Source organism: Ornithorhynchus anatinus, chromosome 17, assembly GCF_004115215.2.
Source record: "Ornithorhynchus anatinus isolate Pmale09 chromosome 17, mOrnAna1.pri.v4, whole genome shotgun sequence".
Taxonomy (NCBI): domain Eukaryota; kingdom Metazoa; phylum Chordata; class Mammalia; order Monotremata; family Ornithorhynchidae; genus Ornithorhynchus; species Ornithorhynchus anatinus.
Genome location: NC_041744.1, coordinates 3645650 through 3714789, shown reverse-complemented (window position 1 = coordinate 3714789; position 69140 = coordinate 3645650). Strand labels below are relative to the sequence as shown.

The following is a 69140-nucleotide window of genomic DNA, read 5'->3' as shown; positions in this document are numbered from 1 at the left end:
TGACACCCAGGCCCGTGTTCTTTCTGCTAGGCCACGCTGCTTCTCAAAGCGCTAGCGGGGGTGGTTTCAGAGTTTAAAAGGTACTTAGAGGCCAGAGCATAGGGACAATGTGGGAGAGATATTTAGTTGAGGTAACTGGGATAGTTCATCTGCCCCTCCATGCCCGGGACCCCCTCTCAGCCAGGAGCAGGCTAACTTCCAGGGCCCTTCCTCACCTCCACACCCCCCCTCCATCCAGGAATTCAGGGAGAGGTAAATCAGTATCTGCTGAGCTAGGGAAAGGTGAGATCTCCCAGCAGTTATAACTCTGGGGCCCAGGGGCTTGGAACATCCTTCTGAAGTCCAGCAACGGTAGCGACAAAATAACCAGATCCCTGGCCCGGGCAGGCTTAATAATAATGGTACTTGTTAAGCGCTTACTATGTGCCAAGCACTGTTCTAAGCAGTGGGGTACCGCTCACCCTAGAGGGAAAAGACTGGGAGTTGGGCAAGTCACTTAATTTCTCTGGGCTTCAGATCCCTCATCGGTAAAATGGGAACTAAGAGCGTGCGCCCCAAGTGGGACAGGGACTGTGTCCAACCAGATTTGCTTGTATCCATCCCAAGCGCTTAGTATAATGCCTGGTACATAGTAAGCACTTAACAAATACCATTATTGTTATTATTATTATTATTATTAATAATAAGCCAGTGTGAGAAAAGTACTGCTGATCTTCACTTCCCCCTACTGAGAAAATGGAAACACTGCAGTCCTAGGCATCAGAGGCCCAATTTTGGCTTCAAGCGGGGTTGGTCTTCTCCTTCTCCGGACCCCCCCGGGGGTGAGCTTCAAAGTGCAGGCCTAGTCTTGGATGCCTCCTGTTATAACGAGCAGATAATAATAATAATAACTGTGGTACTTATTAAGCGCTTTCTCTGTGGCAAGCACTGCGCTAAGCGCTGGGGTGGATACAAGCAAATCGGGTTGGACACAGTTTCCGTCCCTCTCGGGGCCCAAAGTCTTAATTCCCATTTTACAGATGGGGTAACTGAGGCCCGGAGAAGTGAAGTGACTTGTCCAAGGCCACACTGCAGACGAGTGGTAGAGCCGGGATTAGAACCCATGATCTTCTGACTCCCAGGTCCGTGTTCTATGCACTAGACGGAAGAGGAAGTGTGGAGAGAGGCCCTCCCCCCCAAACCCAGCTTGTGGCTCCTTAACCTGGGTTCCTGGGCAGCATGGCGTAGTGGAAGGTCATGAGTTCTAATCCCAGCTCTGCCATATCTGCTGTGTGGCCTTGGGCAAATCGCTTCAGGTCTCTGGGCCTCATTACCTCATCTGTAAAATGGGGCTGAGACTGTGAGCTCCACATGGAACAGGGACTGTGTCCAATCTGATTTGCTTGTATCCACCCCAGTGCTTAGTACAGTGCCTGGCACATAGTAAGCACCTAACAAATACCTCAATTATCATCATTATCGAATGCCAGCCGCGGAGCCGTATTTGAGGATATCGCCGCTGGAGTTTGCTTTGTCCGGTTTGTATATCGCCGCTGGAGTTTGCTTTGTCCGTTTGTAGCTGGACCGTCCTCTGTCCGCTATAGATTCAGCCCCGGCTGCTTTTATGTCCAGGGGCTTCTATTTTTCAGGCTCCTCCTCCTCCTCCCTCCCGCTGTCGAGTTCCAGGGCTCGGAAATGGTGCCCGTGTCCACACGGACCTGGGATAAAAACTCAGGGGCTCTGGAGCATAAGAGGGGCTGGTTGGGGCCATTGTTGGGTAGGGATTGTCTCTTTGTTGCCAAATTATACTTTCCAAGCGCTTAGTACAGTGCTCTGCACAGAGTAAGCGCTCAATAAATACGATTGAATGAATTAATGATTTCCTCCCAGAAAAACACCCCAGCTAGGGGGTCTTGTGCCAATCGGTGTGAGTGACATCCTCACAGAGTGCTACATGCCCAAGGTCACATTTAACTTCTCTGGGCCTCAGTTCCCTCACTGGCAAAATGGGGATTCAATCTCTACTCTCCCTCCTACTTACACTGTGAGCCCCACGAGGAACCCGATTATCTTGTGTCTACCCCAGATCTGAGTACAGTGCTTGGCACATGAAAAGCACTTAACAAATACAATTATTATTAGTAATGGTAATAATAATAAGTATTATTATTATGGTGTTTGTTAAGCGCTTATCATGTGCCAAGCACTATACTAAGATCTGGGGTAGATACAAGATAATCAGGTTCATACAAGATAATCAGCTTCCTCAGCATGGTTCAGTGGAAAGAGCCCGGGCTTGGGAGTCAGAGGTCATGGGTTCTAATCCCGACTCCGCCACTTGCCAGCTGTGTGACTTTGGGCAAGTCACTTCACTTCTCTGTAAAATGGGGATTAAGACTGTGAGCCCCATGTAGGACAACCTGATTACCTTGTATCCCCCGCCCCAGTGCTTAGAACAGTGCTTGGCACGTAGTAAGCACTTAACAAATTCCATTATTATTAATAAAAATAAATACCTCAATTACTGTTTATCACACCATTCAGTTCTCCTTCACTGTTCAAGGGTTGTTTTTTTCCCCTTGGATTTAGGGATACATTTTTTAAACATTTGCTAATAAGACTTGCCTGATGGGGGAGGAGGAGAAAGTTTGAGACTGAAGTTTCAGCTTTCCGCAGCCTAATTTATCTTTCCCTAAATTCAATTTAATCCATTGCTGGTCCCCTAGAGGTGTAAGAATACTGAGAGCTTTTTGTTCCACTTGGTAAATAAAAAAACAGGTCTTGCCCCAGGGGGTGGCTTCTTATCTCTTGTTTTATAATCCCTTTTATTTATCCAAAGAGGTTTTCTCATCTATGATCTCATTTTGTCCTTAGAGCATAGGGAGAGGCAAGTATTTATTCCCATTATACAAAGGAGGAAACTGAGGCCCAGAGAGGTTAAGAGATGTGTGGCCTAGTGGACAGAGCACGGGTCTGGGAGTCAGAAGTTCATGGGTTCTAATTCCGGCTCCTCCACTTGCACGTTGTGTGATTTTGGGCAAGTCATTTAACTTCTTTGTGCCTCAGTTTCCTCATCTATAAAATGGGAATTAAAACTATGAGCTCTTTCTGGGGCAGGGACTGTGTCCAACCTGATTATCTTATATCTCCCCCAGCACTTAGAACAGTGCCTGGCACATAGTAAATCCTTAACAAATACCTCAATTATTATTATTATGAGGTCACGCAGCAGATGGATGAAAGAGTTGAGGTTACAATCCAGTTCACTCTCAGTTTTATGCTCTTTCCACTAGGCCACCCTATCTCCTTGCGAACTTGTTCTTTGTTTAGGAGGGCAAGGGGGTATTCCTTTCTTTCCGTCCCGTAGCCAACTCTCCTGGCTCTCTTTCCCTGTCCAGAATTCAGGATGCCATAGATTTTTTAAATGCTCCTCTCTGCCCTCGCTCTGATCTTTCATTCTCCTATCGCCAGTGACCTCAGGTTGATTCCAACTCTCTCAAGAGATTTCAGAAGCTCGAGTTGCAGCTAACCACCCGGTAGGAAAGTAAATCCCCTCGCTGAACTGATCTAACGCTGGAACGATGTTTCCCTCCCCCTTAAAAAATGAAATTTCTCCCCTCCCACCTTGTGTTCCTTGTTGTTTGATAACACAGGGTTGGCTCACTCCTCCAAACTAAGCTTAGCTTCAAGCTTGGACTGTGAGACCGAGGTGGGACAGGGACTATGTCCGACCTCATTGACCTGCATTTCACCCAGCGCTTAGAACAGTACTCGACACATAGTAAGTGCTTAACGAACACCGTAATAACAATAATAATAATAAGTCTGTAGAGAGGAAGACCAAAACTGAGAGTAGTGGAATGCTAAGCCTCCAGAAGCCAAGCCAGAAGTACTTGCCAGTCAGGGCAAACCTCCGCTGAGACTTGGCCTCAAATCCTGTAGTGGTCTGGGGAAAGAATAAAGCTCAGCCACAGAATTTCCTGACCTGCCTAGACCCTAGAGAAGCAGCGTGGCTTAGTGGATAGAGCCCGGGTCTGGGAGTCAGAAGGAGCTGGGTTCTAATCTCAGCTCTGCCACTTTTCTGCTGTGTGACCTTGAGAAGTCTCTTAACTTCGCTGGGCCTCAGTTACCTCATCTCTAAAAGGGGGATTAAGAATGTGAGCCCCATGTGGGACAGGGACTGGGTCCAACCTGATTAGCTCGGACCCTGGGGGCTGTTCTGAGGTATGGTCTCCCTCCCCCCTAAACCCCACTGCGTTCATTCATTCGATCGTATTTATTGAGCTCTTACTGTGTGCAGAGCACTGTACCAAGCGCTTGGGAAGCACAATTCAGCAACAAATAGAGACAATCCCTGCCCACCACCGGCTCACAGGTACACGGGAACTCTAGACTGTAAATTCATTGTGGGCAGGGAATGTGTCTGTTTATTGTTGTATTGTACACTCCCAGGCGCTTAGCACAGTGCTCTGCACACAGTTAGCGCTCAATAAATACCACTGCAACTGTAGACTGTAAGCTCATTGTGGGCAGGGAATGTGTCTGTTTATTGTTGTATCGTACACTCCCAAGCGCTTAGCACAGTGATCTGCACATAGTTAGCGCTCAATAAATACCACTGATTGAGTAAACCGCTCTGTGCCTCAGTTTCCTCACCGGTAAGCGCTCAATAAATGATTGAATGAATGAATGAATGAACTTTTAGCTGCCTACGCGCCCTCTGGTGGAAGTGCGGGTAAGTGACAACTTGGCCAGAACAGGGCGGTTAAAAGGACACCAGGAAACCTGAATAGTTGTTGAGGATCTTCGTTGTTGTTCGAGATTGCCCAAGAATAATAATAATAATGGTATTTGTTAAGCGCTTACTATGTGCCAAGCACTGTTCTAAGCGCTGGAAGAGACACTACCCACAAGATGGAGGGCTGGGGTCACTATGCCTCATCCCCTTTCCCCGTTTCCTGGCCTTGTACCGGAACTTGAAGCAGAGAGGCCTAGGAGGAGGGAGAGAACCTGGGTTCTAATCACAAAGCTCCAACCCTTGCCTGCTGGTTGACCTTAGGCAAGTTACTTAACTTCTCTGAACCACACTTTCCTCATCTGTAAAATGGGGATCCAGCACCTAATAATAATAATATTAATGTTGGTATTTGTTAAGCGCTTACTATGTGCCGAGCACTGTTCTAAGCGCTGGGGTAGACACAGGGGAATCAGGTCGTCCCATGTGGGGCTCACAGTCTTCATCCCCATTTTACAGATGAGGTAACTGAGGCCCAGAGAAGTTAAGTGACTTGCCCACAGTCACACAGCTGACAAGTGGCAGAGCTGGGATTCAAACTCATGACCTCTGACTCCAAAGCCCATGCTCTTTCCACTGAGCCACGCACCTGTTCCTCTTCCTTTTTAATAATAATAATGTTGGTATTTGTTAAGCGCTTACTATGTGCAGAGCACTGTTCTAGCGCTGGGGTAGATACAGGGTCATCAGGTTGTCCCACGTGAGGCTCACAGTCTTAATAGAGAAGCAGCATGGCTCAGTGGAAAGAGCACGGGCTTTGGAGTTAGAGGTCATGGGTTCGAATCCCGGCTCGGCCACTTGGCGGCTGTGTGACTTTGGGCAAGTCACTTAACTTCTCGGTGCCTCAGTTCCCTCATCTGTAAAATGGGGATGAAGACTGTGAGCCCCACGTGGGACAACCTGATTCCCCTGTGTCTACCCCAGCGCTTAGAACAGTGCTCGGCACACAGTAAGCGCTTAACAAATACCAACATTATTATTATTAATCCCCATTTTACAGATGAGGTAACTGAGGCACAGAGAAGTGAAGTGACTGGCCCACAGTCACACAGCTGACAAGTGGCAAAGCCGGGATTCGACTGTCGACTGCTTAGACTGTGAGCTCCAAGAGGGATAGGAATGAAGCCTCAGCTGATGATGCTGGATTTACCCCAGCTCTTAATACAGTGCTTGGTACATAATAAGCACTTAACAACAAATATTTACTGCTATTATTATTATGGTGGTTGTTTTTATTATTATTATTAGAGGTACGTGAAGTCCTGAACTCAGTTTTCCCTTTTCAGGGAGCAGCAAAAGTGTATTTTAGGGGAAAGACTTGGGAATCAGAGGACCAGGGTTCTAATCCCAGCTCCGCCACTTGTTGGCTGTGTGACCTTGGGCGAATCACTTAACTTCTCTGTAGTTCAGTTGCCTCATCTGTGAAATGGAGATTAAATCCTCCTCCCTCCAATTTAGACAGTGAGCCCTATATGGGAAGGGACTGTGTCCAACCTGATTATCTTACATGTACCGCAACGCTTAGAACAGTGCTTGACAAATACTCCGCTCAACTGTATATATCTTCATTACCCTATTTACTTTGTTAATGAGATGTACATCACCTTGATTCTATTTATTTGCTATTGTTTTAATGAGATGTTCTTCCCCTTGATTCTATTTATTGCCATTGTTCTTGTCTGTCCGTCTCCCCCGATTAGACTGTAAACCCGTCAAAGGGCAGGGACTGTCTCTATCTGTTACCGATTTGTCCATTCCAAGCGCTTAGTACAGTGCTTTGCACATAGTAAGCGCTCAATAAATACTATTGAATGAATGAATGAATGAAATACCATTTTAAAAAAGGGCGGGAGGAAGGACTGTTGAGAGGACGCCCTCTGGCGGACAGTTTTGCGCACAGCATCTCCTTCCTCTTTTCATCCTTAATTCCTAACGCCTGCCGAGCCCAAATAATAATGTTGGTATTTAAGCGTTTACTATGTGCAGAGCACTGTTCTAAGCGCTGGGGTAGATACAGGGTAATCAGATTGTCCCACGTAAGGCTCACAGTTAATCCCCATTTTTACAGATGAGGTAACTGAGGCACAGAGAAGTTAAGTGGCTCAGTGGAAAGAGCACGGGCTTTGGAGTCAGAGGTCATGGGTTTGAATCCCAGCTCTGCCACTTGTCAGCTGTGTGACTGTGGGCAAGTCACTTCACTTCTCTGGGCCTCAGTTACCTCATCTGTAAAATGGGGATTAAGACTGTGAGCCCCACGTGGGACAACCTGATTCCCCTGTGTCTACCCCAGCGCTTAGAACAGTGCTCTGCACATAGTAAGCGCTTAACAAATACCAACATTATTATTATTATTATTAAGTGACTTGCCCACAGTCACACAGCTGACAAGTGGCAGAGCCCCAAATCCTGGTGCTCCTTCCATGTTCATCTTTGTCCCTGTCTTTTGCGTGTGTTTGCCTTTTTTTTGGGAGAGGGGGGATTTGTTAAGCGTTTACTCTATGCCAGGCCCTGTACTAAGCACTGGGGAAGGTACAAAGTAATCAGGTTGAACACAATCCATGTCCCACATGGGGCTCAAAGTCTTAATCCCCATTTTATGGATGAGGGAATGTAGGGACAGAGAAGTGAAGTAACTTGAACTGAGTCACATAGACAAGTGGCAGAGCGAGGATTAGAACCCAGGTCCTCCCGCCTCCCAGAACCATGCTCTATCCACTAGGCCATGCTGTCTCCTGTGTGTAATAATAATAATGAAGACGCTAATTGTTCAGCGCTTACTATGTGCCAAGCACTATTCTAAGCACTGGGGTAGACACAAGGTAATCAGATTTTCCCATGTAGGGCTCACGGCTTTAATCCCCATTTTACAGATGAGGTAACTGCGGCACAGAGAAGTTAAGTGGCTTGCCCAACGTCACAGAGCAGACAAATGGCAGAGCGGGGATTAGAACCCAGGTCCTCTAACTCCCAAGCCGGTGCTCTTGCCACTAAAACACTCTGCTGTATTATGCATTTGGGAGAGTACCATAGTGTGAATGGGCATGATCCCTGCCCTCAAGAAGCTTACAGTCTAGAGGGGCGGAAACACAATAAAATAATTTAGATGTAGGAAAAGAGGCACGGTATAAGGATATTGTACTTTCCAAGCGCTTAGTACAGTGTTCTGCACACAGTAAGCACTCAATACATACGATTAAATGAATGGTAATCAAAGTGCTTAGGTGGTACAGAACTAAGTGAATAGGTGATGTGGAAGGGAGGGAGGATGGGCGGGGAAGATGAGAGGTTAATCCAGGGAGACTTCCTGGAAGAGATATAATTTTAGGAGGGCTTGGAAAATGGGGAGAGCAAGTGTCTGCACCATGTGAAGGGAGAAGGAGTTCCAGGCTGGAGGGAAGGTGGGAGAGAGGTAGATTGAGTGAGTGGATTGGCTTCAGAGGAGGGAAGACAGAAATGGGGAGATAATTGATTGAGTGCCTTAAATACCGTCAACAATGGGACACAAGTACAAGGTGCTAATCCCTGGTGCTCGTAGAACCCTGGACAGACTAGATAAAGGCTTGTGCAGCTGGCTTTCTCCGAGGCTTCCAGAAAGGATGGCTTGTAGCCCTCTGGCTAGAAATACGAAGCCTGTATCATCTTCCTAAAGCACAAGGCTTATCAGGTGGCAAATAAACCCATCTGGTACCACCACCTGTGAGCTTTGAGTGTCAGACATCACAGATGGCTGACAAGCCCCACTTATTTATTCATCTTTCCATTCTCTTGCTACCACTCATTTTTATAATCGGCTGCTTATCTATATTTTTCCTCCTGTTTCCCCTGCAGGTATCCAATTCGTAGACATCTATTCACACAGACACAGAGTTGTCCTTTCAAAGATGACCACCCAGGGGGAAATTGCAGCATACGATTTATGTCTGTCACCTCCCATCGGATTTTTTTTCATGGCATTTGTTAAGCACTATGTTCCAGTCACTGTATTAAGCGCCGGGGTGGATGCGAGCTAAACAGGTTGGACACGATCCATGTCCCAGATGGGACTCCCAGCTCGCATCCATTAATGGGTAGAACCCGACTGATGGATTGATCAACTCACAGTCAGAAGAGCTGGGCCCTTGGAGCGAATTACTGCCCTCAAACAGATTCCACTGAGGCGATTACTAACCTGGTGTTAAAATGCCTCTGGCCCCCAGCCCGGGGAACACAAGCTTCCTCTCCCCAGCTTCCGGCGAGCTGTGTCAGCAGCACGTCTTGATTACTGTAAATAATAGGGTAGGGGGACCTCACCCCACAGTTTATCCTCATCAGGACAATAACTCAGCCTTCCATCGCAGGTTGTAAACTGTTTTTTACAGCCTGATCTAACCACTCCCACCAGCCGGTTGGACACTTGAGTGTGTAACTAGGTGCTTTCTATTTATTTAATCCCTTACTTTGATTGTACCTAGGCTCTTAATTATTTTCTTAATGTATATTTGGCGATTTATGACCATTTGTCTCCCTAGGGGAAGCAGGGTGACCTGAAAGAAAGAGCATGGGCTTGGGAGTCAGGAGACCCAAATTCTAATCCCGGCTCCATACTTAACATCCCAGCACTTAGTAATTAGTTATCGTACTTGTTAAGGGCTTACTAGGCGTCAAGCACTTTTCCAAGTGCCATAGCACTGTTCTAAGGCTAGCAGAGCTCTTGGCAGATAGTAAGCAAGCAAACAATTGTGTTTATTGAGTGTCTATTATGTGCAGGGCACTGTACGAAGCACTTGGGAAAGTATAATAAGAGTTCAACAAATACCACTATTCAACTGGAAGCTAGGTCTGTTTCTTTTATTTCAGTGTATAGCCACATTAGTTGTGGTATCTGTTAAGCTCTTACTTTGTGCCAAGCCCTGTACTAAGCGGTGCTAAGGGTTGATACAAGGTAATCAGGTCAGACACAGTTCCTGTCGCCCATGGGGCTCCCTGTCTAAGTAGAGGGTAAACAGGGATTTAATCCCCATTTTACTGATGAGGAAACCGTAGCCCAGAGAAGTTAAGAGACTTGCCCAAAGACACAGCAGGCAAGTGGCTGAGTTGGGATTAGAAGCCAGATCCTCTGACTCCCAGGCCCGTGCTCTTTCCACTAGGCCTCCCCGCATCCCACGGCTCCCTCCAGTTATCGCCCCATTTCCCTCCTCCTATTCCTGTCCTATTCCTTGAGCGAGTTGCCTACACCCGTTGTCTCAAATTCCTCTCTTCCAGTTCTCTCCTTGACCCCCTCCAATCTGGCTTCCATCTCCTTCTCTCGACAGAAAACACCCTCTCAAAGGTCACCAATGACTCCATCCTCCATCCTCATCCTCCTCGACCTCTCAGCTGCCTTCCACACTGTGGACCATTCCCTTCTCCTGGGAATGTTATCCAACCGTGGCCTTCACTGACTCCTGAATGCCTTATCTTCCCACCCCAAATCCTGTCCTCCCCCGATTTTCCCATCACTATACTTCCTGTCTCACAAGCCCAGACCTTGGAATTATCCTTGACTCCTCTCTTTCATTCAACCACATATTCAATCCATCACTAAATCGTGTCAGTCCCACCTTCTCGACATCGCTAAAACCCGCCCTTTCCTCTCCACCCAAACTGCTACCACGTTAATACAATTACTCACCCTATCCCGCCTGGATTACGCATCAGTCTCCTTGCTGACTTCCCAGCCTCCTGTCGCTACCCACTTCCACTCCATACTTCACTCTGCTGCCCGGATCATTTTTCTACAAGAACATTCAGAACATATCACCTCCCTCCTCAAAAAACTCCAGTGGCTGCCCATTCACCTCCGCATCAAACAAAAACTCCGCCCCCACCCGCACTTTCCCTACAGGTCTGAGGGCCAAGGAGCTCGGGATAACAATAATAATAATAATAGCAGTAGTAATAAGAACAATAATCCTGCTAAGAAGGATATTCATAATAATATGATTTAAGCACTTACTATCTCGTGGCTTAGTGGCAAGAGCCTGGCCTTGGGAGTCAGAGGTCATGGGTTCTAATCCCAGCTCCTCCACTTATCAGCTGTGTGACTTTGGGCAAGTCACTTAACTTCTCTGGGCCTCAGTTACCTCATCTGTAAAATGGGGATTGACTGTGAGCTCCACGTGGGACAACTTGATTACCTTGTATCAACCCCAGCGCTTAGAACAGTGCTTTGCACATAGTAAGTGCTTAACAAATACCATTATTATTATTATTTAAAGCCACCACCACCTTGCCCCCTCCTACCTCACCTCACTACTCTCCTTCTACAACCCAGCCCGCACACTTTGCTCCTCTGGTGCTTACCTTCTCACTGGGCCTCGGTCTCGCCTTTCTCGCCGCCGACCTCTGGTCCATGTCCTGCCTCCGGTCTGGAACGCCCTTCCTCCTCAAATCCGACAGACAACTACTCTCCCCCACTTCAAAGCCTTATTTGGGAAGCAGCGTGGCTCAGTGGAAAGAGCCTGGGCTTCAGAGTCAGAGGTCATGAGTTCGACTCCCGGCTCTGCCACTTGTCAGCTGTGTGACTGTGGGCAAGTCACTTCACTTCTCCGTGCCTCAGTTCCCTCATCTGTCAAATGGGGATTAACTGTGAGCCTCACGTGGGACAACCTGATCACCCTGTATCTACCCCAGCGCTTAAAACAGTGCTCTGCACATAGTAAGCGCTTAACAAACACCAACATTATTATTATTATTGAAGGACTTCTCCTCCAAGAGGCCTTCCCAGACTAGGCCGCCCCCACTTTCCTCTTCTCCCACTCCCTTCTGCATCACCCTGGCTTGCTCCCTTTTTTCTTCCCCCACAGCACTTAAGTAGATACCTGTAATTGATTCATTTGTATTGACATCTGTCTCCTTACTCTAAACTGTAAGATCACTGTGGGCGGGGAATGTGTCTATTTTTGTATTGAACTTTCCCAAGAGCTTAGTTCAGTGCTGTGCTCACAGTAAGCGCTCAACAAATATGATTGAATGAAGGAATGAAAAGGCCACACTGCTCTTGCTTGGCTCTTGTCTAGATTTATAGTTCAGAGGGAAACACGATGGCTTTAGAACCAAATTTGGTCTAGGGAGGTCAGGGGTCTTTCTCCAAGACAAAAACCTACATTCTGTAGACTTCCATAAAAGGTTCAGTTTGACATCATTACATTATGTTGTGTAACTTCGCATATGTCTGTTACTTCAGAATTGGAGAAGTTACATCAGGTAGCTTTGGCTACTGTCACTACGAACCGTAGCAGAACTGTGGAGAAGCAGGGAAACCCACTTTAAAAATACCCTGAATAAATGAAATTCCCTCAACCCTGTGTCTGGAGTGAGGGTTAGGATAGGATGAGGAAATGCACCGCAAATTTGCCCTGAGAAAAGTGTGACACCCACCTCCCAGCCCCCGACTGTAAGCTTGTTGTGGGTAGGGAATGTGAATGTGACCGTTTATCGTTGCATTGCACTCTCCCAAATGCTTCGTACAGTGCTCTGCGCACAGTAAGTGCTCAATAAATACGACTGAATGAAGGAATGACCTAGGGATGTAGAACTGAGAGGTCAACTTGAGTGAGCTATCGGTAGAGTCTCTGTTGGCGGAGAAGCGGCATGGTGGAGTAGATGAAGTGTGGGCCCGGAAGTCAGAAGATTATGAGTTCTAATCCACATCCCCCCACTTGCCTGCTGCGTCTCCTTGGGCCAGTCACTTCCCTTCTCTGTGCCTCACTCACCTCATCTGTAAAATGGGGGTTGAGGCAGTGTCCAACTGGAGTTGCTTAAAGAAGCAGCGTGGCTCCGTGGCAAGAGCCCGGGCTCGGGAGTCAGAGGTCATGGGTTCCAATCCCCGCTCAGCCCCTTGTCAGCTGGGTGACTTTGGGCCAGTCACTGAACCTCTCTGTGCCTCATTTACCCCCATCGATAAAATGGCGCTTAAGGCCGTGAGCCCCCTGCGGGGCAACCTGATGACCTTGTATCCTCCTCAGCGCTTAGAACAGCGCTTTGCACGTAGTAAGCGCTTCCCCAATGCCATTATCATGGCTTGTATCCAACCCAGCGCTTCGTAGAGCGCCTGCACCTAGTAAGGGCTCAACCAATCGCATAACTGTTATCAGAGTTAAGGCCTCGTGTCTCTGTGGCCGATTTGACCATTCCAAGCGCTTGGTACCGTGTCCCGCACAGAGTAAGCGCTCAAGAAATACTACTACTGCGTGAAAGATTCTCGGAGGCGCGCTCTGGGCCCTGGGCTCTGCGCGCGCGCGCGCGCGCGCTTGCGCCCTGCGCCCCGCCCTTCCTTCCTCTTCCCCAACTCCCGCCAGCCGAGCCCGCCTGCTGTGACGTCATCGGGCCCCGTCCTGACCCCGCCCCCTCGGTCCTCTGGGCCCGGACCCCGCCCCCTTCCTCCTGACCCCGCCCCGCCCTCTGACCCCGCCCCCTTTCCCCCCTCCCTTGACCCCGCCCCCTCGGCCTTCGTCTCCTCCCCCTCCGTCCTTTCCCGTCCTCCGGCCCCGCCCCTCGGTCCTTTGGCCCCGCCCCCTTTCCCCTCCTCCCGCCCCCGCCCCCTTACGTCATCTTGACCCCGCCCGCTCCTTCCCCTGGGTTCTGATCCCGTCCCCTTCCCTCCTCCCGGCCCCGCCCCCTCGGTCCTCTGGCCCCGCCCCTTCCTCATCGTGACCCCGCCCCCCTCCGGCCCCCGGGTTCTGACCCCGCCCCCTTTCCCTCCCCTTCGGCCCCGCCCCCTCTGCCCCCCGGGTTCCGACTCCGTCCCTTTCCCTCCTGACTCCGCCCCTCCGCCTTTGTCCCCGCCCCCTTACGTCACTCGACCCCGCCCCCTTTCCTCCTCCTCCTCCTCCTCCTCCTCCTCCTCCTCCCCCTCCCCTTCGACCCCTGTGCCCCCGCCCCTTCCTCCTCCGGCCCCTCCCCGGCCGGTCCCGTCCCGTCCCGTCCGGTCCGGTCCCGTCCGCCGCGCCCCCCCTTCCCCCCGCCGCTGCGGGAGGCGCCGTAGGCCGGTGCCCGCCGTCCTCCCGTGTGCTGGGGCCCGGGGCCTCTCTGTCCGTCGGTCCGCTCTGTGGCGATGGCGGCGGTGCGGAGCCCGCGGGGGCCGGTGAAGGCGGCGACGGAGCCGGAGGCGCCTCGGCCTCCTCCTTCGGGGGTCCCGGAGCCCATGGAGGTGGAGGACGGAGAGCTGGCGGCCGTCCCGGTGCGCCGCTCCCTCAGGGAGCTCGTCCCGGTAGGGAGGGAGCGGCCGGCGCGGGTCCCGGGGGGGGGGGAGGGGGAGGAGGGGGGAGACGGGGCGGGATTCGGCCCCCGGGCTCCATCCCCATTTTGCAGACGAGCCCACTGAGGCCCGGGGAAGGGGCGCCACCCGCCCAAGGTCACGCGGCGGACGGAAGGGGGATTAGAACCCAGGGCCCGGCCCCGCGGTGAAGGAAGGGGGGGGGGGGGAGACTGAGGACAGGTGGCTACCTGGGGGGCTGCGGAGAGGGCGGAGTTGGCCCGAGAATGTGCCCAAAAAGAGTAATAATAATAATGTTGGTATTTGTTAAGCGCTTACTATGGGCCGAGCACTGTTCTAAGCGCTGGGGGAGACACAGGGGAATCAGGACGTCCCACGTGGGGCTCACAGTCTTCATCCCCATTTTACAGATGAGGGAACTGAGGCACCGAGAAGTGAAGTGACTTGCCCACAGTCACCCAGCAAAAATCGTCATAATGGTGGTATTTAAGCGCTTACTGCGGGCAGAGCACTGTGCTAAGCGCTGGGGGATCTCCGGGGTCACAATAATGATGTTGGTATTTGTTAAGCACTGACTATGTGCCCGAGCCCCGTTCTAAGACGCAAGATCATCAGGTGGTCCCACGTGGGGCTCCCAGTCTTCATCCCCATTTTACAGATGAGGTCACTGAGGCGCCGAGAAGTGAAGTGACTGGCCCACAGTCATCAGGTGGTCCCACCGTCCTCATCCCCATTTGACAGATGAGGGAACTGAGGCCCGGTGGAGTGACTTGCCCAAGGTGACACAGCGGATAAGTGGCGGAGCCGGGATTGGAACCCAAGACCTCGGACTCCCCGGCCCCGGCTCTTGCCGCTGAGCCACGCCGAAGTCGAAAAGTGGGAGGATCCACCTGTGGCTTGCTTTCTTTTAAGATAGGACTGATCAGAGCTATCGTCATCAGTAATTATGGAGGCCCTACTGTGAGCGGAGCACTGGCCAAAGCCGCTGGGAGACTAAACTGGAAGGGAAAGACACGTTTCTTGCCCTCAGGAGCTACAGGGAATGAGGGGGAGACAGGCAGATGGAAAATAATCCTGTTGGTATTTGTTAAGCGCTTACTATGGGCAGAGCACCGTTCTAAGCGCTGGGGGAGACACAGGGAAATCAGGTTGTCCCCCGTGGGGCTCACAGTCTTCATCCCCATTTGACAGATGAGGGAACTGAGGCACCGAGAAGTGAAGTGACTTGCCCAAAGTCACCCAGCTGACAGACGGCAAAGCCGGGATTCGAACCATGACCTCTGACTCCAAAGCCCGGGCTCTTTCCACTGAGCTACCCTGTTTCTCTGGGAAAATGGCATACAAACAGTGGGTGCCAGAGAAAGAAGCACAGCACAGCGAAGCAGCGTGGCTCAGTGGAAAGAGCCTGGGCTTGGGAGTCCGAGGTCATGGGTTCGAATCCTAGATCTGCCACTTGTCGGCTATGTGACTGTGGGCAAGTCGCTCCACTTCTCTGTGCCTCAGTTCCCTCATCTGTCAAACGGGGATGAACTGTGAACCTCACGTGGGACAACCTGATGACCCTGTATCTCCCCCAGCGCTTAGAACAGTGTTCTGCACATAGTAAGCACTTAAATACCAACATTATTATTTTTATCAATAGGCAGAGTGCAAGTACCAACATCATTATTATTATTATAAATAGGCAGAGTGCGGAACGACAGCTCGATAAATGTGTAGAGGTTGTGAATTGCTACCTCTGTCGGATGTAAAGGTGGGGTTGGCTTGACCTGAGGTGGTTGAACACGATTCGACAGAGACTTCCTGGAGTGGGTGGGATTTCAGCAGGGAAATGGGGAAGAGAATTCCAGACGGGGAAAAGGGCAAGAGCAAGTGGTCTGAGGTGGGAGAGTTGAGGCCCAGTGGAAAGGTTAGCTTGGGTAGGTACAAGGAGCCGGAGGCTGGGGAGTGGTGCCGGTGTATAATAGTAATGGTGGTATTTGTTAAGCTCTTATTAGGTGCAAAGCACTGTTCTAAGTGCTGGGGGGTGAGAAGGTGATCGGGTTGTCCTAAGTGGGGCTCACAGTTTTAATCCCCATTTTACAGATGAGGTAACTGAGGCACAGAGAAGCGGCGGAGCCAGGATTAGAACCCATGATCTGTGACTCCCAAGCCTGGGCTCTTTCCATGAGCCACCCTGCTGCTCTAAGGAACCAAGCCGGTGGGGATCCTGGAAGCCAGTGGTTGAGAGTTTCCCCTTGAGGTGGAGCGAAATGAGTAACCATTGGCATTTTCGGAGGAGGGGAAAAATGTGTCAAACTACAGCAGAGAGTGGTATAGACCGAAAGGGGAAGAGGTTGGAGGCAGGGAAACTGTGAGCAGGCTGATAGGGTAGTCTAGAGCGGAGATGGCAAGCATTTGAACCAGGGTGGCGGCAGTTTAAATGGAGGGGACCGGGCCAACTTGTGAAAGATCATGGAGGAAAAACGGCCACGTAAGTTCCTCGAGGGCAGGGATCGTCTCTACCAACTGCTACTCTCCCCAGCATTTAGTACAGGGCTCTGAAGGAAGCGCTCAGTAAATGCCACCGGCTCATTTAGCAGCAGACAGTGTGAGAGTTTAATGACTCCGAGGAGTTGAGAATAGCAAGGTTGAACATTTTCTATTGAACAGTTGAACACTCGTATCTTGTTTTGAGGGGTTTGATTGTTTCGGTGAATGAGAGCAAATGGAGCTCCGGGGATCAGTGAACTGCAGCAGAAATTGAAGTGTATTAATATAGCTATCCTTATTGAGAATGTGGGGTAGAGGATTGTCCCACTTGCAGTTAATTGTAAAACATCCATCAGGAGAAACTTAAGTAAAGATGGAAGGTTAGAGGAAGTTGATGTTGTCCCTATTTTCCAGATGAGAAGACTGAGGCAGTGATGGTTTGGGGTTTTTTTGTTGTTATTGTTTTTTCATTGAATAATTGTGATGTTTATGAAGCACTTACCATGTTCCAAGCAGCAAGATAGATTCCAGATAATCAGATCAGACACAGTTCCTGTCCCATTGGACTCACAATCTCAGAGCAACGTGGCCTAGTGGAAGTAGCTGTGACCCGGGAGACAGGGCACTTGGATTCAAATCCTCGTTCTGCCACTTGCCTGCTGGGTGACCATGGGCAAGTCACTTTAACTTCTCTGTGCCTCAGGTGTTTCATCTGTAAATTGAAGATCAATCCCCCTTCTCTCACCTTATTTAGATTGTGAGCCCCATGTGGGACTGTCTGCTCTGTTTATCTTGTGTCTACCCCAGCAGTTTAGTACAGTGCTTGTCACATAGTAAGTGCTTAACAAGTGCTACTCTTGTTATCGTTAGCGGTATGGAGAGTAAGTATCCAATCCCCATTTTACAGATGAGGAAACTAAAGCCCAGAGAAGTTAAGTGACTTACTCAAAGTCACACGGTAGGTCAGTGGCAGAGCTGGGTCTCCTGACTCCCAGCCCCATGTTCTTTTCGGAACACTTAGGGAAAGCACTCTATCTCTAGCAAAACTGTTGCCGCAAGGCTTGTTCTTTTAGCCAATCTTCTCTCCACTACTCCACACTTTATCCTTTGAATGAATTTCAGAAGCCTAGCAATATTCTGGTAAAAGAAATGTTTCTCTTAGGCCATCTTCAGCCTCAAGGCCTGTACAACTCCCATCGCCTGTATGGTGGTGGGGCTCGTGGAACCAGGCTCCTTCGTCAGAGGAAACGAAAGGGACACAGTTGCTAAGTTGTTAGGCCCCAGTCGCTCAGCTCCCGTCAGCCTTCCTCACCCCATCTTCCTTCTTTTGAATCAGGACACGAGCAGAAGATACGAAAACAAAGCCGGGAGCTTCATCACGGGAATCGACGTCACTTCCAAGGTAAGCCAGATGTGGGATTTGTTTCAATTCTTTGTCACAGAGGGTCAGCTGGGCTCGTTCCCAGGAAACACGGTGCTCTTGTGGTTTTCCAGTTCGTTAGCTGCTCTGCCGTGGTGGGGGACTTTTTTCTGTTGAGGTGGCTAGAGGATTCGCTCATCTCCCTCTCTCTGAAGGCAACAGAAGGTGTTTCTGGGTCATCATGTCCATTGAGGAGATAAGTCCCAAGGAGATTCCTGAGCTTGGCCACTTTAAAAGTTGGGGGTTTTTTTGCTATCAAGGAAAACCGCTCCTTTTGGAGTCTCCCTTTTTCGAGCGTAGTGGTAGAGTAGTGTTCCCCCCGGGCAGGAGGTTTGCCAGGGAAATCTTGGGGTCAAGCAAATCCTGAGGTCCCGGGTGTCTCGGATGGGGCAGAGCTGAACTGAGTGGGAGAATTATTTTCAGCGGCTCTTGAATACTGTCACTTGGATGGAAGGGAAACAGGGGGATCGGCTCGAAAATGCAGTGGGTTTTCTGGTGGTGGAGAGTGGTTCGGTTATCACGTGGGTTCTTCGCTTAGAAGCACCTTGTGGACGGGGATCTCGTGTACCAACTCCTCTGCTGTACCTTCCCATGTGCTTAGTTCAGGGCTTGGCGTGCAGGAAGTGCTCAGTAAATACCACTGATGGTTGTATTTCTGTGGCGGGTCAGTCATCTCTTAATTGGCAACTCTTTTCAACAGAGGAACATGAGGACTAGCACTAATGTCTACCGTGTGGAAAACACTGGAAAAAATACACAAGTGAAAATTAAATCCCTATCCCTCAAGCACCCAGTGTGAGAGAAAGGGTAAAACAATTAAAAACTTAAATGACCTAAAAGACAAGGGCTACTGTGAATACAATAATATACTAATAATACGTGCTTTGCATATAGTAAGCGCTCAATGAATATCAATGATTAAGAGCAATAGGGTACTGTGGCTAGAGGAATGGAGTGTCAAGCTCCTCGTAATTAAGAACATTAGTGTCTTCAAATAGGAGTAAAAAAATCATATATCATAAATCATAATTTATTTGTGTTTTTTAAAATTCTGGATTAATAGGCCGGTTTGAAGGGATTTCTCAAGTTCTCACCCATTAATCCTGTCAAGGAATAAGAGGTATTTAGGGGAAAGATATGGTATGCTTGCCTTTCCAAATCAAATTTTCAATCGAATCAATCAGTGGTATTTATTGGTGGCTTAACTATGTGCAGAATACTTACTAAGTGCTTGAGAGGGTATGAAACAATGGAGTTGATAGGTGTGATCCCTGCCCACATAGAGATTACTGTCTAGAGGAGGAGACAGACATTAATAAAAATAAGTAAATTAGGGATGTGGACATAAATTATATAAGTGGACATAAATAAATGCTGTGGGGCTGAGGGCAAGCTGTTATTTGTGAAAGAAACTTTGTGTTAGAGACACCCCTAAGAATTCCTAAAATGAAACATGGGCGCCTGGCTTTCTGCGAATAAAGGGTGGCCTAATTTGCCCAGGTGCCCCTGCTCACACTGTCGCTTAGCAACAAGCGCAACAAGAGAAGGAAGTGGGGGTCCCAATCTTTATGCCAAATGAGAAAGCATGACAACTTTTGAGGGGCAGTGGGGGAAATATTTCAAACATAATTGAAAAGCCAAAAGGGCCGTAAGTTTCTTTTGGTTGTTTTTCCCATCTCCCCTTGATTCATGGTGGCACATTCCATATACGTGTGAAAACAGCAACAGAGTTGGGTATGTTTTTGGTGTTTTGTTTTTTTTTTTTAAGGGAAAGCTCTGGGTGTCTATATTGTGAAAAAGCCACAGAGTAAAATCAATAAAGGTCCCAGGAGGTGATTAAACGTGATGCTGTGTCCCCAATCGCCTCGAGCTTTCTATAGTAGATGCTCAGTTGGGGCGCATAGTCAATATACAATTGGCAGGGAGAGCTCCCAGGAGCCCTTCTAGCTCCAGAGTTGGGCTTGTGTTTATTTTAGCTGCTGTTGGAAAAATCCACCCGGCTGCTTCCTTTTGTTTTTTAAATAAAGCCCCGAGCTCCCCGGTTCCTGGAAAAACGTGACTGTGGGGGAGGAGGTATTTTATTGATTGAGGAATTTTAGAAATGAAGCCTCACAATTATAAATGCCCCAGATGTTAGCACAGTGTAGACTCCTTGTTTCCGTGCTGCAGCCACTTGGGGTTGGATGGTGGTAGAGTAGACATTCCTTACACAGGGTTTGTTTTCAGGGGAATAGATGACTTCCAATTGGGTAAGGCATCAATATTGGGAGCGGGCAGGGCGTCGGTGTATCCCGGGAAAATCCATGGGGTGTGATTTCCATTCTGGCCCAGCCTCAAGCCTTGGATTCACCTGGTGCCCTTGAGAGCCACCAGGGCTCCCTAGAAGGGGTCTAAGTGATTCACTGAACTCTGCACAACTTTCCCGTCTCAGTGTTTCCCACCCAGCCTCTCTCTCTTTTGAAGGAAGCAATCGAAAAGAAGGAGCAAAGAGCCAAACGCTTCCATTTTCGAGCCGAAGTGAATATCGCACAGAGGAACGTCGCGCTGGACCGAGATATGATGAAGAAAGGTACCGTGTGTGTGTGTGTCGGGCTGGTTCGGGGGCCTGTGAAAGCAGGCACCAGCTCTCCTAGCCCTCCTGCTCTTTCTGGGCTTAACCAGTGGAGTGCTTGTTTTTCCTGTAAAATTCTGAGGAAATTAAAGATCCTTGGTATGTCTCAGTTCTATTGAAAGTTGTTCTAGAGCTCTTCACTTTATAAAAAAAAAAAAATGACAGCTAAATAACAAATGGATCAGCCTGGGCGAGTCCTTTCTCCCTCTTCTACCCAAGGGCTTGTGATCGTAGGAATCTTGGTGTCCCTGGATTTACAATCAGAAATAACTGGGTGAAAGAAATACAGATTGTGTTTTGGGTCTGCAGCCAATTCACTAGGGCAGGAGCTCTTGGAGCAATAAATGACAAAAGTTTGTTCAAGTCAGATATCCTCCGTAGCAGAGACGCTGAGGAAAAGATGGAAAGGCACTAATGGTAATGTCAATTCATTAAATTGTATAGATTAGATGTCATATATGCAGTTGTCTTTTGATTAATGGAAAATTAAGTGCAGTTTAGAAATCTGAAATTATCTCTCTGGCTCAGATGATTTAAACGGTACTTTTCTGGTGCCTGAGTCCTGCTCATTTAGCTGGGAGAACTATGGAATTTGAAGCGGCCTGTGATTAAGCCCGATGTTCAGCCTTTTCTCTTGAAAAAGAGTTCTCCAAAAGGCCCGGGTTTTGCCAGCTTTAAAGCCCAGTCCAATTTCATTCCTCTACCTACGACTCCTGAGACACTGCTTATACTAGTGGGTAGAGCACGGGCCTGGAAATCAGAAAGATCTGGGTTCTAATCCTGGCTCTGCCACTTATCTGCTGCGTAACCTTGGGCAAGTCACTTCTCTTCTCTGTGCCTCAGTGACCTCATCTGTAAAATGAGGTTGGAGATTGTGAGTACCATTTGGGAGAGGGATTTTGACCAGCCCGATCATCTTGTTATCTACTCCAGCACTTAGAACAGTGCTTGACGCATAGTAAGTGCTTAACAAATACCTTTATGTTATTAATAATAATAATAATAATATTGCCAAATGAAAAGCCATCATGCTAGGCAGAACAGCCCTTTGAAATATTCTGAAAAGTTCCTTTCCAAGTGTGGGGAATGGAAATCACTCTACTTGTGGGGGTGATTGGGTTTCCATTTCCCTACTCCTGGAACATTCTGTTATTTTATACACCAGGAGTTTTTTCAGAGCCCGTTACCTCGGCTGGTTTTAAGATGACTGAGAGAGGGAGACCTCTGAGAAAACAGCTGGTTTTGTTTCTGTCTCTGCAGCAATCCCTAAAGTGAGACTGGAGACGATCTATATCTGCGGGGTGGATGAGATGAGCACGCAAGACATATTTGGCTACTTTAAAGAATACCCTCCAGCTCACATCGAATGGCTGGACGACACCTCTTGTAAGTAGACGGGGACCCCGGCATCCTACCCTTCCGGCCTCTGGTCGATGGCTCGCCTAGACTGGGCTTTCCCAGTCACGGGGTGGGGCCCACTGATTTGGGTTTTTCAAGCAAAGGTCTAGAAAACATTTGCCCTTCTACATTCCAGATGCTTTGGTGAAGTGTTTTGGTCTGGAGCCATATGGGGAAGGAGTTTCTTCTGCCTCCAAGGTTTCACATCCAAGATTTTACAGTTGAGGCGTTTGGACTATTAGATGAGCTCCCCGGTGAAACACAGCAGCCACCACAGTTACCACCTCTGCCTGCCCTGCGGCTTCCACTGAGATTGGGCCTGGGTTTTTTTTCCTATAACTGGTTTCATGTTGAAAGTTGGATTTCCAGCTGTCAAAATGGACTGATTTTTTTTTAAGTTCTTTTTTCTTGTGGGGTAATTTACGAGACCATCAGGTCAAGGTGACTTTTCCACCCCACCAAAGCCAAATTGTCCAGTTTCCTGGAGAATTCAATGAACTCAGATCCATTGCGGCTCAGAGTTAAAGCTGAAGGGTCAAGGATGGCTTGATTCCAAAAACCTGACTGTCTTTTTCTCTGTTAATTTGGTAATTGGTCAGCGTGTCTTAACAGAGAAGGACCCGCTAATTATTTTTTTAATTTTTATGGCTTACTGATTGCCTTTGATCCAACTCTCTCCGATTCCCTTTGCATAGGCTGAAGTGAACCTGTTCAGATGTATTTCTTTTTCTATCCTCTTTTGTGTCCAGAAATCTTTGCTTTCATTTAATTCTTAGCCCCTCCATGCCCCCCTGCTCATTTTTAAAATGCTTGTTTTTTTTTATTCTAATCTTTTTGAAGGTGGTAGTGGTAGGAATCTGTAGCAAGTGTTTGTTGTGTGCAGGGCTGTTTAGGACCTTTAGATAAAGCATCATTGCACCTCTTGGATTGGCAAATCGATCGTTCTATCCCAAGGTTCTTTCTGTTTCCATTTGAGATCCTTTCAGTTCTGGGTGGAGGGAGCTCTCTCCTGCTTCTTATCAGTGATACCAAAAAATACCGGCCACCAAAAAATGCAAATGGCAATATACTTTTTAAATATGGTAGATAAAACTCAATTTCAACAAAAGCTGAATTCTAAAGGCAGCTGACTGACTCAGCTCCTTGTAAGTGAAACGAAGTGATTCCTTCCCAAATTTTAATGTACTGTGGAATGGGTTCAGAAAACTAAGAGAAAGCGCTAGTAGTCAATCTAAGAGATGTATTACATATTGGGTATTCATTATATATTGTGGGTATATACTATGTATTATATGTATAATGAGGATCATGTTTAACACACAAGGGCTTTTTCTTTTTTAAAAATTCAGGTAACGTCGTTTGGCTTGATGAAGTGACAGCTACACGAGCCCTTATTAATATGAGCTCTCTGCCCAACCACGATAAGGTCAAAATCAGAGATGCTAATGAAGAGAAGGCACCCGAAAAAATTAAAAAAGGTAAACGCCTCTCTCGTGGTCTTTCAGTGATTTCATTTTGGGGCTTTGTATTTGGGCATTTAAAGTCGGTGGCCGTAGACAGGTGTTTTAGGTAATGCCGTTTTTCCGGGTCAGCGACATACATTATGCCATGAAACATTTCAAGACAAAAAGTGCCTGGGAAAACAAATGTTTTAGTTCAACTTCAGGGAGGAGCAGGGCTGGGAGTTTTTGGTTTGTTTGTTTTTTTAAACCCCTGGTTAGCCATGACTACTCTTTTCAGATTCATTCTTTCCCCTCTTTTGTGCCCCACTTTAGACAAGCAAGAGGACCTTTCTGAAAACGAGGCTGAGGAAGGAGAGGTTGAGGATGACAACACAAGTGACGTGGAGGTTGGTACTCAAGGACCAAACAAATTAAGTGTGAAAATTCAAAAGCCAGTTTGTGGCTCTGGTCCTTGGGCCCAATGCGTAAACCCAAAACAGACCTCAGTGGTCTGAGGCTGGGGTACTCATCGGGAGGGGGTGGCCCACGCGCTGGTCTCTAGGGGGGCCGGCTAGGGATGCCATTCGATCTAGAAAAGCTAGTCCCTCCCCTCAAAGAGCTGGTGTTCTGTATCACCTCACAAATGACGGCCTTCCTTCCCCAGAATACTTTTCATTAACAATAAAAGCATAAATCATTTGAAGTGTTTGTATTAAGGGAGATCAGTCAAGCAGTAGTTTTAATTCAGCACCTACCTTTGTGCCGAGCACCGTACTTAGCACTTGGAAGAGTTTGGTAGAATAAGTAGAGACAGTCCCCTGCCCTCAGGGAGGTAACAGGCTAGGGAGGAAAATACAGTTTTCTGATTTCTGACCCTATCAGAAGCAGCCCCACTACCCCCCGGTTTTCTCAGCTGCAGAAAGCCAAACCCTCTCATACTGTTCAGGTTGATGAGCTGGGAAAATGTCCTTTGGATCCAACTGGGGGCTACTTTGTTGCTAGATAAAGTTGGTGCCAGAAAGCACGCTCATTTCTGTTTCCAAAGCAAAGAGCATTATAATGTTTGTTTGAGAAACCTCCTCTCTTCTCAAGTTGGAAGCGCTGTCCCAAGTGGAGGAAGACTCTCTGTTACGGAACGATCTCCGCCCCGCCAACAAACTGGCTAAAGGGAAGAAATTATTCATGAGATTTGCTACAAAAGGTAAGTGTAGCATTTAGGCTCCTTTTCCTGGGGTTTGTTTCTTGAAAATGAGCACTGTGTTATTAACTAAGGCCCTTACTGAACCATGGACTTAATCTCTCCTAGTTATGTTTGCCTTGAATTCTTTTGGGCGGATCTTAAAGTATGATGTGGTTGTGTTGTTTTCCACAACGTGTATTTGCTACCCCCAAGCCAGAGGAGCCTGTTTAAAAATGAAATGATTATCTGCTTAGTCACAGGCACCCTGTTCTTGTAGGACTCTCTTCCTCCAGCCCCCCGCAAATTGGCCCTAGCCAGATTCCTTGAATTTTTTTTTCTTTCTCAGTCAGAATCTTCCCTCCTCCCTCACGTGGCTTTTTTTTTTTCCTAATGTCTTTGGACAATCAATAGAAGCAGCGAAATATTCCATTTAGGGGTGCCGGGGGTGATGGGTACTCACAGGTGGGGAGAAGCAGTTTCCTTCCGGTCCTTATCGAGCAATCTCTGGGAATTCTGGGTAAGGCACGCTGCCTTGAGAAATACCAAGAATCTCATCCCGATGACGATGATGCATTTTCAGATGACAAGAAAGAACTTGGAGCTGCCCGGAGGAGTCAGTATTACATGAAGTACGGAAATCCTAATTATGGTGGCATGAAGGGGATCCTCAGCAACTCCTGGTGAGTGCCCAACGCAGGCTACAGGAGGTAGGAACGACGCCCCCCAAAAGTTCAGCTCGGTAGAGAAACATATGCTCCCCAACTCATAATTTTTGGTAAAGCGAAAGGAAGACACAAATGGGTTTCTTTGGAACAAGAAATATTCAGTTGTCTGGGAACATCAGGCTGAGACTAAACTTAGAGTCCAGGTTCCCCCGACAACGTGAGCCTAGGGTGGGGGATCCAGCTTGTGCCCCTTAAGGTCCATCCTCGTTGCAGGAGAACGGGGCAGACGTGGTTTTGATGTTGCAGGAAACGGAGGTACCATTCCCGCCGGATCCAGAGGGATGTGATTAAGAAGAGGAGCCTGATCGGTGATGACGTCGGCTTGACCCCTCCGTACAAACACCGGCATTCAGGTGATTGTCCAGAGAATCAGGATTTTCTGAGCTCTTCACGGGGTATTTTCCCTCCTCTCATCTCCTAGCTCAGCCTATGGGTGGTCCTTAGGTCCCCCAGAGTTGGACAAGAGTGCCAAATCTGGAAAGTCAGTATTCATTCAGACCTCCCACCTGAGCCGCCTTCTGTACCTCTGAGACTCAGATCTTCTTTAGAGTCCTCAGGTGGAGAAGCCCCACCCCTGTAAATTGGCTCAGAGGATAGCAAATACACTTTGTGGAAAACAACACAACCACATCATACTTTAGTCATTGGCATATTAAATACCTGGCCATTACTTGCGAGCTCGGTGTCTGTTGTTGTACCATATTCTCCCAAGTGCTTAGTACCGTGCTTTGTACACAGTGAGCACTCAATAGATACAGTTGAGTGAAAGCAGCTTGGTATAGTGGATAGCACATGGACCTGGGAGTCAGAAGGTTATGGGTTCTCATCCGGCTCCGCCACTGGTCCACAAGTCACTTCACGTCTCTGGGCTTCAGTTACCTCATCTGGAAAAAATGGATTGAGTGTAAGCACACTGTGGGATAGGGACTGTGTCCAACCTGATGAACTCGTATCTCCCCCAGCGCTTAGAACAGTGCCTGGCAAGTGCTTAACAAGTTCCATAATAATAATAGTTATTATTATTATTATGAGTGTATTTCCCACTTCTGAGGCATTTGTCCAGCCGACCAGTAAACTCGGAACCCGCCTCCCCGGCCCCCTTCTTTGCCACCGACTCTCCCCGGAAAGTGAGATTCATACACCAGAGCAGTAGAGGAGGAGCAGCTAGTCCAGCTGGGTTTCACCTGCCAAGCAAATGATCAGTGTGGAAGTAGGGACCCAAATGAACCAGCCCTGCCGAGGTGCCCTCAGGCCTGCAGGATCTTTCACTTTCTTCCTTAAACTGATGTGTAGACTCAAACCTTTTGAAGAAAAAGAGTAAAATAAGCTGTTAAGAGGAAACCTTGGGCTATATGCAGAACAGATGTAACACTTTACCTTCCATGCTGTAGGTCTCCTGAGGGGAGAGAGTATAAGAGGATTATCCATTTAAAATATATACTGCTTTAAGTGAGGGCCAGAGAAAATAACGCTTGCTCCCCTTCCCCCCAAAAAAGAAGTTAAAACCTGTTAAATCATTGTCAGTCGATGGTATTTATTGAGCACTTACTGTGTACAGCGCACTGTACTAAGCAGTTGAGTGCAGTAAAAATTTCATAAATAAATTTGAGCCATGCTTTGATCGTGGAAGAGAGTGTAGGCTGGTGAACCACCTGTGACTGAACCACCTGTGACTGAAAGACTTATTTGCTACCCTAGCACATCTATTGTTCTATCTGGTGTCTGTCTGTAACTGGGCACTGGCCACCCTCATCTTTGGGGTGGGGAAACCCCCATTCTAATTGGTCTAAAAGTTTTTTGCCCCTGTTTGACTCACTGGTTTGTCATTGTTCACTTCCCCCTATTCCCAGTCGATGCTGTAGAGATCTTGTCTTTCCTCCATTAGGGTAGAAGCTCCCCGAGGGCAGGGAATGTGCCTCGGGCCCCTGTGATACTGCCCAAGTGTTCGGTCCAGGATGTCATGCTCAACGTTCCTGGGATACTGTTACCCAGACTGTGGTTTGCACAGCCAAGGCCGACCGAACTCCACAATTTCTCCCGTTGACTTTCTCCAGGTCTGGTGAACGTCCCCGAGGAGCCTATTGAGGAGGAGGAAGAAGAGGAGGAGGAAGAGCAGGATATGGATGAAGACGAGCGGGTGGTGGTTGAGTACCGGGACGAGCTGCAAGCTTTCAGGCAGGCTCGGGACCGCAGTGGCTCGAGGAGGTCCAGTGCCAGTGACTCAGACTCAGATGAGATGGACTACGACTTGGAACTGAAAATGATTTCCACTCCATCCCCCAAAAAGAGCATGAAGATGACCATGTATGCCGACGAGGTGGAATCTCAGCTAAAAACCATCAGGTAAAGGCTCGAGACCCTCGTCGCCCTTCTCAATCTGAAGAGGCTTCAAAAGCAGTTCGTTGTCTTTCCCTGGCACTTAGATTTTTGTAACCTGATTTTTCTTTTTTTCCCTCTTCTCGATCAATGGTATTTATCGAGCACTTACTGTATGCAACTTGGGAAAGTACAATCCAGTAGAATTGGTAGACATGATCCCTGCCCACAAGGAGAATACAGTCTAAACAGGGCAGTGGAGCATTGTGGTTTTTACAAAAGGCCCAGTGTGACCTTGTGGGTCAGGGCTTGCCCCAACATAAGGGTGACCAGCAGCTCGCGCCGGTCTCCATTCCATTTTGAAGTACTTGAAATCCCTCCTGTTGGATCAGAACGGTGCCTGAGAAGAGCCCTGCCACCTCTCATCACCCTGGCGGAATTTGTGCCATAGACCAAGTGATCGCAAACTCAGTTTGGTCATTGTCCGATGGTAACTCAGTCGGCATTTATCGAGCCCTTACCGTGTGCAGAGCACTGTGCTGAGCACATGGGAAAGTATACTGCAACAACATTGGTAGACAAGTTCCCTGCCCACTAGGGGCTTACGGTACAGTGGGTTTTGAAAAGCGAGTTTGGATTCCCTCGGTAAGACGCATCTGCCAATTGTACTAAATGCTGGGGTAGATATAAGATAAACATATTGGACCCAGTTCCTGTCCCACATAGGCTCACAGTCCAAGTTTTCTTAATTTTCTTTGCAGGCAAAAGACTCCGAGGTATTCTAGGAGATGGGGAATGAACTTGAGCATGCTTTTGGAGGTTGAGTACCTCTCGCTTCTCTGCGGGCAAAGCCCTGCTTGCCACCCGATTGCAAAATATGCTGGATTTCTCAAGGGCGCACAGGGCCTCAGTCAGAGAACTTGCTCTTCCAGGGAAGAACGCGTTGGTCTCCTGCTTATTTAATCGGTTGATTTCTGTTTTTTTTTTTTTTTTTTTTTTTAAGGAACTCCATGAGGGCAGATAGCATAACCACTAGTAACATCAAAAACCGGATCGGGAGCAAAGCGGCAGCATCGGAGAAGGTGGCGGACGTGCGACTCCTTTTGGAAGAAAAACGGCAGAACACCGGACAGAGACCGCCAGCGAGCAGAGTCAAATCAGGTATTATGCCGGCCCTCCTTCCCCCCACTTCCTCCTCCTCTCTCCCTCTTTCCCCCGGTTCCCCCACTGGAGTACCAAAGTAGGCCACACTTTTCATGGCTTGGGAATATTTTGCGTCTGCCTAAGCAAGCCTGTCTCTCAAAAGGTCCCGGAAGTAAAAGCTCCTCTGGTTATTCAATTCTTTGCCCCTTTGTAAACTGGGAGCTCCCTGGCAGCCACAGGCTCCAGGGGTCATAGGGTCTGTCCAGCTGGGCCCAGGGGACGTCACCATTTCGAGCGTATTCCAGCACAAACCTTAAAGTCCGCCTCGTCGGCCCTGGCCACAGCTCCCGACCAGAAGCTTTTCTTCGAGAAATCATTCCTCCAGACCCGTTTGAGGGGATAGTGCCTCGTTATGGCTTCATTACCTCCAGAAATGTTAAACCCCCAAGTGTTTGATTTCATCAGTCTCGTCCCATCTCAGGGGGAGCTGGGAGAATTCAGTGCCCTCGTCTCCCACGAGCGGCAAGGGCAGGGAGGTCGGGAAAGGACCTGGGGTTTCTTCCGAGAGTGAGCGTGGAAAGAGCTGCTGCGGAATGTCACAGCAGTTCTGATTCCGGATCCTGGAGAGGTGGAGGCGAGAGGGGCTGATCCGGCCCCGTGGGACCCTCCTCTTTTCCTTCTCTCCCTTTCCCCATACCCGGCCCGTCTCCAGATGTACGGCAGAGGCTAGGAAAGCGGGCGCATTCTCCGGAAGCCACGCCCCCCAGCAGCACCTCGGCTCCCCGTCGAGAACCCGGGTCCGACGTGCACAGCAGGCTAGGCGTGGCCAAGCAAGATATCAAAGGCCTCTATTCAGACACGCGTGAGAAGAAATCAGGTTGGGAGAGGGCCCCGGGAGGGGGATCGCATCTGAGGGACAGGGGGCCAGAGCCCACCACATCAGGTGGGCTTCCTCAAGGGGGAAAAGCAGCTAAGGGCCGCAGGGTGGGTTCTCAAACACAGCAGACAGCTGGTCGGATCTCAGTGATGGCCACCCACCATTGGCCATCCCCCGTCACTGCCACCGCCGCCTCTGTGGACCACCTCCCCCGCAGCTTGCCAAAGGCTGCCCCTGTTCTCCCTTCTCCAGCAGGAAACCTGTGGACTCGCCTGGGCTCGGCCCCCAAAGCTAAAGAAAAGAGCCCCGGGCAGACGGATGGTCCCGCGCGGCCCCCCGAGGAGGAGGAGGAAGAGGAGCTGCAGCGAGCCTGGGGGGCCCTGATCCAGGAGAAGGAGCAGTCCCGCCAGAAGAAGAGCCGGCTGGATAACTTACCATCTCTCCAGATCGAGATCAGTCGGGAGAGCAGCTCGGGTTCGGACACGGAGTCCTGATGGCCGGCGGGTGAGGCCGGCGCAGCCCGGACCCCCCCGACCCTGCAGCCCTGGTCGGTCACCGGCCGGCCCGACGCCGAGCACCCCGGGTGGGGGTCGGCGCATGCCACCTCCCCCTTGGGCAGGGGGCCCCGCCTCCGCTCTTGCCAGGCGTGGGTGGCGAGACCCCAGTGGGACTCCTTAATCCTCAAAGCAGCAGGCATCTCTGGTTCTTGGCGACCTCGAGTCCCGGAGGCGTCCATCCACATGTTACTAATCGCTGCAGAAGTCGCAGCCGTTCTGGGCACTGCATTTCCCCACCTGCCCCTGCCCCCGCTCCAACTCCACTGCCCCACATTCGTGTCCTCGACTCTCCCCGCTATCTTCCCTCTAAGCTCACCCCGGCTCCTGATTTGGCAAAGAAGGCCAGCCTTTTGTAAACTGCCCTTTCTTCTGAGCATTTTTACCGTGGCATCTTTTAACGGCAAGGTTTTACACAGTTCATCCAAAGAGCAAAGAACCGAGCACGTCTCACCACAGGCACCCCGGCTTCCGCCCACCCCCCCTCACTGAGAAGCTAAGAGGCCCCGGCCCCTCCTGTTACAGAACAGATTTTCACGACGTGAGATTGGCAAGACGGAGCGGTGCGGGACAGATCCGCCGTTCTAGGGTTACCTGCCCCAAGTTCAACCAGCTTTGAGAAGGATGGGCCAGGGCTGTCTGAAATGCTTTAGGGGGACCACAGAGGCTTCTGAGTTTGGGGTGGGATTGTGGCAATGGGCGAGCAGGAGGTGAGCCAGTAATGGCGACCCCTTTTTTTCCAGTTATGTTCCAGGACTATTGATGACTTAAAAGCTTAAAATTAATTTTTATACATGTGAATGTTTTCCTGTTGGCTACAGTGAAAAAGCTCCAGTGGTGTCCTCATATGTGCTGTTAAATATATATATATATTATATATATATAATTTGAAAGAAGGAAGAAGGGGGTCATGTTATATTTTAATTGTCCTAATTGTATAGCCCGAGTGGACTGTATATAGTTTGATTTTTCAGACATTGTAGGCCCATTGGTGTGAGATGGGTTCATGTGAAGTGTCCGTTTTTAGAAAATGACTAAGGTAGTAGATGTGCTCACCGCCCCCAAATCTTGGAGACGAAATTTCAGAACCGGCCCATCGGGGTTAGAAAGGTCGGGCCGAGCCGCGATCTGGATCCCAGCCGGCACGTGTGCTTGCCGAAATAGCAATAGATTCTCTTTCCCTCCCTCACTTTGTACCACTTTGCCTTTTCTATTCTTTTCTACGGTCTTCAAAATAAGGTTTCGCTCCAACCAGCTCAAGACAGAGAGTCTGAGTGCACGGTACCGGGGGTGGGGGCGGGGAAGGACCTCTCACCTGAGGAGCCCGGACCCGGGCCAGCAGCACCCGGCCGGAACCAGCCACTCCGACTCCACCTCCCCCTCGCTGACAGCCGGGTGGGCATCCGTATTTAACATTGCGCGGCCCCTGGGGAGGACAACAGGAGATGGGGGAGAGATGCTGTTCTTTGGTGAAAGTAAATGGCCTCGAGGCTGGATCACTGTAACCAACCAGGCTCTGGTGTCTTCTGTTGGCTTGATCGTGCAGGCTCTTGGAGGAGCCAGGAATTGTAGTGTGGGAACAAGGTGGCTCTTCTGTCTGCAGCGGAAAATGGGGGGGCCTGGGAGAGGGGGATATAGAGGCTCCAAATCAGCCGGCAAGCATAGAGGGTTTAGCTGGAAGTGGGCACATTATTCTTATCATTATTGATTATGATTGTATTAGGCTTTTACTACGTGCCAAGTATCCTACTAAACCCTGGGGTAGATACAAGATAATCAGGTTAGACACAGTCCCTGTCCTACATAAGACTCGTAGTTTAAGGCAGAGGGAAAACAGGTGACTAATCACCATTGTACAGATGATATAATTGAGGCCCAGAGAAGTGAAGTGACTTACCCAAGCTCACACAGCAGGCAAGTGGCCGAGCGGGGATTAGAATCTAGGTCCTCTGACTCGGAGGCCCTTGCTCTTTCCACTAGGCCACACTACTCACCTGTTCTGACCTGTACCTCCTAGCTTTGAAAGGGCAATGGTACAAAAGAGGAACTTTTAACTTTATCAGATAACTGCTAGCCCCCTCTTTCTCCCCTCCCCCTCAGACAAGGAAAGCCTTCCCCAAGCCCCAGCCCCCAAAACCTCCAAAAGCGAGCTGCTCTGTGGGCTTCTTCCCACCCTCCACACTTCGTGATCTGTGCACAAGGAACTAGGGGGAGTTGGTGGGAGTTGTACAGTTCTCAGTTTCCTCCAGAGTTTTCCCGAGTTAGCCACCCACCACTCCAGGCTGGGAAAATGGAGAGATGGTGGGGAATGTAGTAGATGCCCAGTGTCCTCTGAGCTTCCTACAACCAAGGGCTCTGGGAGCCGCTAATTAAGTTGTACTCTCCTAAGTGCTTAGTACGGTGCTCTGCACATCCTAAGCGCTCAGTGAAGAATGATTGATTGTCAAGCACTGTACTAAAGTGCTGGGGGAGTTACAATGAAAGCAGATTAGACCCAGCCTCTGTGCCACCTGGGGCTCACAGAGAGTAAAGGGGAAAGGGAAGAGGAAGCCCCATTTTTTTCTCAGGAACAAAGTAATGACTTGCCCAAGGTTAAACAGCAGCTAAGAGGAGAAGCTGGGATTAGAACCCAGGTTTCTCTTTTTAAAAAATGGTATTTGTGCTTATTACAACCAGGCACTGGAGTAGATAGAGGATAATAATAATGTTGGTATTTGCTAAGCGCTTACTATGTGCCGAGCACTGTTCTAAGCGCTGGGGTAGACACGGGAATCAGGACGTCCCACATGGGGCTCACAGTCTTAATCCCCATTCTACAGATGAGGTCACTGAGGCACAGAGAAGTTAAGTGACTTGCCCACAGTCACACAGCTGACAAGTGGCAGAGCTGGGATTCGAACTCAGGAGCCCTGACTCCAAAGCCCATGCGCTTTCCACTGAGCCACGCTGCTTCTCCATAATCAAGTTGGACACAGTCCACGTCCTACATGGAGCTGACAAACTTAATTCCCTGTTTGCAGCTGAATTAACAGGCTCAAATAAGTTAAACGACTTCCCCAAGGTCACACAGACAAGTGGCAGAACCCAGTTCGCTGACACCCAGTCTCGAACATTTTGTCCCTAGACCACGCTGTGCTACCGTGAAAGGAATGAATCTGTGGGTCTAATATACAAGAATTCGTTGTGGGTGGGGGACTTGCCTACCAACTCTGTTGTACTGTACTCAGCGTGGCTCAGTGGAAAGAGCCCGGGCTTGGGAGTCAGAGGTCATGGGTTTGAATGCCGACTTTGCCACTTGTCAGCTGTGTGACTGTGGGCCAGTCACTTACCTTCTCTGCACCTCAGTTATCTCATCTGTAAAATGGGGATGAAGACTGGGAGCCTCACGTGGGACAACCTGATGACCGTGTATCTCCCCCAGCGCTTAGAACAGTGCTCTACACATAGTAAGTGCTTAACAAATACCAACATTATTATAATTACTCTCCTAAATGCTTAGTACAGTGCTCTGTGCACAGTAACCGCTCAATCAAAATGATTCATCGATAGATTAAAGTAACACCCCCTAACGGTGTGCTCTTATTCATTCCTTCAATAGTATTTGAGTGCTTACTATGTGCAGAGCACTGTACTATGCGCTTGGAATGTACAAATCTGCACATTGATTATCTTCTATCCACTCCGGTGCCTGGGTTTGTAATAAGCGCTTAAATACCATTTTTCAAAAAGAGAAACCTGGCTTCTAATCTCAGCTTCTCCTCTTAGCTGCTGTTTAACCTTGGACAAGTCTCTTATCTAATCGATGGCAATGAAGACTGTGAGCTCCACCTGGGACATCCTTGCGCCTCCCCCCAGCGCTTAGAACGGTGCTTGGCACATAGCAAGCGTGGCTCAGTGGAAAGAGCCCGGGCTTTGGAGTCAGAGGTTATGGGTTCGAATTCCAGCTCCGCCATTTGTCAGCTGTGTGACTGTGGGCAAGTCACTTACCTTCTCTGCGCCTCAGTGACCTCATCTGTAAAATGGGGATGAAGCCTGGGAACCCCACGTGGGACAACCTGATTCCCTTGGGTCTACCCCAGCGCTTAGAACAGTGCTCTGCATGTAGTAAGCGCTTAACAAATACCAACATTATTATTATTAACAAATAGCATCGTTATTATTATTAAATTGTCCCTTTCCCGACGCTGCGGAGGGCAAGGACGCGAGCGGGGAAAGGGGCGCTGTGTCTTTAAGAATCTGGACGATACCAGGAGGGCCGGGGGTGCTTTCCTCCCCCCGCGCCACCCGTGCGAATGGTACGTCCTAGTGCTTTAAGAGCCTGCGACCGGTGCTGCTCGCCCTTTTTGCTGCTGCGATGGCGTCCAGTGCAGTGTCGGTCCCGGAGTGGCGTCTGCAAGGTTGCACGGCCATGGGCGAGCCCTGGGCTAAGGTAAGTGCGGGAGAAGTGGGTTAGGGGGGGGCCCGGGGGCGGACACGTGGAGACCGAGGCAGGGACCGGTTGGGCGACGAGGCTCAAGCCCCGCCGACTGACCTCCCCCCCCCCCCCGACTTCGACCCTCTGCCCAGATGATGAGAACCGTGGATAGGAAGTGCCGTCAGATGCGAGAACTGACGATGGATTTTCACGGGGTCTGACTGGGCCGCCGGCCTGCCCGGGGGTGGGGGAGGGACGGGCCGAAGCAGTGGCCGCTGACCTCCCTCTGTCCTTTCCGCAGTGGCCCATCGCTCGAAGGAGACTTGAAATAAGCCGCAGGACGACGAGGTGCATTTGAAAGAAAGAATATAGCCGCCAAGGTACGGCCACGGAAGGGGTTTGGGGGTGAATGTGACCGTCAGGCTTTCCAAGAAAGCTTCCCCCTTGGTCGTGCGCCCGGCCTAGGACCATGTCTTGGTGGCCTTCCAACAAATCCAGAGGCCTCAGTGATGAGAACAAACCCCAAAACAGCTGGAATTACCGGCAGAGTCCCCGTGGTGACTCCGGTTTCTCTGAGTGAGCCTGGGCCTTTGGCGGCTCCAGGCCCGGGTTGGAAAGGGGCGAATGAATGACGTCTTCTTCTTTTCTTTTACAGACATCCTGCGTGTGGGAGCATGGTAAGTCTCCGGAGAATTTTCTCCATTAACTTCCGGGGCTACAGTATTCCGGTTCATCTTTCGTGGGTGCTTGGGGACGGTCCAGCCGGGCCTGAAATGCGCATCTCAGCCTCTGCCTTCGCTGAAACTGTAGAGGTGGTAGCAAGAGTAATAATTTCCCAGCCAGCGCGGAACGGGGATGATGCAAAGCACCATTTATTCTAACTAGAGAAAGGGGACTCGGCTGCAATGATGATAACATGGAATATAGGAAGTGCCGTCAGATGCGATAACTGACGATAATCTCTGTACCTAATCTGACCGCAGCTAGTGACCCCGAGCCCCTGCCCGGATCAGCTCCTGCTTTTCGGTTGCTGACCGTTTCTGCCCTTAATAATTTGCAGAGCCCTGGTTGACGCGTGCCCAGCCCGGGATCCGGAGGCAGAACCCGGTCCTGGCCGAGAGGTAAGGAAAAACCTTCTTTCGGGCCAGGGGGTAGCAAATAGGGAAGCACCGTGTTCTAGTGGAAAGAGCGCAAGTCTGCGAGTTCCAGGATCTGGGGACATCCTCTCCCCGGTTTTGGCCACTGGTCTCTTAACACCTCTGGGCCTCAGTCTGTGCAACTGCAAAGTGAAGATTCAGTACCCGTTCTCCCTCGTAGGTAAGAGTGAGACCCACGTGGAGCATTATCTTAGTGCTTAACACACAGCGCCTAATAGTCATTCGTAGCAATTGTAAACGATTACTGTGCACGGTAGCCCGCGGGAAGTTATTGGATGATGAAAGTTACCAAAATAGCTGGAATTACCGGCAGATGGAATGGTGGTGAGCCATGGTTTTCTGAAGATGCCTGCGGCACCCTCTGCGAGAGGGCAGCCGGCCGCCCCGGGGGGGGACAGGAGGTAACCAACCGGCCACGTGGTCCTTGTCTTGCAGGCTCAGGGAGAGGCCTGGGGAGCCGGACATCTGCAACACACCTCGGACTGCCCCAGATTCACCTGAAGTCACACTTAACAGGCTTTTCGACCCCGACTACCATGGACTAGGAATTGTGGCAGGGGAGAGGTAAAAGGGCAATTTGTTAGGATAGCTCTCCATTGCCACTGTAGATCTCTTGAAATTGATTTTCCTGCAACTCAGACCCTCCTCGGCTGGCAGGTTTATGTTGACTGCTTTCCAGAAGCAGAACTGTGACTTGTAAGATTCTGAAATATGTGTGGCAGTGTCAGGTAACTGATTGCCAGGTTGCCATCCAAATTTCAGATGGTGTTTTGTATTCATTAAAACCACAGCGTTATGGTTTAGCATTTAGTTTGGTGAGCAATGGTGTGGCATCCTCTTGAAAAAGTACCTGCTCTGCTTCTGATCTGATGTGATTTTTTTTCCTAGCACGGGGGCAGAACCACACCTGGGGCCTTTAGCAGCTACTCCTTTCCATCAGCAATGCCTTGTAGTTGCTGAGACTGATCAGAATCTCTTAATTTTCACCCTGGCAATTTGAACTGGAGGAGGAGGTGGGTTTTTTTGAGGAGGGCGGCATAATAAATGGTATTTGTTAAGCACTGCTATGTGCCAAGCACTGCTCTAAGCACTGGGAGAGATACAAGGTAATCAGGTTGTCCCATGTGGGGCTCACAATCTTAATCCTCATTTTACAGATGAGGGACCTGAGGCATAGAAGTTAAATGACTTGCCCAAGGTCACAGATAAGTGGCAGAGCTGGGATTCGAACCCGCAACCTGACTCCCAAACCCAGGCTCTTTCCACTAAGCCACCCTACTTCTCTAGAAGCAGCCTGGCTCAGTGGAAAGAGCCCAGGCTTGGGAGTCAGGTCATGGGTTTGAATCCCGGCTCTGCCACTTGTCAGTTGTGTGACTGTGCGCAAGTCACTTCACTTCTGTGCCTTAATTACCTCATCTGTGTCTCTGTTGTCGAATTGTACATTCCCAGCGCTTAGTACAGAGCTCTGCACATAGGAAGTGCTCAATAAATACTATTGAATGAATGCATCTGTAAAATGGGGTTGAAGACTGAGCCCCACATGAGACAACCTGATTACCTTGTATCTCCCCCATTGCTTAGAGCAGTGCTTGGCACATAGCAGTGCTTAACAAATACCAAAATTATTATTAAGGGGTAGAAACGATTGCTGCTGATTGAGCAGCGTGAGGTGAGGGTGGTGACCACAAGGTGGGGCTGTGACCCAGCAATCAGCTTAAATGCTTAAAAAATGCTTAAACCCTGTCTTTTCCCCCAACCCCCAAAATAGGGCACAGATTCACCCTGATGAGTCTGACCTGCAGGCATTTTTTATTGGAGACAGGATCCCAGGCTGTGGGGGGGCTTGTGGTTTAGGGATTCACACCACCCCCCCCCCCCCACTTTGAAGATTAACACCTCCCTCCTATCTTCTGGATAGAAACAAGGTTTTTTGAGTTTGGTGCTTTTTTATAGCTGGGTTAAGTGCATCCCCTGGTTGGGAAGGGGTGGCAGTGCTTCTCCAAGGCAGCTCTGAGCAAGTAGAGACTAGGCTGCAGCCTCCCTGACTTCATTCGGATGCAGGCCAGGGGTGGGCTATGGCCCTCACAGTGAATTGTGGGCTGGGGGTGGGTGTCAGTGCCCCCCCTCAGCCTCTTCTCCCTTCCATCCCTCCTCCCCTGGTTCATGGCAGTGACCCAAGCTGGTTCTCTGCTCTCCCCAGCCCCACCTCTGGGGCCAGAGTGAGAGGCAGTGGTCCCTGCCCTGGCTACTCTGATAAACTGGGGCTCCTGCCACCCTCAGGAATAAGGACTTGGGGGTGGGGGAGGGAATCAGGTCCACCCTCCTTGGCTCCAGCTCACAATACTTCATCTCTGGCCCGACCTCCAACCTCTTGAGGTTTGGCCAACAACAAGGGATTCCAAAGGAGTGAGACAGATCTGGTTGAGCAGGGGCCCAGGGTGGGCCACAGGTACATAGTGCCTCTGACTGCTAACAGACCTGGAAGGAGGCAAGCTGGGACAGGCGTGAAACCTGGCCACCCCCTGGGTGCCCCAGAGGTGAGGTGGGCTGGGACCCTCACCCTTCCTCCAGCACTTGGCCACCGAGGGCGCAGCCTCACGTCTGAGCGAGGGGTGGGGGCTCCAGCTCCTTCCTCCCCAGCCCCCCTGGGTCCGTGGGGCCTTCTCCATCTCCACTCCCCGGCGGCCCCTCCCCAAATTCGAGGATGGTGGGCAGGTGGCCCTGTTGGGGACAGCGCTTGCGGAGGGCGAGCAGGAAGGGTTGGGGCAGGGAGAAGATGTCCACGTTGTTGCCCAGGTCGATCCAGGTGACACAGGGGAAGGCGGCGGGGTCCTTGAGGGCATCGGTCAGGTGGCGGAGGGCGGCCCTAGTCAGCCGGTTGCCCGGGAGGGCCAGCGTGGCCAGGCGGGGCAGGGCGGCCAGGGCCGGCAGCAGCCGCTGCAGCGAGGCATCAGTCAGGTCAGTGAAGCCCAGCTCCAGGCTGACCACGTGGGCGGCACAGCGCTGCAGGTAGCTTGCCAGCCTGTCCAGCTCCCGGCAGCTCAGCGCGATCCCCGACAGGTCCACTGTGTTATCCGGGGGTGGCCCCGACAGTACTGCCTTTAGCCTGCAGGAGAGAGGGTGGGTTTGGCCCAGAAAGACAAGCAGCCTAGTTAACTTAGTTAAAATAATAATTATGGTATTTTCTAAGCACTATGTGCCAAGCCCTGGGGTAGGTACAAGGTAATCAGGTTGTCCCATGTGGGGGTCACAATTTTAATCCCCATCTTACAGAGGAGGTAACTGAAGCACAGAAAAGTTAAAGGTCACACTGCGGAGATGTGGCGGGGCCAGGATTAGAACCCACATCCTCTGACTGCTCTTTCTGGAGTGTGGAGGGGGATGGGTGGTGCAATAAGCATATTCCCTTACCACAGTTTACAGTCTAGAAGAAGGGGCTGAGGCAGATATTAATATAAGTAACTGGGGAGGATTGCAGGCTGACCACAATAGGGCAGCCACTGACAAGGCGGGCTCTCTAGTGGGAGACCAGAAAAGAGGAAAGGATGGGTGTGACTGTCTGCTCTTCCACAAACCTACCATCAGCGAACACCAGCCAGCAGCCCCCTGCTTACTGTGAAAGGGTAAATGGCGGAAGGGTTTCTATGTCCTGACATAGCTAGAAAACGTGTTAATGGAGGCAGCATGGCCTAGTGAAAAGGCCAGAGACCTGGGTTCCAGTCCTGTTCCTGCCCCTTGCCCAGGCAAGTCACTAAACGTGTTTGGGTCTCAAGGTCTTCCTCTGCCAAGTGCAGGGACAGCTAAAACATAGCAACATCTGACCATCTCTGTCCCGAAGGGGGAGAAAAGGTGTTAGAATCTGCATTTTATTGGTTTTGCCCAGATGACTTGGATGACTCTTCCAGGGCAGGACTAGAACCCAGGTTGCCCAAATCCCAGTTAATAAATAGTCTTTACTGAGCACTTAGTGCAGAGCACTGAACTAAGTAAGCACTTGGGAAGAGTGCAATAAAACAGAATTAGCAGACATGTTCTCTGTTCATAATGAGTTCATAGCCTGCTCTTTTCCACTTGCCAATGCTTAGACACCCGTTCTCCATTCTTATTAGAGGGGTGGGGCCATTCTGCAACAGACCTCTGAGATTGAGCGTTGCTGAGCCCTTTGGCCCACAGCAATAGGCACTTAACAAATGCCTTTTAAGTTATTGCCTTAAGTATGGGAGTCAGTTATGGAGTCCTCAGTTCTTAGGGAGAAAAAGCCAAAAAGAGCTCTGGCTGAAGGAAGTTGAAGATCCCTGCCAGCCTAATTGCAGGTATTCAGGTTCCTCTGTAACCACCTGGGCCAGTGACTCGCTGCAAACTAGGACTAATTCAGGCCAATAAGCCCTGAGGACTGTAACCCCGGCCTCTAGATTGTAAACTGGGCAGGGAATTTGACTGCCAACTCTGTTGTACTCACCATAGGGCTTGGTATAGTGTTCTGCACACAGTAAACAAATACCACTAATTATAGACCTTGATCTGACTGGCTGGGCAACATTCACTCCACATCTGGCTCAAGAACATCCAGTGGTTACTTATTCTGCATCAAACAGAAACCCCTTACCTTCAGGTTTAAAACATGCTAGAGCCAGGGCCTGGGAGTCAACCTGGATACTAATCCCGGCTCTGCCACTTGTATGCCGTGTGACTTTGGACAAGTCAGTTCACTGCTCTGGGCCTCAGTTACTTCATCTGGAAAATGGGAATTAAGACTGAGCCCCATGTGGGACAGGGACTGTCCAACCTGATTTACTTGTATCTACCCCAGTCCTTAGAACAATCTAAGTGTTTAATAAACATCATTTTTTAAAAATCAGCTCTCCTCTTCTTACTTTAAACTCGCCGATTTCCTTCACCCCAGCCCACACACTTCACTCTTTTAATGCCAACCTACTCACTGTACTTCATTCTCATTTGTTTAGCTGCCACACCTTTGCCCACATCCTCTGGCCTGGTGCTCTCCCTTTCTGAACTCCCATCTCCAAGAGGCTTTCCCCAATTTACAGCCTCATTCCCTTCTCCATCTTCGATGCACTTGGGATCTTTACCCTTTAAGCACTTCACCCCCGTATTCCTTATGTCCCTATTGGTAATTTATTCATTTATTTTGTCTGTCTCCCACTCCTGTAAACTGTAAACCCCTGGTGGGTTAGGAATGTGCCTGCCAACTTTGTTAGACTCCTGAGGGCTTAGGTCAGTGCTATGCTCACAGTAAGTGCTCAATAAGTACCACTGATTGGTCCTAAGGAGGCTCTCAGTCACTCCCAAAGTGTTGAGACTCAGGAGGAGGGCCGGGGCTGAGGACAGAATCGAAGGGACACAGTCCTTATAGCCTGCACCCACTGATGGGGTGGGAAGGCAAGGATCTATCTGATTAATTAATTATGGTATTTGTTAAGTGCTTACTATGTGCAGAGCACTGTTCTAAGCACTGGGGTAGATACATGGTAATCAGATTGTCCCACGTCCCAGATTAATCCCCATTTTTACAGTTGAGGTAACAGGCTCAGAGAAGTTAAGTGACTTGCCCAAAGTCACACAGCTGACAAGCGGCGAAGCCAGGATTAGAACCCACGGCCTCTGACTCCCAAGCCCAGGCTCTTTCCACTAAGCCACGCTGCTTCTCTAATGAAGAATCTGATGAGGAAGCCGAGACCCCGAGAGGTTGAGCCATTCCAAGTTCCCTTGCTCTTTGCCCTAGACCACAAAAGTCACCCTAATCAAGTTTATCCTGCAGGTGGGTGGGGGCTAGGGGATCAAGCGGCCTGCTACTGAGTGACCTTGGGTAAGTCAATTCACTTCTGGGCCTCAGTTTACCTCCTCCATCAAATGGAGATTCAGTACCATTTCTCCTTCCTACTATGAGTCCTACATGGGACAGGGCCTGTGTCTGATCTAGTTGCATTGTATCTGACCCAGCGCTTTATACAGTGCTGGGCACATGGTAAGCACTTCAAATACCACAATCAACACACTTCCCTGTGACAGTAATTGAGTTAACTGTGAGCTCTTGGGCAGGCCGAGGCCCGCCTCCAGGAGACCTTGGCTCACTGCCCCGTTTTCATGGCTGAAACATGCAAGAGGCTCACGCTCACAGATGGAGTCTCCCTCCACTCACCGTGGGTACTGAGGGCCGGGGTGGGGGGGGCAACCCCCACCCCAGCCCCCTGTGGCACACAGGCACACAAACTGCACGGTCCCCTCCCGATGCAGACTCATAGCTGGGTGCTCTCGCTCCCAGGGCCGGGGGTACAACATCTGTCGTTCCAGGCCAGCAAGGGGACCGGATGGATGCCTGCTCTTCCATGCAACCCACACAGTCAGTGTCTGTCTCTGTCCTCTCTCTCATACAAACACAGTCCCCCCCGGAAAAAGCCTCTAGCTCCTTCTCCCCCTCCCCGCGGCCCACTGCTAGCAAGCAGCTCCAAACCAATCACTTTTCATCCATAAGGAACAGCAGGGGCTGGGGGCTCTGCCCGCTTGGACTCAATAAATGAACTGTGCTGGGGGGAGCCCCCGCTGAGCACCCTAATCGGGCTGTCGGCTAACAACCATTTTGAAATAAGAATGAATGCAAGTTTTCTTGGGGTGCGGTTCGGGAATTGGCGCGTTTAGGGTGAGGAGGGGGCGGCAGCCTACATTCACAGCACAACCCCAGCCAAGCCTGGGGAAAATCGATAAACAAAGCAGAGAATCAATCACCCCTGTGGTTTGGGGAAAAGCCATTTAAAATCCAATCTCCTGAGGGGCCGCTGGCAGACAAAAGCTTTGGCCCCTGCTCCACAGGGAGTAGGCCTGGTAATGATGAAGAACTCTGTGTCCAAGGTGGTGAAAACAAGAGGGGGAGAGAAGGGAGGGGAAGGAAGAGGCGACAGAGACAGGAGAAAGCAGTAACAACAGTATCCCGCCGGTGTGGGGAGACAGGGCAGGGCAAGAGCCCTGTGGGCCTTAGGTCAAGTCACCTCACTTTTCTGGGCCTAGGTCTCCCAGCTGGGCCGGGGGCAGTGAGAGCTGGAACCAGCTGTCTCCCCTGTTCGGGGGCAGTGGGAGCTGGAACCAGCTGTCTCCCCTGTTGTCAAAGGCAGCAGGAGTCCCTCAAGGCTGAGTTCTCGGTCCCCTTCTATTCTCCATCTACACCCGCTCCTTTGGAGTGTATATATCTATAATTCTATTTATCTATTTTGATGCTCTTGATGTCTCTCTACTTGTTTTGTTGTCTGTCTCCCCCTTCTAGGCTATGAGCCCGTTGGTGGGTAGGGATTGTCTCTAACAGTTGCCAAATTGTACTTTCCAAGCGTTTAGTACAGTGCTCTGCACACAGTAAGCGCTCAATAAATACGACTGAATGAATGGAGAACTCAATCACTCCCATAGCTTCAACTACTGTCTCTGTGTGGATGATTCCCAAATCTACATCTCCAGCCCTGCCCTCTCTCTTCCTCTGCAATCTTGTATTTCCTCCTGCCTTCAGGACACCTCTAAGTTTGACACCTCAAACTTAACAAGTCCAAAACAGAACTCCTCATCTTCCCTCCCACCCCGCACAAATCCTGTCCTCCCCGTTTCACAAGTCTGTAACCTTGGCATTATCCTCAACTCATTTCTCATTCAACCCACATATTCAGCGTCACCAAATCCTGTCAGTTCTACCTCGGCATTGCTAAAACCAACTTTTCCTCTCATCCAAACTGCTACTACGCTGATCCGTGCACTTAGCTTACCCTTCCTTGACCTCCGGCATCAGCCTCCTGGCTGACCTCCCGGCCTCCTGTCTCTCCAGTGCTAACTTCGCTCTGCTGCCTGGATTATTTTTCTAAAAACCCTTTCGGGCCATGTTTTCCCACTCCTCAAGAACCTCCATTGTTGCCCATCCACCTCAGCATCCAACAGAAACTCCATTACGGTGGACTTTTAAAGCACTCCATCTGCTACAACCTGGGTCCCGTCTCCCCTCCCTCCCTCCCTCCGGGTCTGTCTGTCTGGGCCCAGGGGCTCCACGGCGGCTGGGCCTCACCCCGCTCTGGAGTGGGGAAGGAGGGAAGCAGAGACCCAAACCCTGTCCCATGGCAAAGGGGGAAAAGTGAAGGAATGGGGGAAGGGGAGGGGGCAGAAGCAGCATGGCTCGGGGCAAGAGTACGGGTTTGGGAGTCAGAGGTTGTGAGTTCTAATCCCAGCTCCGCCACTTGTCAGCTGTGTGACCTTGGGCAAGTCACTTCTCTGTGCCTCAGTGACCTCATCTGTAAAATGGGGATTAAAAGTGTCAGCCCCACATGGAGCAACCTGATTACCCTGTATCTACCCTGGCACTTAGAACGGTGCTTGGCACATAGTAAGCGCTTAACAAATACTGTAATTATTAAGGGGAGAAAAGGCTGGAACTCCAGCTCCCTGACACCCATGAAGTGGAGAGGGAGAAGGGAAAGAGAAGAACTGGGATCTGAAGAAGTGTCACACAGACTGACAGTTGGATGGAAGGGGGCCTACCCAGGCGCAACACAAGAGCGGCTCCTGCCCCCACTCCCCACTTCTGGGGGGCTTCCCATCAATCAGAACAACCGTGAAGGCAGGGGTGGGGCCAGGGGTGGGTTGGGACAAGGGGGGAAGGTTGTAGGTTGTAGGAGCGGGGTTGCCCCGCCAGCTCAACCAGGCTTTTGTTTACCCAAAATGGGATTTCAGCTCCAGAGTTGACAATTTCCTCATTCCAGCCCCAAACTGGATTAAACATAATCACATGGAGCCCTGGCCTACCCTGGCCTGGCCTACCCTGCCCACTGCCGGGGTCCCTGGGGGTTGGGGACAGACTGACACAGAGACAGAGAGCGCAGGCCCCTGGGGGCACCCCCTCCAACCCCCATCAATGACTGGGAGACCCGGGGGGTGGCTGCAGCCTGCTTCTTTACCCTGTTCCCAGCTGGCAAGGCAGCTAGTTACCCAGTGGCACCCAAAGGTCTCGTTCTAGGGGTCCCAAGGCCTGCCTGCAGCCAGGAACCTTCCCACTTCTGTCCCCTCCTTCCTCCTCTCAGACTTCCCCCAACAATGCACTCTATGCTTCCTCTCTTCTAAAGCAGAAAAGGCTCCACACCAGACGGAGCAGGGAGCCAACGCTTCCAGGACCTAATTCCGATCTGGCGAGTGGAAAGGCTGAATTAGAATCACGTCCACCAGCGCCCGGCGCCCTTCAGATTTAACAGAATTTTCTGGACAGGGACTCAGCTGCTTTAAGCTCTAGTGCTAATGCATGCTCCCCGGCCACTTCTTTCCTCCACACTTTCCCTTCCTCCTCTCCCTTCTCTCTATCACCCCCCGTTCCCTTCTCTCTTTTTCCCCCATTTACCTACCCCAGTGCTTAGTATAGGTATAGCAATAATAATTATGGTATTTGTTAAGCGCTTACTATGTGCTTACTCTATGTACTATGTGTACCAAATACCACCATTATTATTGTTATTATCTCTCACGGGGCTCACAGTCTAAGTGGGAGGGAGAACAGGTAATGAATCCCCATTTTTCTGATGAGGAAACTGAGGCACAGAGAAGTGAAGTGACTTGCCCAAGGTCACAAAGCAGACAAGTGGCAGAGATGGGCACTTAGAACTCAAGTCCTCTGACTCCCAGGCCCATGCTGGGTCTACTAGGCCACACTGTTCCCTCTCCCTTTCTTTCATCCCGGCCTCTTCCCTCCCTCCGTTTCTCCATAAAACAGGGATAAAATAAATGTTCTCCCCCCGCCGTTTAGACTGTGAGCCCGTCAGTGGGCAGGGATTGTCTCTATCTGTTGCCGAATTGTACATTCCAAGAGCTTAATACAGTACTCTGCACATAGTAAGCGCTCAATAAATACGACTGAATGAATGCAGGGATCGGGTCTGACCTGATTGTCCTGTATCTTCCCCACCACAGAATAAGTGCTTCCCCAAAAAACCACAATCATCATTAGTATTATTCGTATCATGCACGTAGTAGACTAGGCTCCTTGAGGGCAAGGATCATGCCCACAACCTCTACTGTATTTTCCCAAGTGCTCAGCGTTCAGTAGACTGTCAGCCCTCCGAGAGCAGGGTCACGTCTACTACCTCTATCGTACTGTCCTCTCCCAGTGCTCAGTACAGTGCCTAGGTACAGTATCCGCCCCCGGCAGGGCCCCGACAAATCCTACTGCCTGATTGATCCCACCCCATGTAGCTCCCCCTAGGAGTCCCGGGGGACAAGCAGGGGGTTCCCTGCCCCCCAGGGACCCTTTCCCAAGCCGGGGAAAAGACACCATTCCCCTCCTCCGGTGCACCGATGATACCGCCCGGAGCTCCACCCATCAGGGGGTCTGGCAGCTCTCCCTCCGCCCCCGGCAAGACTCTCTGAGGGTCCCCAGGGGTGGAGAGACGTGGGGAGCACCAGGACGGGGGTGGAGGGATGGGTGCCTTTGGGCCTCGGCATCCCCCACCGACCCCGCCGGCCCCTGTGTGACCTCGCCAGAGGCTGCGTGGTGGCAGCGGCCAGTTAGAGCAGAGACCTTCCTGCTCCCTCCCAGATGTCAGAGCCGGGCTCTGGCGTCCTCCGCCGGGCCTGGTGGCCAAAACTGCCTACCCCGCGTGGGGAGGGAGGTCGGTGGGCGAGCAGGCGGCTCTCGCTGGCTACCTAACTACCAGGGGCCTCGGCTTTGAGGTCGGCAGCCGCCAGCTCCCGCTCTGGGCCTCAACAACTCTCCTGGAGCCCCACCAGGCCGCCTCCCCAAGCTGCTGGTCGGCGGGAGGCCAGAGGCCGGGGCTGGACACAGCCTCCATGCCGCCTCTGCTGCCCGTCGGTGACTGACCACCATCCTCCCTACCCACCAGAGTGCACAGGGTTGGGGAGGGGTGTGGGGGAGCAAAGGGCAGCCTGGGGCCTGACCTGAGGGAAGGAGGCGGGGAGGAGGAGAATTGCGGGGAGAAGAGGGGGGCCACCGGCTATACAAGAGGCCCAGCGTTCCCCTCACCACCCACATCAGCAGCAATCTCACAATACCCAGCACTGAGTTTGAGGGCAGAAAGGCAGAGGGAGGGTCTCGGCGACTCACCAGGCCTGGGGCTTCCTCTTGCTGAGTCCGGGCCGCCGGCAGTGCTGGGAGTGCGGGCTCAGGTGGTAGGTCAGCTGCCGGCACAGCTTCTCCACGTGGCCCAGAGAGGCTCCATCCTGCAGTGGGGGGAGGGGAAACCCCAAAGGGCACGGTTAGGGCAGGACTGGAGGGGGAAGAGGGGAGGGGGAGGGGCAGCCACATTCTCCCTCCCCCAACACCACCGACCCCAACCCTCTTATCCAGTGGGGCATCCCGCCCTACCCACTTAACACCAAAATCATCAGGAAGGGTGATAGGAGTAGTAGTGGGAGAAGCAACGTGTGTAGTGGATAGAGCACAGGCCTGGGAGTCAGAAGGTCATGGGTTCTAATCCCCTTTCCACCACTTGTCTGCTGTGTGACACTGGGCAAGTCACTTCACTTCTCTGGGCCTTAGTTGCCTCATCTGCAAAATGGGGATTGAGACTGTGAGCTTCATATGGGACAGGGATTGGGTCCAACCCGATTTGCATGTATCTGCCCTGGCACTTAGTACAGTGTCTGGCACATAGTAACTGCTTAACAAATATAATTATTTCCAGTAGTAGTAGTAGAAGATAGGATCCTGGCCCTCACCGAGGTCATGGTCTAGCCTCCTCTCAGAAACAAGACATGATTCCACTCTCACCCTCTCTTCCCTGATCTGTGTTCAGGGATGTCCCTCCCCCCGGTCCCTCAACTCCTTGATGTATGGCTCTGGACTCCCCGAAGACCCCCCCCCCCCCATCCACCCAGCTGGGGCCTTGCTTTGACAGAGGAGAAACCAAATTATATTTATTGAGCGCTAGCTGGGGACCACGTGCTATATTCTAAACGTTTGGGCAAGTACAACAGCAGCAGAGGGGAGTGTCTGTTTTACCCAGGGGGTGATGGACACCGCCCCACTTGGGTTTCTAAAGCTCTGAAGGGCCGAGTGGGATTTGGGAGGGAGGACCGGGAGCCAGATTTTCTCTCTCGCCGGGATTTGTGGAGTCTCCTATTCGGCAGACAATGCGGTGCCCTTTCTCACCCATGCTCCTACATGGGAGATTTGAGGTTTGGATAAAGCTTCCTCTGTCTCTCCACTGTCTCTCTGCCCACCCCCCAACCAGAAAGACTCTAAGCTTTGATCTCTGTGATTGGGAGCCTGTCTGTGTGTCATCCGCCTGTGTGTCTGTCCATCTGTCCGTCCCCTCCTCCCCCAGTGTGCAGGCACCCCCTGCCCCGATCATCCACATTCCCTGCTCTAAGATCAGGCCAAATCTCACTCCTGACTCAGTTTCCCCATCTGCAAACAGTGTGGCCTAGTAGCTAAAGCACAGACCTATAAGTCAGAAGGACCTGGGCTCTAGTTCTGGCTCTGCCACTTGTTTACTCTGTGACCTCGGGCAAATCATTTCTCTGGGCCTTAGTTCCTTCATCTGTAAAATGGGGATTAAAACTATGAGCCCCATGTGGGACAGGGACTGTGTCCAACCCGATTTTCTTGTATTTCTCCCCAGTGCTTAATACAGTGCCTGGCATACAGCAAGCACTTAACAAATACCATTATTATTATTATTGCAGGATAATCAGATCACATAGTGTCCCTTTCCCACATGGGCCTAAGTGGGATGGAGAACAGGTATTGAATGCCCATTTTGCAAACGACAAAACTGAGCCCCAGAAAAGTTAAATGAATTGCTCTAGACCACATGAAGGCGAGTGGCCGAGCTAGAATTAGAACCCACCTCCCAGGCCCTTGCACTTCCTACTGGGCCACACTGCTTCTCTACCTAACTCTAGACACAGACATGATCCCTGCCCTCAAGAAGCTTACAATCTAGTGGAGGGGGGGAAGGGAGAATGGGACAGGAACTCCGATTAGGTAATCAGTCCCCCAGAACAGGGGAGGGGGGAGGAGCTGTGAAGCCCACAAAGGAAAAAAGAAGGAATTCCAGCAGGGCCCCCCCACCCCCAACCCTGCCCAGTCTCCTCCTCCCTGTGGGCTAGGCGGTCTGGCCAATGCCGCCGGGTAGGGGAGGGAAAGGTGTACGTGGGAGCCCTGCCCACTGGGGAGTTTGGGCAGCGAGAGCGTGGGGTTTCTAAGAGCGGCTCCATCAACAATGCTGCCCTTTCTCCCCCCACCTCCACCCTGGGAGCTGCCAGTGGTCTGGTCCGGCATTCCCACCCCTCCCCGCAGCCAGCTGCCTCCGGCTAGTCGGAATCTCTCTGTGGGGGCAGCATGGGCATGGGCAGGGGCCATTCTTCCACGCCCAGTCGCCAGGGTCCGCTCAGGACAGGGCCGAACCCAGAAGAGGGAGGGGGTGCAGCTAACGGCAAAGAGCCCAGGACTGCAGTCAGGAGACTCCGGTTCTAATCCCATCTTGGCCACTGGTTGCTGTGTCACCTTGGGTCAGTCTCAACCTCTCTGAGCATCAGGTTCCGCATTGTCTAATGGGACTCAGAGACCTGTTCTCCCTACCTCACGGATTGGGAGCCTCGTGGGGGACAGCCGGGATTTATCTGATTACCCTGCATTCACTCCAACACTTAGCATGGAGAGCACAGTAAGTGCTTAATAAATACCATAACTAATAATAACAATAATGATAATTCTGGTATTTGTTAAATGCTTACTGTGGGCCAGGCACGTACTAAGCACTGAGGTGGATACAAGTAAATCGGGTTGGACCCAGTCCTTGTCCCGCATGGGGCTCACAGTCTTAACCCCCATTTAATAGATGAGAAAACTGAGGCACAGAGAAGGTCATACAGCAGACAAATGGCAGAGCCAGGATTAAAACTCACAACCTTCTGACTCCCAGGCCTGAGCTCTAAGCACTATGCCATGCTGCTTCCCGTCAACCTGATCTGTAGGCAACTGTCTGCTTTGTTCTGATCGGGGACACTGCTCCCCAAGAAATGAATGAACGCTGAGAACTTGAGAGCTGGAGAGGGGAGAGTCAGGGGTGTGGGATGGTCCATGCTGGGTCACTGAGGGAGAGACAGGGATGGCAAAGGGAAAGTCAGGGGTATGGGGCAGTCTATCCTTGACAGTGAGGGTGAGCGTCCAGTGCATGGTTCCTTCTAGCCTCCTGTTGCCACTGCAGACAATATCCTAGGCTGGGTGGACTGGGGACTGACCCTGGGGATGGCCCTGAGCCTCATCTTATTTCCCCGCCCGCCTGGAAAATGTTTTCCTCTAGCCTCAAGGCTCCTGATATTGGCCCATCCCCACCTGCCCTACCATCTCCCAGCAACTCCCTCGGTGGGGTCAACACAGAACTCACCCCCCACCCCCGGGGGTCACCCCCAGTTAGGGCCCAGGACTGACCCAATGAATAGGGCTTCTGTCCATGCCCCCAAGTACCCCACCCCCTTCAGCTGTAGAGGGTGTTGAGGAGGGAGGGTAGGGGAAGTAACTGCTTCCCACCCTCCCTCTCTCCCTCCCCCAGGACCTTTTCCCTTCATTTGCATCTCCATTTGCATAAATCTACATAAGCAGTGAATCAGCGGATTCGTGAATTAGAAAAACACTGCATCGTGTGCTTGGCACAGTCGCCTCTTCTGGTTGGTTTTTTTCCTTCTTGTTTCTTTTCTTCACTGCCTCTCCCACTTACTCTTTCTTTAGCGTCCTCCCTGAGGCCCAAGGCTCTCCCAAGTACCAGTGTCTTCTTCCTCCTCCTCCTCCCCGTACCCCAGCTCCTGGAGGAGAGCATTTTTCTGCACTTCGGTACTCCTGAGCAACAAGGGGAGAACCCCAAAGGAGAGGGTGTCAGGAGGTTGCCCCAAGGCAATCTAAGTCCTAAGGAAGTGAGTTGACTTCCCACTGGTGGTGTTCCACTGTCATTCCTCCCATCTGCAGTTGGGCCATTCATCTCTGCTGAGTCACCTAAGGGGACAGACAGGTCCCCAATGTGGATTCAGCCAGCCTGATAGACACCCGCATGGCCACTCTGCTCGAGGCCCCTGCTGTCCGATGCCATCGCCCGACCATCCCCCTTCCCTGTCCCTGGATGGAGAGGCAAGTCTCTCAGAAGGGAAGTCATGGAATGCTCCGCCTACTTCCTGCGACTCGGCCCAGCTCCCCCCCAGGGTGATCCGAGGTGGTCCTGGGCGGCCCTGGGCCCTGGCCAGCAGGGGACAGAGAAAAAACTCTGCTGGCCAGTGAAAAAGAGCGAGTAAAGATGAGCAGAGGGAGCTGGGGGTGGCAGGGATCAGGATGGAGGCAGGGGCATGGACAGGATGGCCTCTAGGTCACTGCCTTGGGAGGTGGCATCTCAGGAGGAAAGTTGAGAGTTTGGGAGGAGGAAGCCTTGTCTGCGTTAGGGGGCAGGGGAGGAAACGGGAGTCTTGAGAAAGACCAATGTGAGCTAACCACTGCCGGCTCCGGCCTTTCTCCTTCTCCTCATTCCCCACTCCCTGCTCCCGGGCAGCCAGAGCCAATGGGCCACTGGCCCAGCGTGGAGCCCTTGAACCAGAGTCTCTGCCTGTCCACCCCTGTGTCCCACCCCAGCCAGGTCAGAGGAGTCCAGCTCCCCAGCAGCTCCAAAGCTCAGAACGGAAGCGGCGGTTGGCAAGAAGCCAGAGGAAGCCTCCAGCCTGGAGCCATCTCTCCCAGGACCCCACGGGCTTCCTCCTGATGGGGAGGGGGCCTCCCCTGAGTCCATGGCGGTTGGGGGGAGGCAGGGGCACAAGAGAGGGCCTCAGGCTACCAGGACTAACCTGCTCCAAGGATGGGGGAGGGGAGAACCAGCCCCTCCCTCCCTGAGAGGCCCAGGGCCACTAGTCCAGGCTGGAGCCCAGCCTGGGATAAGGAATGGTATTTATGGAGCACGGACTACTAGCAGAGGACTGTACTAAGCACTCAGGAGAGTCCAATATAACAGAGTTGGTAGACAAACTCCCTGCCCACAATGAGCTGAAAGTCTAGGGCTTCCCATCCAGCACCCTGAATGGCCAGGATCTTCATTCCATTCCCCACTCTCCAGTGGCCTCCCAGACCCTGGGTCTGGAGGTATTCTCCAGAGCCATCTGGTCCACCCCCCACCCCCCCCCGCCTCAAACTATCCCAGGGAAGCCTGTCCTCCAGCTCGCGGCTCCGACAAACATCTCCTACACTGCCCATGGGGCCTGCCATCCGGCCACTATCCCGCTTGAGAAGCCCCCGCTTTGGCCTAAGCCACATCTGCCATGCTGTGTTCCTTCGGTCCTGCCGGGAATGAGGATTAAGGCCTGCTGGTCGCCCTCCTCCAGGCAAAAACTATTCCTGGTGTTGACCCTCAGCCTTCCCTTCTCTCAGCTGGACAAGCCCAGTTCCCAGCCTCCTCACCATCCACTTTAAGGCTCTCAGTCAGCTCTCCTCTGCCTACCTCTCCTCGCCCATTTTATTCATTCATTCATATTTATTGAGCATGTGCTGTGTGCAGAACACTGTACTAAGGGCTTTAGAGGGTACAATATAACAATAAACAGACACATTCCCTGCCCACAACTACTACAACCCAGCCCACTCGCTTTGCTCCTCTGTCAACCTACTCTCTGTCCATTCTGCTCACAACTACTCTCTGGCCTGGAACCTCTCCCTTCACATCCAGAAGACCACCATTCTCCCCACTTTCAAAGCCCTTCTAAAAATCACGGCTCTGCCAAGAGGCCATCCCTAACTAAGCCCTCATTATTATTACTATTAGCAATAATAATAATAACTGTGGTATTTATCAAGCACTTACTACGTGCCAGGCACTGTACTAACACTGGGGTGGATACAAGCAAATCAGGTTGGACAGCCCCTGTTCCAAATGGGGCTCACAGTATCAATCCCCATTTTACAGGTGAGGTAACTGAGGCACAGAGAAGTGAAATGTCTTGCCCAAAGTCACACAGCAGACAAGTAGCAGAGCCAGGGTTAGAATCCATGATCTTCTGACTCCCAGGCCCATGCTCTATCCACTACGCCATACTGCTTCTTATCTCCCCTCTCCCCTACTACTGTCAACCATGCACCTGGCTGGGAATCCCTTACACATTTTGATATTCTCCCCAGCCTCAAAGCACTCACATCCAGATCCTTATTCTCTAACATTTCCCCTATTCTTAATCTGTTTTAATATCTGTCAACCCCTGTAGAGGTAAGATCCTCGTGGGCAGGGATCGTGTATACCAACTCTCTTGCTTTGGACTCTCCCAAGCGCTCAGTAAGTGCTAAGTAAATACCACTGTTTGATTGCATGATTAACTGACTCAGGCTCAAGCCCTCAGCCAGAGTAAAGAAGCAGAAATCCACCTCTGGCTTCAGTGCCCACCCAGCCTTCCCTGGTATAGACACTGGCTTGGTCAGGATGGAGGGGATGGGACTGCAGAGGAAGAGAATGGGAGAGGAGGTGGAGAAAGGGAGGAGGTGGAAAAAGGGAGGAAGAGAAAAGGGGAGGAGGAGAAAGAGGATGAAGGGAGAAGGAGCAGGAAGAAGTGTCAGTTTACTATTTCAGGCTTTGAAGTGAAGAAGGAAACCACAAGCACCTGCCAGTAACTGGAGGGTGGGGGTGGGGGGCTGGAGGGGGGAAGTTGGAGGGGAACTACAGACTGGCCCCTGGCTACCCGAGCCGAGGCCAGGAAAAGCCGGCGACCATCCCAGTGGGTGAAGCAGCCACAGTGGGGTTAAACCCCGGCTTCCACAGGGAGCGAATCACGAGGGAACAAAGAGCTCCTGAGCCGGGGTCCCGACCTCACAGATACGAGCCGGGGGAGGGGAGTCGGCGGGGGTCACCTAGCAGCCCCGGTTCTCTCCCGATGGTCATTCCCCAGGCCTCAAACCCAGAACGACATCACATGCACCATTTTGGGGAAGCCTGGCTGAGAAGCCAAACCCCAGACACAAAGACGTCCGGCGCCATGTGCACAACAGACAGGCGACAGGCCGACTGCAAACCGGATTGTCCGGAATCCGTTCTGTCAAAAGGCCTCTTAGGAGCTCCTTACCCCCACCCCCCTCCCCCACTGGTCCCTCCCTCTGAGGGACCACATGCACAGAAGCGTCTTCCTCCTCCACGTGTTCTCCCAGTTTTGGTGGGAATGGTCGGTGGAGTGAGGCCAGCTGGAAAATCAGAAGAGCCCACCCACTCCTGCTCTGTCCATTCCCATTGTCAAACTGGAACCACGTGGCATGGGACTGGGCAGGGCAAGGAGGAAAAATCTTCCCTTCCCTCAGCTCATCAGTTCCTCTTTGCGCTCCAGCCCTCCTCCCCTTGGGGAACCCCGGAGGGCCCGGCCCAGCCCGTTAGCCGAGGCAGGGAGCCTGGGAGGGGCTGGGGGCCATGGACCCCCTCCCCTAAGCCCGCCCCACCCTCCAGCGGGAACTCAGGTATCATAGGGACCTTCCACTTAACCCCTGATGTGTCAGCCTTCCCCGCTCCGGCCACCCCTACCGGCTTGGGGCAGTGGATGTGTCGGGCCAAGCTGATGATGAGGTCGTGGGTGATGGGGTCCACCAGGTTGCGGAAGCTGGCGTAGCGGTACAGGACGTCATCCAACGAGGTCGACTCCATGCCCAGGTCCTGCAAGACCAGAGCAGGTCAAGGTCACGGGAGCCAACCCCCCCGTCTCCCCGTCCCCGTAGCTCACCCTTGGCTGGAGGCCACCCCCTGTGAAGGGTGGGCAGCTCCGGCCAACCGGCCTGTAACAGCAGGGCCCAGGGGCAGGAGCAGGTAGCAGGACTAAGTCCGGTCCCAGCTCTGCTCAGGGCCAGCTGGGTGTCCCGGGACCAGCTGCGACACCCCTCTGGGCCTCTGTCTCTCCCTCTGGGAAATGGGGGCCATACCTGCCTCGACCTTCCCTGAGGGATACTGTGTTGTGGCAGCACAAGAGGAGACACCAGACAGACCTGACTCTGTTGGCTGACCTCCCCGTCCCTGGCTGCACGGGTTCTGGAACTGATACTCGAGCCAAAAAGACCTTCTTCAAAGGGGTCTCCTCGCCCTCCCTCGAAGTCAAACAGACACACAGACACAGCAACCTCTGGCTTCTCTCTTGGGACCCCATCAGTCAGAGTGCCCCAGAGGAAAGAGCCCAGGCCCGGAACTCAGAAGACTTGGCTTCTAATCCTGGCTCCAGGACTTGCCCGTTGAGTGACCTTGGGCAAATCACTTCACTTCTCTGTGCTTCAGTTTCCTCAACTGCAAAATGGGGAGTCAATACCTGTCCTCCTTCCTACTTAGATAGGAGCCCCCTGTGGGGCAGGGACTGGGTCCAACCTGATTAACCTGTATCTATCCCAGGGTTTAGAACAGTGCTTGACACAGAGTGAGCGCTTAAAAGCCCCCAACCCCTGGCAAAAAAATAACCCATGATCAGCAATCTGACAGGAGGGGGCGGGGGGCAGGGAACCCAGTGGGTCGGTGCTGGGGGGGTAGGAGGCTGGGGGTGGCAGGTTTGACAGCCATGCAGCTCCCTGATCCCCCTAACAGACTGGTGGCGGAGCCTGGGAATCTTGTTCAAAACCCTCACCATCCTCGACCTCCCTCCCCACCTTCCACCGCCCCAGCATTTCAGCCTTGGGTCCAGCATGAATTTAGGGCTAGGCCGGGCAAGGAAACAATGATAGCGTTAATAATCACAGGAGTATCTGGCAATTGCTTCCTATGGACCAAGCACTGTGCTAAACGCTGGGATAGATACCACACAATCAGATCAGCTACAGAACCTGTCACACAGGGGGCTCGTAGTCTTGGGGGAGAGAGAAATGTTGTGGAATCCCCATTTTACACATGAGGAAACTGAGGCCCAGAGCAGTTAAGTGACTCGCCCTAGGTCACACAGCAGGCAAGTGGTGAAGTGGGGTTTCGAAACCGGATCTCCTGGCGCTCAGTCCCGCACTCGATCTCCTAGGCCACGCTGCTTCAATCGGGTGGTACTTATTGAACACTTACTGTGTGTAGAACACTGTACTACACGGTTGGGAGACTACACTATGACAGAGTTCTCTGCTCCTCTGCTGGCAATTTGGCTTTCAGGGAGGTAGACTGGGCAGAAGTAGTAGTAAGTCTCCTGGCTCCCATGAACAGAGCTGCCTCAGATGAGAAACAATCCTGCAGTGGTGTTTCCGGGGGGAGAGGGGTCCACACAGCCTCAGAAAACTGGTTAGCTTTCAAACTTGGCCCAACTCCAGTGTGGATGGGGGAGGGGGAAGGATGGAGGCCTCCTGCCACCTCCTCAGATGCTTTTGAGGGGGAAGAGGGGAGGTGGGTGGGTGAATGGGTGGGTCTCCGCCTCCCTCTGCCCCACCCCACCAGGCCCTCCAGATCTGGTCAACTCCCAAACTGATCCTTTGTGTCACTCCAGGATGAACCCGGACCTTTCCCCGGGGAGGGGGCATGACAGGGCCTCCCCATGCCCTCCCACCCCCACCCCGGGACTCCCTAGCTGAAGGACTTTCCACCTTCCAGGCCCCCCTTCCCCTGCAGTGGTTTTTCACAGCTCGGTGAGGCTGGGAAGGGCTCTGCTCAACCCAACCAGCTCATCTGCAATTTAATAACTTCTCCCCTGGGCCCTCCCTCCGGCCTCCGCCCCCGGGCTGGACCGGACCGGAACCAGGCCCTCCTCCTGCAACCGGCAGTGCAGCAACTGCGCAAAGAGCCTCCAGCTCTTGACTGTAGGGGTAGCACAGAGCCCAGGAGACTGGGGTTCTAGGCTCAGCTCCACCACTCGCCTGCTCTGAGACCCTGGGGAAGTCACCATAAACCTCTCTGGGCTTCTGTTTCCTCTTCTGGAAAATGGGGACAAGGTACCCTTCTCCTTCCCACTTGGACTGGTAGCCCCAGTGTGTCCACACCGATTCCCCTCGTCATCGTAACCCACCCCTGGGACAGGACAGGAGGCACCCCGCCCCACCCACGGCTGGCTCAGATACAATCCCGGCTCCTCCACTTGCCTGTTGTGTGACCTTGGGCAAGTCAAGTCAGTTCTCTGGGCCTCAGTTACCTCATCTGTAAAATGGGGATGGAGACGGTGAGCTCCATGTGAGACAGGGATTGTGTCCAACAGGATTAATTTGTATCCATCCTAGCACTTAAAACAGTGCTTGGCACATAGTAAGCCCACAACAAGTACCATCATTATTAGTATTATTATCCAGGTGGATCCAAAGGCAGGGGCAGGGCCAATTGGACCCCGGGCCAGTCCGGCTGCCCGAGGAGTCTGGCAGGGATCAGCCAGCCTATCTGCCACTCAGCCTGCACCGGGGATTCCCCCAGGGAACAGGCTATCAGAGTCACACACATCAAACTCACCAAAAGACACAACAGACACACACTCCCCCCCTCCACTCATTACAACACAGACACACACCGAACGACACAGGCACTCATAAAGACCCAGGCAAACACTGATGACAGGCAGGCAGGCAGGCAGGCAGGCAGCCGCCCCCAATTCCCCGAGGCCCCCCTGCCTCTATTTAATCAAGGCCTCAGGGCCCGTCCGCCTGGACAGGATCTGATTGATGACGCCTGCTTTCTACAGTGCCGCCGCGGGCTGGGCATGGCGCGTGCTGGGCCATTGGAAAATAATATTGATTTTTCTCTTTTTTCCTCCTGGTGGCAGAGGCGCCGCAGCCAAGGGGCAGAACGTGGCGGGACTGGGGAAAAATGTGTCTCATTTAGAGCAACACACAGGCGTGCTCACCCTGCCTAGCTGGACTTCCTGACATTCCCGAGCTCCCGCCCCAGACGGGCCTTCGGATCGCTGGCCTGGATGATGCCAAGACGGGACGAGGCCACTGCTCTGAGGTGAAGTGCCTGTTGCCTCGCATATGGTCAGACGCGGGATCCCCCCTGCTAATCACAGAGAGTCCAGGGGGCAGGGGAGGGGAGGATGTGAGGGGGAACCATCAGCATGGCATAGTGGATAGAGCATGAGCCTGGGAGTCAGAAAAGTCAGGGGTTCTAATCCCGGCTCCACCACGTGTCTGCTGTGTGACCTTGAGCAAGTCACTTCACTTCTCGGTGCCTCAGTTACCTCATCTGTAAAATGGGGATTGAGACTGTGAGCCCCACACGGGGCAGGGACTATGTCCAACCTGACTTCTTTGTATTTACCCCAGTGCTTAGTACAGTGCCTGACACATAGTAAGCACTTAACAAATACCACAATTATTATTATTCTACCCCAGAAGACAGACTGCCTCCATCTGCCCCAGGCTCTGAAGCTGCCAATCAATCAATCCATGGTATTTCTGGAGTGTCTACTCTGTGCCGAGCACTGTACACATCTGCCTTGTGCAGAGACCCAGCAAAACTTTCTTACTGTGGAACGGGCCCCTGAGGTGGGCCTTCATCATTACCGACTTCTAAACTATGTTTGGGGGCTCCTAGCTGCCTCGTGCCTAGTTTACCAGGAGGCAGCACCTCGGGAAGAAGAAGGGAAGGGGTAAGGGTAAGAAGGGTAAGGGGGAAGAAGGGTAAGGGGAAGCCAGGTGAGTTGCCATGCCCCAAGGTCTCCCCAACAGCCTCCTCTCGGGCACCAGCAACCGAGTCTCCCTGGGTGACGGGGAGACTGCCGGAATGCCGGGTCACCCTCCTGGGTCACTGTCCACCCCGAGGCCCGCCAGGCCGCCCACTGAGCGCCTGCCCAGTCGGAGGGCAGGCTCAGATGGATGGCCTGGGCCCGGGACAGCTGGAGCCCATTAGTCACCCACGTGACTCCCTCCCTGCCTCCTCCCCACAACCTCACTTCCTGGCTTTTCCGGGCCGGGTTCCACGCCGGCATCAGCAGCTGCTCCCCTGGCTCTCTGAGCCCCCCACCCTGCTGGAGGCCACTGCTGGCTCCTCCCCCACTCCACGCCTCCAGGCCCTAGAGCAGTCCCTGCCAGTCCCGAGGGCCACCACCGAGGCAATAGAGGGGCTGGTATCCCCACCGCTCTTTCATCAGGGCGCTTGGTCTCACACACTCCAAGTCGCTGATGACAACGTCCCATTAGGGCTTCCCCCGGGGACCCAGAGTGGACAGACCCACACCCCTGACCCCCAAGCCCCCCACCCATGACCCAACATGGATCTTCCCGCACCCCCTAAATGATAGTAATAACGATGATGGTATTTGCTAAGTGCTCACGAAGTGTGAAGCAGCAGGCCAAGTCAGGTGCCCAAGTCCCCGGCCCTGCCCCTTCCATTCAGTGGTGCTCGGGACATCCTGGCCAGGAGTGGCAGGTGCCAAAGTCTTCCCGAATGGAGAAAGGAGTGCCCTCGCTGGCCCTCTAAGCGGGAACCATAAAAGGCAGCTTTTATGGTCCAATTGCAATGTAACCACCAGCCTCCTCCTCCCCCATCGTCCCCCCACCCTGTTAGGGGGCAGCATCCAAGGGAGGGGCTACCCCAGATGCACCCCCACCGGCGTGACCGATTTGCTTCTTCTGGGACCACTCGCGGTCCCAAGCCAGCTAATCCTGCAGGACGGACGGTGTTCTGTCAGTTTTCTTTAAGTGGTGGGAGCGGGCTCCTCGCCCTCCACCTCCCCAAAATGCCCACCTCTCCAACTGATCGCCAGCCCCTCTCCAGCCCTAGGTGGCCTGGCATTGGCAACATGGGCAGCCATGCCCAACTGCAGCTGGAAGAGGGTCCCAGGTGGAGTGGCTCCTTTCCCGGTCTTCATCCGGGTTTACTTGCCCACAGAAGGAATCCGTTCCATCCCCAGGTCAGTACATATCTGCAGGGGTGCCCTCAATGATTTCGAAAGTGTGAGGGGTGGGGGTGAAGCTAAGACCCCCTCACACTGTTCCATCCACCTCATACCAGGATGTGGAGAGCTGGCAGCTGTGGGGAAGGGGCAGGGGGAGCCTTGCCCTTTGGGGGTACAGGCCAAAAGCTGAGCCTGGAAGGACTGTTCCTTGGGCACTGTTACCCACAGTGAGGAAGAGAGGCTGCTCTTAGTTTGCAAGTTGGACTTTTCCGCAGTCGTGTGGGGTCCCTGCAGGCGGGGACCGACTGTGTCTGCCTACCCCCACCCCCCAGGGGGGACCCCATGCCTTGAAGCAAGCCAACGGTGATCCATCATGAAGATGAGAAGGGAAAGTCTTCGACTCCCAGCCCCCACAACCAAGCCCAGGACCCCACTTCACAGCCAGACAGACACCCTCCTGGAAGTTTCTGGCCCAGATCCAGTTTCTCTCCAACCTCTCCCAAGAACTTACTGAGCGCCCCAGGGAGGGACGGAAGGAGGGAGGGAGGGGCTGAGGCCAACCAGCTTCCAAGAAAGCGGGGCAGGGCGAGGGGGAAACTGGAGAGCAAAGCCCACACAGTCACTAAGTCATTTTTTCCAAGCTCGTGGCTGCCGGCAGTTGTTGGCTCATTACTCCAGCCACGCACCCCGACTCTCTTCTCCCCCTAAACAGGGGAGACTGGGACAGGCAGGCACCGGTTCCCCCCACCCACCCCCCCAAATCACCAGACTATCCTGCAGCAATGCCCTTGGAGGCCCAGCCTGGCTCCTTGGGGAGTGAGTAGGGGAGTTCTGGAGGGCTGCAGGAGAAGAAAGGAGAGAGGGGAGAGAAGAGAAGAACAATCAGTGTGGTATCTGTTCGGCGCTCACTATTTGCCAAGCACTATGGCAAGAACTGGATTAGAGAGAGGATAAGCAGATTGGATGCAGGCCTTATTCCATCTGGGGTTTTTAGTCTAAGAGTGGGGAGAACAGGTATAGAATCCCCATTTTTAAAGACAAGGGAACCGAGGCTCAGACAGGTTAAGTGACTTGCTCAAGGTCACACAGCAGGCAAGTGGTGGAGCCGGGATTAGAGCGCAGGAAAAGAAGGGATGCGGGGAGAGAAGGAGGGAGTGGGGAAGGAGCCTCCCATGAGGTCAAGCACTTTCCCTCTCTCAGCCCACACCAGCCTCTCTCAGCCCTGGCCCTGCTGGGAAGGTGAGAAAAGAGCAAGTCCCAGGGGAGGGAGAAGGGGGGTGGGTTCCACCATGGGTCCTGAAAGACCATCCTGGCCAGATTACTGGGACCCGCCCTGGCGCTCAAGATTGTGAATATCCCCATGTCTTCCCCCTCAGCCTGGCCGGGGGTGGCGAGAGTCTCAGGATACCTGGGCTGTCGTCCCAGCTACCTCCCCCACCCCCTACCTTGTTGTGTGCCCTTGGACAAGCACACCTACCTCTCTGGGCCTCAGTCTACCCCATCCCCGGACACCTAAGGGCCTGCCCCTGCGATTGGCACAATTGGAAAGAAAGCACACCCGGCCCAAAAGAAAATCGGACTGCAGGTGGGGGGCTCGGGGGAGGATGGCTCCGCTCTTCCTCGGGCTCCAGGCGCTCCCCCTCTCGAAGCCCACGGCGGGAGGGCCGGAGCACTGCATTCTGGGCTGTGCTCCAAGCTGCCGGGGCCAAGGCGAGGGTGGCTGGCCAGCAGGGCTGTGGCTTTGGCTGACACCGGCGTGGGCAGGCCAGGCCGCATCAGGCCGGGCCAGGCTCCGCCAGGCCAGGCGCTCATGAAAAGAACAAGTCAGAGGCCCGCCCCACCCACTCCCAGCCGGGAATCCTGCAGCCTCCCCCAGGGCCGAGCCGAGGCTCTGCTCCATCTGGGCCAGCTGCCCACAGACCGAGTGACCGACTGACCACCAACCCACCGACCGACAGATGGATGGACTCCTGGCTGGGCCCCCGGAGCCAAGCCGGAAATGGCTGCCTGCAGGCCGCTGCTTCCCTGGAGCGGCTCCTTCCATCCTGGATCGCCTGCCTCCATGTTCCAGCCCCACCCTGCCCCACAGGTCCTCCTCACTGAGCCCGGCTATGTGCGGGGTGGGGGGGCGAGGCTGGGGGAGTCCTGGACCTCTGCTTCCCAGCCCAGCTGGGCCATCCTATGCCCTCTTAGACAGGAGCCGGCCAGAGGCCTGAGGAGGGGATAGCGGGAGGGGGGGAGTGGTGGTGGGGTGGCAGTGAGAGGCAGAAGAAAGGGGAGGGAGGGAGGGATGGAGGGATGGACACAGACCAGGAAGAAGGGAGCATCTAGCAGAGAAGGGGCAGAAGCCAGAAGGCGGGGGAGTGGTCTGGGCCAGCAGTCCATTCTCCCACCCTCATCCAGTAGAAATGTGCAGGCCCAGAGCCAGAAGTGTCCAGCCCTGAGGCCCCAGGGGACAGGACCCTGGGCTGGGGGATGGGGACGGGGATGGGCCAGGAATGCCAACAAGCGGCTCGCCGCGGCCCTGGGCAGGATTCCCCTGGCAGGCAGGCAGGCAGGCGGGCAGAGGTCAGCCAGCCCAGGCCGGCCGGGGACCCAGCACGCTGTAAATTCCTGTCCCGGAGCCATCAAGCGCTGCTCCATGTTGGGAAGAAAATTAAAAAAATTCAAGCCCATAAATCCCAGCTCCCTGCCAGGGACAGGCCGTGACTCTCCTTACGGTGGCGGGGGTGGGGTGGGGGGTGGCTTTTAATTCATCTCCTTCCCCTCTCTGGAGGAGGAGAGGCTGATCAAGTGACTGTACATTATTTAAAACAGCCTTGCAGATTGCCACGGGCCTGCAGGCTGGAAGCCAGGTGGGCCTAACGCACTGTGAATGTGGAATTCCGGGGGGTAGAGAAGATCTGTGGGTGGGATGGGCAGGCACACACTCGCCTACATGTACAAACCAGGCACACCTAGGCCCGGACACTCACAAATGTGCATATGCAAACTTCCCCCACTCCCAACACCCCCAACACCCGACCATGGGGATCCCCACAATCACCATCTCCCCCTCCAATCCCCCTCCGCACACACGGCAACGTAGACAGGTTTTGTGTCCAGCCAGCCCCGTCCCCCATCCTCCCATCGCCCCCCATTCCCACGCAGGGGCTGGGAGCTGGCACGGGCACGTGATGGACAGGAGGGAAGCGGAGGACGTGGGGTCAGTCTGGGGTCCTTCCTAGTCCCCAGCCGCCCCCTCCCCAGCTCTGACTCCAGGCAGCGGTAGTGGCGACAGCAGCATCAGCAGCAGAGTGACTGTGCAGAAACATACCACGGCTTGCCTCGCTCCCTCCGGGTGCCCCGAGAGACCCCGGCAATGACCAGGACCAGGACAAGGAGGAGCATGATGAGGAGGACCAAGAGGAGGAGGAACAGGAGGAGGAAGAGCAGAGCTGGAGGAGGACGAGCAGGAGCCGGAGCAAGAAGAGCAGGAGCAAGACGAGGAGGAGGAGGAGGAAGAGAGAAAGTAAGGGGAGGGGGAAGGAGGGGAAAATGGGGCAGGGCAGGGTTTGGGGAGGAGAGCAGCGGGAGGTCAAAGCTACCATAGCACCATCTCAGGCAGAACCCAGCCTGGATAATTTATGATTATCATCAATCAAAATAATAATAACTGGTTCCAAGCTATTAGTAATAATGATGCCTTAATAATAATCATAGTGAGTGCTTTACAAATACCACTACATGCCAAGCACCGCACTAAGCCCTGAGGTAAGATACAAGATCAGATCCAGTCTGTCCCACAGCCACAACACACTGAATTGAGCCAGCATTTTACAGATGAGGAAACTGAGGCCCAGAGAAGTTAAGCAGCTGGCACATGGTCACCTGGCAGGTAGAAGGCGGAGCCGGGATTAGAACCCAGGTCCTCAAACTCCCAGGCCTGGGCTCTTTTCATGAGGCCACACTGCTTCCCAACACTGGTCCCACCCAACCGAGGGCCCGAGAGGGGATGGACTCAGGGGAAAGGGCTGTGGAGGGGAGGAATCAAAAGCACTGCGTTTGCCAATATGATGCCCATGACAAACAGGTCGGTACACCCTGTGACGTCCAGTCCGCAGCCCAGGACCCTAGTGCCAAGCTGGTATGGTGGTCGAAATGCCCCAGGGCTCTCTGGGCATTTACACCTAGGCTCAGGCCCTGAGCCAAAAGCAGTGCCTCCTCCTGGGGCAGGGTGGGAAGGGAGGGATGGGGCAGTTGGGCCAATAAACAGGGGTGTGGGAGGAAGCCACCCCGCAGGACTAGAGTCAGGGCCTTCTACCCCATGCCCGGGAGAGGGCAGGGAAAGCGGGGAGATCCGCTCTGCTGAGGCACCCGCTCCCACTCAGCCCCTGCCATAGCAGCAGTTCTGCTTGAGCGGGGAATGAAGCAGGGACCTCTGGGTTCTGCCTCAACTCAATGTTCCGTTACCTCTGCCAAGCCCCTTTCCCTCTCTGTGCCTGTCTCTCCTGCAGCAGCTCTCCCCTGAGGTGGGCAGGGAGAGAGATGGGAGACCCTCTTCCCAGGGGCTCTGAGGCGACGCTCCAACCAGGCTGTGCGCCCGTCTGCCCAGCCGGCCGGTCCGGGCCCCTTGCCCAGGAAACATGCCCGACTGACCGATGACTGACCGACTGGAACCTGGCCCGGTCACCACTTCGTCCAGCGGGCAAGCGTGGGCCCAGCTTGGAGAGGGGCCCTCCCCGATAGCAACGGCTCGGCCCTCTCCTGTTCTGCCTGACCTCCCTTGGGTACGGCAGGAGATGTCCCGGCCTCCCGCCTCGGCTCTCATTCCCGGCTCCAGGCCGGCCTCACTCGCAAACACGCCATTGGGCACCCATGCAAACCCTGCGTCACTGGGCACAAGCAGCCCCCTGGGGGTGGCGATAAATAAGTGGAACAGTCGCCCCCGCAGGGCCCCCCAGCTTCTGATGGCAAACAGGGGAGACAGGACACCTGACCGGCAGCTATAAACCCGAGGAGCCAACGGTGCCGGGGGTGAGTCAACACCACGATAACGGCCACTTCCAGGGTGGGTGCCCGGAGGGATGCCCCCACCCCAGAGCTCCCTGCCCCAACTACTCTTCTTCCTCCCCACCCTGTGTGAGTGCATGCACATACACACACACATTCCCCACAGGGCCAGGCTCCCCAAGGTGTCCTGCAGAAGACCCTTCCCCATAAATGGGTGCTAAAGCACTCCCACTCTCCAGGCCCCAAAAAGTGGCCCCTTCCCCACCTCTAGGCTCAACACATCCTCTCCCCACCCCCAGGTCTCTGCATAAAGAGAGCCCCCAGTCTTCCCTGCCCCCGCCAATCCCGGTTGGGGTCTCTTCCCTCACCCACGTCTGTGGGCACAGAGGAACTGGCACTTGGCTCTCTCCCAGAGGCAATTCCAGCTCCAGGACCCCCCACCTCACTCTGCCCTCAGCAAAAATGTCAGGGGAGAGGGAAGAGATTGGGATTAGGTAAACTGGGCTTTGCTGGGGTCCCCGCCCCCTCCATCCTCCTCTCTCCTCAGCCCAGGGCCAGGCTCGGAAGGGCAGGGTGTCCGAGGCAGCAAAGCCTTTCCCCGCAGGCCCAGCCCTAATGCAAACACTTCTGTCCTAAGAGCTGGGAGGCTACGGGTAGCAGGGGGTGTCGTCCCCTGCCCGGGCCCCTCTGTAAATCCTGCTAGGCGGGGACCACTGCTACAGATTCTGTTATCTGTACTCTCCTTGGCACTCAGTACAGTGCTCTGCCCACAAAAGGCACTCAGTCAATCAATGGTATTTACTTAGTGCTTACTATGTGCACAGCACTGTATTGAGCACTTAGGAAAGTACAATATAGCTTACAGTCAAGAAGTGGGGGAATAAATACAACTGATTGATGAAGTCTCCGAGAAGGCCAGACAGGGGACGGCAGTGACCCACCGCAGGCCCCCGACTCCAGTGCCCTACAGGGGCTCATGGGCACCGAAGCTATTTTCTATAAGGGCTCCATTCCCATCGATCCATAGTCCAATCCCCACTGCCTCTTTCCACCCCTCCCCAGAGAGAGAGCATCTACTCTTTACGATCAATAACAGTTGGGGTGTGTATCCAATGCTTCTCTGTGCCAAATCCTGGATGGCCAGCATAAGAGGGAGGGAGAGCAGTTCCTTGACCCCCCATTTTACAGATTGGGAAACTGAGGCCCAGAGAGCTGAATCGTCCTGACTCTGCCATTGCACTGAGAGCCCGCCGGCCCCTGCTGGTTCTTGGTCCGACCTGCTAACGCGCCGGGTGACTGCTCCTCTTCTCTGCGATTCAGTTTTCCCCCTCTGCCGAATGGGTACGACCCCCACCTGCTACCGAGAACTCCTCCGAGACGAGGATTACCAGACTTGGCCAGGATTTGGGAACTCTGGGATGCTGAGCCTAATGCCGCTGCTGGAAACCCCTCTCTCCCCGTGCCACGGCACGACTCGGCGTCATCCCCAGAGAAACAGCGGGGCTCAGTGGAAAGAGCACGGGCTTGGGAGTCAGAGGTCGTGAGTTCTAATCCCCACTCCGCCACTTGTCTGCTATGTGACTTTGGGTAAGTCATTTAACTTCTCTGTGCCTCAGTTACCTCATCTGTAAAATGGGGATTATGACTGTGAGCCCCAAGTGGGACAACCTGATTACCTTGTATTCCCCCTAGTGCTTAGAACAGTGCTTGGCACATAGTAAACACTTAACAAATACCATCATTATTATTATTATGCTTGGGCCCCTCCCCACGGCTCCGGACAAATAGAATTCCAGAGCTCTTTGGCGGAGAAGTCCTGGACTCTGCCATAGTCGTCGTGGACAGAAGCATAATCGCGCTTAGAACAGTGCTCGGCACATAGTAAGCGCTTAACAAATACCAACATTATTACAATCAAAAGCATGATCCAACAGTGATACTTAGTGCTTACTGTGCAGACAACACTGTGCTCAGAGATCAGCACTGTAGTCTGGTAACCCTTTCATTAAGCAGGGACATTAGTCAAACGACTGGACCAAGGCCTCCGGAGCCATCAAGGGCCTGCGGCCCTAAGCCACAGCGGGGAGTGGGTGGGCGAGGGGGTCGCTAGGTTCACGTCCACTTCCCTCTAACCACCTCCCCGCTCCCCGAAGGCCGGGTTCCGCCCAGGTTCCCCACATTTTTCCTCCCCCTCTGACACACGGGGTCGGGGAGAGGGGCTGAGAAGCCACAGACCCCGAAACCTGGTCATATAAGCCACCCCTCTGTCTCCACGCCGGGGCACCCTCCAACCTGCTCGGGGCATCAACGGTGTGGACCGGGGTGGGGGGACGACGACGGGGGTCCCGGGGGAGGGGACGAAGAGAAGGAAGAGGAGGAGGGAGGAACCTCCGCGGGCGGCCTGGAGGAGGCGGAGGAAACGTGCTCATCAGCAGATCATCAGGAGGAGCGGCGGGGGGGGGGGGGAGTGGGGTGTCTGTGTGTGTGTGTATGTCTGTGTGTTTGTATGCCTGCGTGCGTGTGAGTGAGAGCTGCGGGGAGGGGCGTCCCCGCAGCCCCCTCCCACGTGCCCTGGGGATCGGCGGTTGAGGGGAGGCTCGAGGGAAGGAGAGAGGGTGGGCCGCCCGCCCCCCGACCAGAGCGGGAGTGGGGAAACTGAGGCCGGGAGGGTCCGAGGACGGCAACCCGGCCCGTCCCGCTGCCCCCTCCCCCCCACCCCCGGTCGGCCGGTCCTGTCCGGTGCCCGCGTTGACCCCGGCTCACCTGTCGCAGGTGTCGGAGCAGGGCGGCGGCCTGGTCCCTCCGGCCCTCCCGCGCCCGGCCCAGCAGCTCCTCGATCAGCCCGACGCGCCGCTGGTAGGGGGCCGGCCCGGACGCGGGCCCCGGACCCCCCGACTCAGGCCCCCCGGGCCCAGGCCCCCCGGCCCGGCCGGCCTTGTCCCCGGAGCGCGGCAGCAGGGAGGTCCACAGGTGGGGGCGGGGGCGGGGGGTCCGGGGGTCCGGGGGGCTCTCCGGCGCCGGGCCCTTGGTCTGCCGGCTGCCCATCGCGCCCGTCCCGGGCCTGGGGCCTCCCCTCCCGTCCTCGGGCGGGGTCAGGGGTCAGGGGTCGGGGGGCTCAGCCCCGGGCCGCCCGCTCCATCCCCCGGCTCGGCTGCCTCCCCAGCCCGGGGGGGCCCAAGGGCCGCGGACCCCACCGGACCGGACAGGACCGCACGGGAGAGGACCGGACCGGACAAGACAGGACCGGACAAGAGAGGACCGGACCGGAGGGGAAAGGAGAGGAGGGGAGGGGGCCGTCAGCCCCGCCGAAAACACGGCCGCCCCCGCCCACAACTTTGGGGGAAACTGTTGCATGCCGGCGGGCCGAGGGAGGGGAGAGAAGGGGCGGAGCCGAGGGACGGGCAAGGGAGGAGGAAAGGAAAGGGACGGAGGATTGGTGGCCTGCCCCCCCCCACCACCAGCCCCCTCCCCACCCCCCCGGAACAGCAGCGGGAGGAGGAGGGAGGAGAAGCAAGAGGGAGGAGGAGGGGAGGTGTCTACTCGCCGTAGCAGAAGGGGAGGCGGATCCAGGCCCAATGCTGCTCCGCCCCGTTCCTCTTCCCCCTTCCTCCTCCTCCTCCCTCCGTGGAGAAGCGCGCGAGAGTCAGGTCCGGCCCGTGTCATGGGCTGGGAGGGTGTGTGTGTCCTTCCTCTGAGGGGTCTGGGGGCTGCTGTCTAGCCGCCCCCTATGATGGATGGATCTCCTCCCCGTACCGCGGTGTCCTCTGCTGGGGAATTCATGGAGTGGCGAGGGAAGGGGAAGAGAAGGGGATACCTGCACATGGAAAACCAACCATGGGACTGGCTCCATCCCTCCCCTTTCTGAATGATCCGATAACCGTCCCAACTCTTCGCTTCACTCGACCCACTGGGCACGGCCGTGCGGCACCTCCTCCAAGCCCCCCCCATCCCCATCAGGGAGGCCTGGACCCTGCATCCATCCTAACTCTACTCCCTGGACACTGACCGTCTGTCCGAAGGATGGTTAGTGCCTGCCTGCCTTCCTCATTCCCAAGCAAACAAGACACTTCTTCGGTTGGTACTTTCTCAAGCGCTTAACCCACTGCAGTGCACCCTACGGGCCCTCAGATACAACAGTTCCTCCTACCACCACTGCTATGACTTTCAGGCGGGGGGAAAAAAAGCAAACGAGTCAGCAGAATGGACTGGCTTCCTTCCTGACTTGACACCCTGTCACCCCCTGCCAGTTCCCCCCATCCACCCCACTTTTCCCCATACTCTTAAAGGACAGCTGGCAGGAGGGAGCCAGGAGAGGTTGAGGGGAGAAAGGCAGGGAAAGAGAGGCCGGCAGGTCCCCTGAGGCACCTCCCAAGACCCTGCAGCCTATTTTTTTTTTATGGTATTTGTTAAGCACTGATGTGCCACGCATCGGACTAAGCGCAGGGTTGGGTAGAAGCCAAACGGACCCCCCCAGCTCTGTCCACTAGGTAACACTGCTTCTCTACTGTATGCTCCTAAGAGATCAATACAGTGCTCTGCACACAGAAAGTGCTCATCGAATACCATAGATTGATTGACCCAGGGAGGCAGGGCCCTCTCAGAATGCGAGTACAGGAAGGAGCCCGGAGAGGCCATCTGAGCCAGCCCCCTCCCCCCAGAACCTCCCTGGCAGA

At 53.1% G+C, this 69140-nt stretch overlaps 2 protein-coding genes, 1 long non-coding RNA gene and 4 other non-coding genes across 10 annotated transcripts; 6 read left to right on the top strand and 1 right to left on the bottom strand.

The window, feature by feature from the left end:
* Positions 1–13716: 13716 nt before the first annotated feature.
* Positions 13717–31652, top strand: NCBP3 (nuclear cap binding subunit 3). Of its 4 annotated transcripts, none has more exons than XM_007669839.3 (13): positions 13717–13973; positions 17818–17883; positions 20365–20470; positions 21773–21898; positions 23260–23388; positions 23686–23759; positions 24445–24553; positions 25113–25212; positions 25504–25610; positions 27312–27600; positions 28577–28734; positions 29429–29593; positions 29846–31652. In XM_007669839.3, exons 1-13 carry the CDS (start codon positions 13848–13850, stop codon positions 30085–30087), a joined length of 1797 nt encoding a protein of 598 aa, XP_007668029.2. In that variant the 5' UTR covers positions 13717–13847; the 3' UTR covers positions 30088–31652. The 4 variants fall into 4 exon arrangements, with proteins under 4 accessions (XP_007668029.2, XP_039770410.1, XP_007668027.2 ...); XM_039914476.1 differs by having other exon boundaries at positions 13717–14003; positions 29429–29578; XM_007669837.3 differs by having other exon boundaries at positions 13718–14003.
* A 2826-nt stretch (positions 31653–34478) lies between these two features.
* Positions 34479–36583, top strand: LOC103170721. The gene is made up of 5 exons (XR_486361.2): positions 34479–34576; positions 34863–34941; positions 35217–35238; positions 35622–35682; positions 36154–36583. It is a non-coding gene; the product is annotated as an uncharacterized LOC103170721 (long non-coding RNA).
* Positions 34707–34784, top strand: LOC114818057. Its single transcript, XR_003765878.1, has one exon. It is a non-coding gene; the product is annotated as a small nucleolar RNA SNORD49 (small nucleolar RNA).
* Positions 35066–35139, top strand: LOC114818148. The gene has a single exon (XR_003765969.1). It is a non-coding gene; the product is annotated as a small nucleolar RNA SNORD65 (small nucleolar RNA).
* LOC114818056 lies at positions 35463–35540 on the top strand. Its single transcript, XR_003765877.1, has one exon. It is a non-coding gene; the product is annotated as a small nucleolar RNA SNORD49 (small nucleolar RNA).
* Positions 35992–36063, top strand: LOC114818147. The gene has a single exon (XR_003765968.1). It is a non-coding gene; the product is annotated as a small nucleolar RNA SNORD65 (small nucleolar RNA).
* A 921-nt stretch (positions 36584–37504) lies between the features above and the next one.
* Positions 37505–67345, bottom strand: LRRC75A (leucine rich repeat containing 75A). Its single transcript, XM_029081790.2, has 4 exons — positions 67231–67345; positions 54234–54362; positions 46811–46926; positions 37505–38824 (listed from the first exon to the last, which is right to left on the bottom strand). The coding sequence occupies exons 2-4, from the start codon at positions 54351–54353 to the stop codon at positions 38314–38316; spliced, it is 747 nt and encodes a 248-aa protein (XP_028937623.1). The 5' UTR covers positions 54354–54362; positions 67231–67345; the 3' UTR covers positions 37505–38313.
* Between the last annotated feature and the right edge of the window lie 1795 nt (positions 67346–69140).

Excerpts from the sequence above, each read along its gene's own strand:
- NCBP3 (XM_007669837.3), top strand. The coding sequence starts at position 13,848 with ATGGCGGCGGTGCGGAGCCCGCGGGGGCCGGTGAAGGCGGCGACGGAG. Across the intron at positions 23,760-24,444 it reads ACAACACAAGTGACGTGGAG|TTGGAAGCGCTGTCCCAAGT; the intron begins GTTGGTACTCAA and ends TCTCTTCTCAAG. Across the intron at positions 25,611-27,311 it reads GTACAAACACCGGCATTCAG|GTCTGGTGAACGTCCCCGAG; the intron begins GTGATTGTCCAG and ends GACTTTCTCCAG.
- LRRC75A (XM_029081790.2), bottom strand. The coding sequence starts at position 54,353 with ATGGAGTCGACCTCGTTGGATGACGTCCTGTACCGCTACGCCAGCTTC. Across the intron at positions 46,927-54,233 it reads ACATCCACTGCCCCAAGCCG|GATGGAGCCTCTCTGGGCCA; the intron begins GTAGGGGTGGCC and ends CCCCCACTGCAG. Across the intron at positions 38,825-46,810 it reads AAGAGGAAGCCCCAGGCCTG|GCTAAAGGCAGTACTGTCGG; the intron begins GTGAGTCGCCGA and ends TCTCTCCTGCAG.